The sequence below is a fragment of the Rosa rugosa genome, chromosome 5, assembly GCF_958449725.1.
Source record: "Rosa rugosa chromosome 5, drRosRugo1.1, whole genome shotgun sequence".
Taxonomy (NCBI): Eukaryota; Viridiplantae; Streptophyta; class Magnoliopsida; order Rosales; family Rosaceae; genus Rosa; species Rosa rugosa.
Genome location: NC_084824.1, coordinates 31689739 through 31761827, shown reverse-complemented (window position 1 = coordinate 31761827; position 72089 = coordinate 31689739). Strand labels below are relative to the sequence as shown.

Genomic DNA, 72089 nt, shown 5'->3' with positions numbered 1-72089 from the left:
ACAGCGATGCAAAGCATGATGATCATGACGAAGATGACTTGAACGAGATTCATGCTACAATCCAATGCATGCCAGATAAACCTCAAGGGAGGCCGCATTGTAAAACTACTGAGTCTAAAAGCCTTCATGAGCCTAAAAGCCTTCATGCATGAATCAACGATGTTGTGTAATATGTATAATATGTTTAGCTTGTACGTACTTTTGGTAATGAATAATGGGGAACTCAACAGCATGTGGCCAAAGTATCCAAAATAATTTATAAGGCACATGTTTGATTTGCCCAGAATCTTAATAATATATTAGATGGTAATCAGTGTTTACTATATATGTGTTTAAATTGTACCGTTTAGGCTGTATCATATAATAAACCGTTATGACTTCGTGTCTTCGTGGATGGCTGCTGTGCTGTGTCTAATGTTTTTATGAAATATCTGCAGTTATATCCATAACATTGCTGTGAATGATTAATCAACCGCCTAATCATTTTGCAGGTTGGAGAATGAGTTATTAGAGAAAAACCAACTAAATTTGAGATTTTCATCGATTGTAAATATTAACTTTGTTATATGCTTCATGTCACCTCTAATTAATTAATTACTAGCATTTCTTTACACATGCTCTGCATGTATATGTATTTTTCTTTTCAGAAAAAAAAAATTAATGGATGAAAACAGTTATTGTAGAGAGAGGCTAATGGGAGAGAAAAGTGGAATTTGTGGGATTTATTTTGTTTATTTTTTTAATAAAAATATAATTTGCAATTGTCATAATGGCCTTTGTGATTTAATTAATTCTCAAAGTTTATTAATCTTCTAGGGGCATTTCTGTCAAAATTTTAGATTTTGGCTAACAAAGCCTCTTCTCTTAATAATAGTATAGATATAGAGGGAGGATCAAGAGATGATGTCCTTAAACTCTTAAAGTGAGGATGTTTTTATTTTTAGGATGTATTTTAATAATCACAACCACTCATTCTTTAGTTACCTACATACATATGAATCCTACAAAAAATTAGCCAAATCAGAAAACATTCAACCATTTGATTAGCACAATGGTCGTTTTAATTTTATCTAACGGATTACATTTGTTTACACAATTTTGAATGACCAAATGATTATGGATTTGGTTGATTTTTTGTAGACACCATTCTTGCATAGGAATCTAAAGGATCGACGGTTGAGATCATTGAATTAGGTCACATACTTGTGTAAAATAACAAAAATCCTTAAATTCTTAAAGTAAGGAGGTCCTCTCTAGAATGGGCATATATATATATATATGCTGAGAATCTCAAACCCTAGTTTCAAGATGTACGTGATACTTTCAGAACCCAACTATTTTCAACAACCTTAACGTGTTTGATAATTCACTTATGTTGGAAAATGTTGCTGCAACATCATGTGTTTATCATGCTATTTGGCTTAGAAATTTATTGAAAGAGCTTAACTTGGCACAAAAGGAAGCTACTAAAGTCTGCATTGACAACAAGTCTGCAATAGCTTTGGCCAAGAATCCAGTGTTCCATGAAAAGAGAAAGCACATTGACACAAGGTATCACAAAATCAGAGAATTTGTGTGAGCAAGAAGGAGATTCAGCTCAAGTTTGTCAAGTCAGCTGACCAGATTGCTGACATCTTCACAAAACCTTTGAAGATAGAGACATTTAGCAAATTGAGCGCTTCACTTGGAGTCAGTCCAAAACCTAAAAGTCATGTTTAAGGGGGATGTTGGAAAATAAACATGTACTTAATTAGTTGTTATTTGGTGTTTAATTAGAGGGTTAATGTGTGAAATAATGGGTATTTCCGTTATGTAAGTTAGTTGTCATTCATGGTGTAGTGGGTGATTATGATATAGAGTTATGAGTCAATTAGTTAGACGTCGGTTATGGACGTTATAGAGTCTAGAATTATTGTTAGTGTCCTATATATTACATGAGTTGCATGTAATCATTTGGGTGCATTGTAGTGAAATATTCTCTCTTCCATAATATTTGAGTGGTGCATGTCGGTGATTTTGGTTGGGCTTTGATCGGATTTGGATATGGGTTTGATTGGTGGTGGCGGTGGCAGGAGGCGATGGCCGGAGATGGGGTATTTCCAGCGCTAGCAGAGAGAGAAGGTGAGGAGGAGAGAAGAGAGAGGCGCGACCGAGAGAGGAAGAGAGGGTCTGGGAGGATTCTAGGCTTTTCTTCCCAATTGTTCGTATTTATACTTGTGTGCGAGAAATGTCAAATTCGCCCTTTTGACAAGTTACATAATTCTCCTAGCTGATTACTTCCAGGTTTTGAGCTCGTTGTTTTTTCCTTTATTTTTTTTTCATTGGAAACCTCCCAAGTTATTTCTCGACTCCATCATAGGTCCAAAACTCGATTTTGTAAAAATCCACTTCTTCTTCATTTCAAATTAACTTTGACAATATGTCCCGATAAACTCTAGTAACATTCTAGGCCCAAATGAAAGAACATTGACCCAAACTTAAATTGTCGGCCCAAAAGGTGGTCTCGAAACCAAAATAATTTCCGAGCTCAATTTCTTTACTTAAATTACCTTGCGAAAAATCTTATTAGTGAAAAAATTACCTTCGAAAATTAAATAAAAATTTCGGGGCCTCATACTTCTCAATGCATGGTTTCTTAGAAACAAAAGGAAATGGATTAAAGGTAATAAAATAATATCGAAGACAAGGCAAATTTCATAGTTTTGGGGCACATTTACATAACTAAATTGTGACTCAACATGAACCTCCAAGAAAAGAAGCTTTTTTAACTAGTGCATATGCTCCCTCTTCTGGATAAAGAATTTTACCACCAACATGGTTCCAAGTAATGCATATGTCACTAGGCAATTGTTCAGATCCAAAAGTTCTCGTCTTTGAACCCACTGAAGATTGTCACAAAGCATTTCCAGTCGCATAATGTTCTACTTTTTCATGCATATTATGAAAACCTAGGTTCAATCCTCGCCCAACCAGCACGTTCATGATAATGTTCATAGATTCTATTCACAAAATTAAGTTTCTCTGCATTCCACTTTTCCTGATACAGAGCTATCAGCAGTGTCAGTGTCACTCATATCAGAACCATAATCAACATTCAACTTCCTCAAAATCATTCTCCTCCTAATAAGGTACATCTGATTCTGTTGAAGCATAAATATTCAGACTTTTTCTCCTCGAAGGTATCTCATCTAGAAGGCATGGTGTTTATCCAAAAGGAAGTACAAAACTCCTAAAGAAAACAACAACAACAAAATTGCTGCGTTGTTAGAAAAAAAGACCCCAAGCTTGGATAGACTTCTTCTTGCATGGGGACTTACTGACCATGCAATTCAAAAGTGATTAAGTGATTTAAAAGTTTCAAAAAAAAGCCTTGGATTATCTATAAGGTGATCAGCCCTACGGGAATTAATATGCAGTTTCAAATACATGCAAAAGAGTGATATTAGTTCCCTAGTTACTTCAGGCAATCAGATTTCTCATGCTTCACGTGGAATTCAAATTTCAAAACAAGAGTTTTAGATACTCTTCACCTCCTACAGACGAAAGATCTGGTCAAGGAAAATGAGGTTTGAATTAACAAAACCCACCAGAGGCTTCAAACGTGGAAGTTGGTTGCTGCAAATATCATTTCAATTCAAATTCACGGATGCGATTATAACCGAAATTTGAATTTGAATTGATAACAATTCTAATCTCAGCTGATCTGGTGTTGCCTATAAAAAGGCACATTCTCTACATCAAAGAGGGGGCAGCAGAAAAGGCTGAGGCAGCAGAAGCAACAAAACGAGGAACACCAAAAGGGAGAGAGCAGAGAAAAAACAGCAGAGAGGCTGCAGGCAGTAGAAAAGGCTAGATAGTAGAAGCCAGGGGAAAAAAAGAAGAGGCAAAAGCTTTGCAACACACAAGGCCAGTAGCAGCGAGACATTAGAGGGAGAGAAGCAATTGGGAAACAGAGTGAGATTCAACCCGAGCCCAAACGTTGCAACCTTTCTCTAAGACATTGCAGTGGAAGAAGAAGCTCCAAATAAATCACAGGTATATGACCAATTGATTAATTGCCACCTGAAATCTCTGATACTTTCTTTTATGGTACAGTCAAAAGAAAGAGGTGCTTCTCCCATGTTTTTCAGCAATTATGTCTTCCGCTACTTTCGTCCTCATAAAACTCTGCCATCCGCCAACGTGTTCTGGGCAAGACAAAAATTTGACACCACGTCTTCATTCTCCGCGGCGGTGTCTTCCATACTTGCTTTGTCTTTTGATGCTTATATGCAGTGCGTCTTGCATATAGGTGGCAAAAGCAAAGTAAGCTGTTCACCCTGGCCATCGATCAACGTGTTATGAGCAAGACAAATCGTCGACATCAAGTCTTCATTCACCACGGCGGCGTCTTCCATACTTGCTTCATCTTTTGATGCTTATATGCGGTGCGTCTTGCATATAGGTGGCAAAAATGAAGTGAGCTGCCCACGGTCTGACAATAAGAGGAAGACAAAGATGTCCAAAGGAAAGACCTACACCATGACAACCCGGATCGAGGCAATGCTCTTCTGGTGACCGCTCAAGAGACATAAACCACACCAGCAACATGGTGATCTGTAAAGCTCAGAGGCCTAATGATTGATGGTCAGCCACGACAAATTTGGTGTGACTCTCTGGTGTCGACGGCCTAGCTGCGCTTGAGGTCTCTCTAATGCAACCAACTCCTCCCTACTCTTGCTTTTGCTGTGTTATCAAGCATTCACTCCAGGCATAAAGCCCAGATTGGAGGAAATAAACATTCTCCAAAAAATACAAACTTTGCAACGCAGGTCTTTCAAAATGAAGGAAGTCAAATTGTTGAATCAATCTGCTAGAAGACATTGCCGCTGCATACAAAGTATGGAAGAAAAGAAAAGAAAATATCGTGCACAGAGGAAAAGTCGGCAAACTAGTGGAAGATCAAGTTTCAAAGCTCCCTCAAACTACTGTCAACTGTGAAGCTTCATCAAAAGATACACATGGGTGCATATGACCTTTGTCGAATGAGCGGTGAGCTGAGAAGTAGTTCATTCCTTGTTTGAAGAAGTTCAAAAGCTGCTCCACCGCTTCAAAGTGTCATACAAATATGAATAAAAATTATGAAACACATATGAGACTTGCTACTTGGACTATATGGTGTTTGTGCACGTGTCTTCTTCCTTGACAAAAGAATGATGCCCAAACAAATGATTCTGAAGCAAACCAAATTTGCTTCTTTACACATTAATTGATGTGTGTGATTAATGTGAGGTCTTCTCCAGGTTATTCTTATGACAAAGGCATGTGAGAAGTGATTAATGGTGAAGCTAATATCCACCTCGTGGAGCAATGCCAATCAAAATTGTCACAAAAAATAATTAAGTAATGGAGCACAATTTTCCATTAATTAATTTAACTCACAGGGTTGCACGTCGAAAAGTCTGCAAGCTTCAAACAAGATGGCATTCGAAGGTATCGGTTTATTGGGCCTCCTAAATAAATATTGGAAGCAAGCCTAATTACATCTCCGACTCAATTTTCCGCACGACGAGGACTTAAATCAAATTATCAGAAGCTTCACCAAAACTGGGTGTCGACTCAAAATGAAATGAGTCATTGGGCCTCCTACAAAAAAAATGGAAGCAAGCCCATTGATAGAGGTCTACTCCAAATCTCTAAGGCCTAATCACAAAGCTCGGCATGATAAGTGCCCAAATCAAGTCAGCGGACACTCTACCAAATTGGGTGTCCAAAAGAAATACATTTGACGGGTTCAAAAAATATACACACATTCGTCAGATAAAAAGTCGGTACAAAACCGAAATACCAATTAATTGAACTACAGTGGTTTGATCCCTTCACAGGGTATGTAGGCAGTCTAGCGACCCACTAGATGCAACCGCAACTCCAAACAGAATCCCTGACTCCACCAGTCAAATTCAGCCAGTCCCAAATGAATCACTGACTCCAGTCAAATTCTCTCAGCACCAGAAAATCAAATCATTCCCAAATCACACAAAATTCAAAGGCTCTAAACCTTTCAAATCTCCCAAACACAAATCCAAAATAAATGGGTCATCTACCCATTTAAATCTCAAATGCCGGAACTACATGTGGTTTGATCCCGCAAAGGGTATGTAGGCAATCTAGAACCAAATCTATCTAGATGCAATCGCGTCCTAAACACAAAAATCGAATCCCTGGTCCACTTAAACCAAATTCGTCCCAAACACTACTCTCATTCCAAAATCAAAGCCCTCCAATGAGTCATTCACTCATTGGAACTCTTGAACTACGAGTGGCTTGATCCCTCTCCAAGGGTACGTAGGCAACCCATTCAAATATCCGGGTGCAGCCGCAAAAACAAACAAACATACATCCCATCAATTGGTTTCTTCATAAATGGAATCAAAGGGTGTTTCCCTGTAACAAGGGATTGTAATTAAGAGACACATTCTGTCTTGAATGGGTCGAACCCGAAATAATAAAAACTCTATTCACTAAATGAATACGAGTGAAATTATGTTGGGTGACATTTACGCTCGCTGTGTGCAATTTTCCCTCAACAGATTCCCTCAACTCTTCATCTTCAGTGTCACATGTCAGGTCTATTAGCTCCAAGCAGGTCTCGAAAACTTCTACCTGCTTAGCAGATATATCTTCTAAATCACTATGCATCTGAAGATCTATTTCTTGGCTTGAAGTCTTTTGAGTTTCTTGAGCTAGACATGCTTGTTCTTATTTTCCTTCACAAACTTCAACCTCCTAGAGACCAGTATCATTGTTTTAATTTTGAATGCTGCAAACATTACCAGTTGCAATACTGGTTCTAGATGCATCCAGCTTACTAATATAATCAGTGCCCCAAGCATTCTGAGGCGTGTCTAGTTGTAAATTATCTGCATTTTGTTCTAATGCTGAGATGGGGATAGTCAAAACATGACCATCCACACTCACCAATATAACTTCTAGGTTTAAATTCTGTGATTCCTAAGAAGCTCAGTATCAAACTATCATATTGAGATGACTCATACTTTGATAACTCAGCATCTCCTTCCAAGCATTCAACAACAGTACATGAGTTTTCTCATTTCCAACCATAATTAATAACAGTGACTTCGTTCAAAATATATTTGCTAGAATCAACTGGAACAACTTCAGAACCATCGTCTTCAACACAATCATTTGAAACACAAGCACTATTTTAACATCATCACACATGGATGCATCAAGTGATTCAAGAATTGTTACGTCGTATATCTCAATCTATTGGTTTACTAGTCATTCAGACGGTAACTGACAATTAGTTTTACTTTTAACTTTGTTTCAATACTTTTAAGGGGGAAAAAGTTAACTTTTTATTTTGTTAGTCATTTGAGAAAATTTTCTTCAAATAAGTTGTAGAGGAAGTTATAGTGAGTTCGTGGACATGTGGCACGCTTAAATTAGAGTTTGTATGAAGAAGTTATGGTCGAAAACATGGAAGTTACTATTTCAGGAAGTTTCTATAAATAACATGATGAAAATGGAAACTTTTCATTTTCGTTTGGAAACCCTAACCCTTTTCTCTCTCCACTGACCCTCGAACCTAGGGCTGGGATTTTTGAACTGGGAACCGGTGGAACCGGCTCGGACAGCACCGAAATCACCAGTTCGGCTCGATTTCTTATGTTGAAAGATGTCAAGTTTGGAAGAACCGAACCGTTTTATATCTGCCGGTTCGGTTTCAGTTCTGAGTTTGCGTCTGATGTAGGAACCGAAAGAACCGCAATATGGACCCAGGCCTATTATAAATACCAACTAGCCCATGCCTTTTTACCCAAAAACAATAAAAAAGTACCCACTAGCCTTACCTCGCAGACAGTAGACTTAACAATTAAAGCAAAGCCAACAGACCTTACCGAAAAACAATAAAAAGTACCCACTAGTCCATGCCTTTTTACCCAAAAACAATAAAAAAAAATACCCAAAGATGATGATGTCACGCCCCGAATTTTGAATAATCAATTCAAATCCGAAACATGAATAATAACAAATTACAACTAACATCCTGAATTTTTTTCTCACAAACAACCACACTTCACAACTCTCAAATTTACAATAACCCAAATCCTCAAGTTATTTATTACAGCACACTCCCACCAAATCAAATTGTAAGGCTCAAATGAGCTTAACTCGCCTCACTATTACAATTGCTGTAAAACTATAACCATTGCTCTAACCGCACGATCACCGTCCTGGTTCTCCTGTCCTGTAGGATTACCCGCTACACAATTTGAATAGTGTACCGGGAGTTGCAACAACACAAAACCCGGTAAGCTTTTTACAGCCAGTATGAGTAAACAAGAAAGAACTGTTGATTTATTAAATTACAATTCAACTAAAATTCAACAGTATTACGTCTGCAAAGAGACATCAAACCACTCATGGAAAACCACAAGGAATACATTTTCACAATCCTCAAATCACAATACACCACACTGGTCCTGCAAACACCCAACCCACATAACACCACTCTGGTCCATCCCAATAACACGTTAGAGCTCTAACTGCCTCGTTACCTCTGACACCTTGGCCTAGGGTCAAGCAACGGCAAAAATACTTCGGTTAACACTATAACCGTCGCGCTTTGGACATCCCCGTCCTCAGCACCATATACTTCGGTTAATAATAAACCGTCGCACTTTGGACATCCCCGTCCTCGGTACACAACTTCGGTTAATAATAAACCGTCGCACTTTGGACATCCCCGTCCTCAGTACACAACTTCGGTTAATAATAAACCGTCGCACTTTGGACATCCCCGTCCTCAGTACACAAACACTCCGGTTATCCATAACCGTCAAACTTCGGACACCTCGTCCTCAGAATCCTACATTCTCCAACTCTATACATACTCCAATGTAAATCATGAATATTAACAAGCACTCATCAATCATGATCATCACATATAAATATGATAAGTCAAAATTCAATTCATAGTATTTTAATCATCCCAAATTCCACACTCTTCAATGTCACACCATTCCACATATAATCACGTAAATATATATATACGTAATCACCCACTCAGGAATGACCACTAATACCAACTATAGTTCACACAAGAAAATCGTGAAATTCATTTTGTATAATTAAAACCATTTTACTTACCTATGGACCGTAATTGATCAAGTCCATATGATTTTAAAACAAATATTTATTCCATAAATATTTTCACACAATTACGACAAAATAAGGTAAATAAATTTATTCGGTTCGTAATATGAACCACGTGAGGTTTACTCACCTCTAAATTCCCGCTGCGTCTTCTTAACAGCTCAAAAACAACGATCCGAAATCGTTCACCAATCAATCCATCAACCACCTAGTCAAACACGATCTTAACTTAGAAATCATTCATAGACCACACATATACAGAAATCCAACGGTCGGATTCTAATTTAATGATGATCCAACGGTCAGATCAAATTTATATGATGATCCAACGGTCGGATCCTCACGGATCGCCCTTAGGATCATCCTCCAAAATTATCACGAAGATCCAACGGTCAGATCTTCCTGAATCGCCCTTACTAACATCTCCACAAAATTATATGAAAATCCGACGGTCGGATTCTCACGAATCGCCTTCCGAATCACTATTTCTCAATTATACGAAGATCCAACGGTCGGATCTTCGCCCGTGACCTCACAAAGTCACCGGGACAGTCATACGATCAACATACTAAAATTTGAAGTAAAACCGATGGTCTGATCTTCGCAGATCGTAAACCGAAGATAAAACGTAAAAACCGTAAATAGTAACGTAAAAACGTAAATCCACTATTTACCAACTTTTTCTAACATAACCTTGTAATATATCAAAACGCTCGTATGGATGCATAGATCACCGTCCAGATAATATAAACTCAAAATATGGTCCGACGCGCCGCCACATGCGGAGGTCAGACGGCGGTCAACGCGGCGGTCAACGCCGGCCAACCACCTCAGATGCTAAAGTTGTCAACTACAAACTTCTTCAAAATACAGAATTGAACCACTTTAATACCTGACTTTTTCTGAGACAAGGTCTAGATCGTCCTAGATCAAACGTTGAAGTTGGATTAATCTCGGCCGCACGATCAGATCCTAGATTGAATCAGAGGCGTCCAAAAAGTCAAACCTTGATCTAGCGGTCTACACTCAAAATCGTCATGCAAGGCTTATATGGGGATGATCAGAAGGAAGAGGAGATCACGAAAATGGGGAGGATCGGCCGAGGTGATGTCGGAAAATTGGTTTTCCAGCTGGGTCCGTTTTGCACTCGGGTCGGGCTTTGATCTCGGCTTGGAGGCAGCGGCGGGGCGGGGCGAGGCCACAGAACAGCTACACTCGGCACGGCGTGCCGGTCTGGTGCGGGTCCGGTGGCGGTGGCGTCCGGGAAGTGACCGTTCCGACCGGGTCGGGTCGGTCGCGACCCGTCGGGTCTGAGGGACGCACGAGAGAGAGAACGGAGAGGAAACGCGGGGACTATTCCGCAATTTCAACATGTTTTCGTCCTTAATGAAAAAAGTCAACATTTTTTTGATATTTATAGAAAATTCCCAATTTTCAAATATTCATAACTTATTCATACGAACTCCGAATATTGCGTTCCACATATGCACGAGATCGTATCGACGAGCTCTACAACTTTCATGAAGAAAGTTTTCCCAAATTCTGTACGTATAAGAAGTCACTTTTCAAGACCCCCTAAATAACGTTCGTTTTCGAAATAAAATCGTTCGAACTAATTCCACAACTCCTTCAAGCTTCGTATTCGTGCCCACGCCTACGAAATCATTTCCAAAATGTCATCGGACATTAATTTGAATTTTTCGGGTATTACAATCTACCCTCCTTAAAGAAATTTCGTCCCGAAATTTAAGCGTAAGTCAATTCCTCTTGATTAAGGTTGACCTAACCATCGAATCTCCATCCTTCCCAAAACTGTAGTAATCTACAAAGCCACAGCCCTTCGTATAAAAATACATTCCTATGACCACTAAATCCTTTCATCACGATGTAAATTCACAAAACCAGAATTCACAAATGAAATCCTCATTCCCACTTAAGTCATCAACATGACATTCCTTCACCGCATCATTTCTCAAAATTACAACACAACAATTGCTTCAAGCAACCCACACTCAAATCACCACGTGGCATTGCACATATTGTTGTTTTCACACTGATCGTCATCCTGTACTGGCATACAACCACAATAAACACTCCCACAAAGCGTTTCGCTACTCAATTAGCATCACTCAAAACAAATCATTCTCAAAAGCACGCCAATAAAACATGTCACCCAGTGATGATGACTTGGGCTTGCTCAATCCTTGGGCTAAGCATTAAGGCTGGCCAATTGGGCCGAAGAAACCGAACCATTCACATTTCGAACCGGCCCGAACCAATTTGGGTTTAACATTTGGGCCTACCATTCTGGCCGAACAATTGGGCTTACTATTTGGGCCTACCAATCGGCCGAACAATTGGGCTTACTATTTTGGCCTACAAATCGGGCCGAACAATTGGGCTTACTATTTCCAGCTCGGCTACGGTATGAAATTGTACATACCGTATATACGTATGCATACCGTACAGACCGTATATACGTATGCATACTGTACAACTGTATATACGTATGCATACCGTACAGACCGTATATACGTATGTATACCGTACATACCGTATATACGTCCGTATAACAAGTATATACGAGATCCAAAAATATTTGTAAGAGGTAAGGTTCGAACTCCCGACCTCGAACACGAAGGTTTTGCTCCCAACCACTGAAGCAAGAGCTGCCTTCATTAATATATGCTCACGTGTTATATTTATTATGTCATAAGCGACATAAATAAAATAACAGGGAAGGCAAGGTTCGAAACCTCAACCTGCCGCACGAAACCTTTTTCCCCCAACCACTGGAGCACAAGCTGTGCTTAATATAATGTGTACAAATGTTATACTTATTATGTCATAAGCGAACATAATAAAAATAAACGAGAGGCAAGGTTCGAACCTCTGACCTCTTGTACAAGAGCCTTGCTCTTCAACCACTAGAGCACCAGCTGCTCTCGTTACTATCCATGCAACTTCTTTTATTTATTCTATCATAAGCGATAGAATAACAACAAACTGTCGGTACACTCCATGTGCCACGACACGTCTCTTCCGTGATTTACGGAAAGCAAATCACTTTCGGCTAAAGCTGTCTGCCACAGCGTCTCGAGGTTCGGCCTGTCCCCTTACACGCTCTCCACGCGCCAACAACTTTTCCGGGTTTTCGGATGACTTTAATCCAACGCGTAGATTGAATCTCAGAGATCGTCCATCCAACGGTGGAGATCTGCTCACCTCGTTCTATAAATAGGTGCATCCTGGAGAAAAACTGTTCACACCAAAGAAAAGAAATTTTCCCCAGCCATTCTCTCTCAAACTCTGCAGTCTTCCTCTCGAAACTCAAATCCTTTCTTCATCAATTTCAATCCTTCTCTTCTGATCTTCTCTCCCATTTGAAGATTCGATTTCATCTTTCCTCTGAGAATCTCAGATCTCCAATCACCAGTTCAACAACTCCAATCCTTCTAACAAAATCTCCCTCAAACACTAAACCATGTATTCCTCGATATTCACATCCTCTCACCTCATGACCCAAGAGCCACGAACTCTGCAACTAATGGAGCTCCAAACCCCGCAACAAATGGAACCACAACAACAGCAACCAACAGAGGAGGGAGGAAACACCCAAGCAGCTGGAAGTAGTGCCAACATGGATTTCTGGCGAAGCCGTACCAGATGGATTCCTACTCCAGAACAAATAAGAATCCTCAAGGATCTTTACTACGTCAAGGGATTTAAGTGCCCATCTACAGAGCACATTCACGAGATCTGCCTCCAGCTGAACCAGTATGGACATGTTGAGGGTAAGAACATTTACTTTTGGTTCCAGAACGTCAGGGCTCGAGAGAAGCAGATGAATAGGTGTAATCAGGCTGCTCCAGTGCCCATGGGAACTAGTTCTCTTGGTACTGGTGGATCCATCGATCTCAATTTTGGGTCCACTGGTTCTACTGGTGCTGGTGGATCCATCGACATCAATTTTGGGCCAGCTGGTGGATCCATCGACATCAATTTTGGGTCCACTAGTTCTACTGATGATGGTAGATCCATTGATCTCAACTTTGGTTCCACCTATTCTACTGGTAATGAAGGATTTCTTGATTTAAATTTTGTTTCAAATTCTTTCTCACACTTCAACACTAATACCAGTACAACTCTTTTGGCACAACAGGAGGACAAACATCCCTGCAACAACGAGGAAGAGATCACCAGGAGGTTGAAACTCTTCCTCTGTTCCCCGTGCACGGCGAGGACGTCTTTGGTAACCCGAAGACTACTTCCGAGGAAGGTAGCGCATTTGGTTACTATTCTGGTGGCTCAGGCGGTTACCACAGTGGCTCTAACGTTTCTCTTGAGCTTAGCCTCAACCCATCCGGAGCTGCTGACTAGGCTTAGTATAGCATAGTCCTCGTTTCCCTTTTTGTAATATAAAATCAATAAGATTGTGTGCATGTTTTTTTTTCTTTTTGTTTAACCAACAACAACACCAAGGATCGAACCTTGGTCACTCAATACTCTTTTCAAAACCATCGAGAACTCTGCTGCACACATCTTTCAAAATGATTTATCACAAACAATCATTCTAAACCTAGCAATCAATTAAGTCACACAGAGGTCAAGCTAGTATCCTCTGAGTCAAACCAAACACAATAATTTCGTCGCTAGAATTAGGGATTAATAAAGCTAAACACTTCCTGAGTTAGCTAGGAAAAACCCACGTCTTTAGAGTTACTCTTACAACTCTTATAGAATCTCGATAATTCCATCTATCAATCGCTTCAACAAAAACTCACCACAATTCAATCCCTAACATTTAGCGATTCAGAAATCGAATCAAACTCCATATCACATAGTAATTCACTTGAACCACTATGGATACCTAACAAAGTCACTAAAATCAATATCTGAAATTGCGTTTAACTATATCACTTAAAATCAATCACCAAAGGCACACACTCTCATCCAACATCATTCACAAGAACTGATTCAAACTCTCCCAATTAATTACACCAAAATCAACTCCATTGCAAAACTTTAAGTGTCCCGCCTACTTAAACTTAAAACACACAACAACTTCAAATTCACTGCAGTCCATCTCCATACTACGATCCAAAACTCAAGGAAAACTAGTTCACCACACAAAGGCCACAAAATTCAATTTCATTCACTTGAACAAAACTATATTCACAAGTCACGGTCAGGTCATCAACCCATGGTGTTCAAATGAATAAATTTCAAATCCAGTTTTCCTTGTGAATCGTAACGTATCGTTCCAAAATGATGCAAGCAACATCAACCACGTATATAAGACACATCTCGCGAACTCAATTCAAATTCCGAATCATCAAAACTACTACTAATTCCAATTCTACCAACAATCCTGATTCTGAAGGAATTGTAGTACTCAACGACAACCCAAAACAATGGTCTCTCATCTCTAACCATCGAGCACAAAATAAAATTCTTGTCTCGCACCTTAAATCCTGCTTAACAACTTACAAGCACAAGGAAGAAGTAACCACAATAATTTCTTCCCTAACCTCAACCTTACTAACAAACTCCACAAGGACATCTCAATACAAAACAAGGTATTTAATCCTTGATACGTACATCCCATCCAAACATCTGTATGTCCAACTTAAGAAGACAAAATTTATAACAATTCATACCCGTATCCACACTAGGTACGTGCATAGGTCAACATCATGCCTTCAACCAACACTTCAACATCCAAAAGGACCTCACTTCCATAAAACAAATCTCACCGACTCATCAGAGTTAAATCTAGAGGTCTCTATTCCTCGAAGATTACAACCTGCGGAAACTAAACTTATTCTAATACGAACTTAGAAGACAACTCTACCGTCCTACAGACATACACGCTGTCTAGACCCCATACTAAGACATACCCAATGATTATACCAGTACCGAAGAGTATATGATGGGGATCCGCTGCAGACGGGCCATCACTCGGGGAGTACTGATTATCACCAAATATGTACCTTACGCTCTGATACCAAACTGTCACGCCCCGAATTTTGAATAATCAATTCAAATCCGAAACATGAATAATAACAAATTACAACTAACATCCTGAATTTTTTTCTCACAAACAACCACACTTCACAACTCTCAAATTTACAATAACCCAAATCCTCAAGTTATTTATTACAGCACACTCCCACCAAATCAAATTGTAAGGCTCAAATGAGCTTAACTCGCCTCACTATTACAATTGCTGTAAAACTATAACCATTGCTCTAACCGCACGATCACCGTCCTGGTTCTCCTGTCCTGTAGGATTACCCGCTACACAATTTGAATAGTGTACCGGGAGTTGCAACAACACAAAACCCGGTAAGCTTTTTACAGCCAGTATGAGTAAACAAGAAAGAACTGTTGATTTATTAAATTACAATTCAACTAAAATTCAACAGTATTACGTCTGCAAAGAGACATCAAACCACTCATGGAAAACCACAAGGAATACATTTTCACAATCCTCAAATCACAATACACCACACTGGTCCTGCAAACACCCAACCCACATAACACCACTCTGGTCCATCCCAATAACACGTTAGAGCTCTAACTGCCTCGTTACCTCTGACACCTTGGCCTAGGGTCAAGCAACGGCAAAAATACTTCGGTTAACACTATAACCGTCGCGCTTTGGACATCCCCGTCCTCAGCACCATATACTTCGGTTAATAATAAACCGTCGCACTTTGGACATCCCCGTCCTCGGTACACAACTTCGGTTAATAATAAACCGTCGCACTTTGGACATCCCCGTCCTCAGTACACAACTTCGGTTAATAATAAACCGTCGCACTTTGGACATCCCCGTCCTCAGTACACAAACACTCCGGTTATCCATAACCGTCAAACTTCGGACACCTCGTCCTCAGAATCCTACATTCTCCAACTCTATACATACTCCAATGTAAATCATGAATATTAACAAGCACTCATCAATCATGATCATCACATATAAATATGATAAGTCAAATTTCAATTCATAGTATTTTAATCATCCCAAATTCCACACTCTTCAATGTCACACCATTCCACATATAATCACGTAAATATATATATACGTAATCACCCACTCAGGAATGACCACTAATACCAACTATAGTTCACACAAGAAAATCGTGAAATTCATTTTGTATAATTAAAACCATTTTACTTACCTATGGACCGTAATTGATCAAGTCCATATGATTTTAAAACAAATATTTATTCCATAAATATTTTCACACAATTACGACAAAATAAGGTAAATAAATTTATTCGGTTCGTAATATGAACCACGTGAGGTTTACTCACCTCTAAATTCCCGCTGCGTCTTCTTAACAGCTCAAAAACAACGATCCGAAATCGTTCACCAATCAATCCATCAACCACCTAGTCAAACACGATCTTAACTTAGAAATCATTCATAGACCACACATATACAGAAATCCAACGGTCGGATTCTAATTTAATGATGATCCAACGGTCAGATCAAATTTATATGATGATCCAACGGTCGGATCCTCACGGATCGCCCTTAGGATCATCCTCCAAAATTATCACGAAGATCCAACGGTCAGATCTTCCTGAATCGCCCTTACTAACATCTCCACAAAATTATATGAAAATCCGACGGTCGGATTCTCACGAATCGCCTTCCGAATCACTATTTCTCAATTATACGAAGATCCAACGGTCGGATCTTCGCCCGTGACCTCACAAAGTCACCGGGACAGTCATACGATCAACATACTAAAATTTGAAGTAAAACCGATGGTCTGATCTTCGCAGATCGTAAACCGAAGATAAAACGTAAAAACCGTAAATAGTAACGTAAAAACGTAAATCCACTATTTACCAACTTTTTCTAACATAACCTTGTAATATATCAAAACGCTCGTATGGATGCATAGATCACCGTCCAGATAATATAAACTCAAAATATGGTCCGACGCGCCGCCACATGCGGAGGTCAGACGGCGGTCAACGCGGCGGTCAACGCCGGCCAACCACCTCAGATGCTAAAGTTGTCAACTACAAACTTCTTCAAAATACAGAATTGAACCACTTTAATACCTGACTTTTTCTGAGACAAGGTCTAGATCGTCCTAGATCAAACGTTGAAGTTGGATTAATCTCGGCCGCACGATCAGATCCTAGATTGAATCAGAGGCGTCCAAAAAGTCAAACCTTGATCTAGCGGTCTACACTCAAAATCGTCATGCAAGGCTTATATGGGGATGATCAGAAGGAAGAGGAGATCACGAAAATGGGGAGGATCGGCCGAGGTGATGTCGGAAAATTGGTTTTCCAGCTGGGTCCGTTTTGCACTCGGGTCGGGCTTTGATCTCGGCTTGGAGGCAGCGGCGGGGCGGGGCGAGGCCACAGAACAGCTACACTCGGCACGGCGTGCCGGTCTGGTGCGGGTCCGGTGGCGGTGGCGTCCGGGAAGTGACCGTTCCGACCGGGTCGGGTCGGTCGCGACCCGTCGGGTCTGAGGGACGCACGAGAGAGAGAACGGAGAGGAAACGCGGGGACTATTCCGCAATTTCAACATGTTTTCGTCCTTAATGAAAAAAGTCAACATTTTTTTGATATTTATAGAAAATTCCCAATTTTCAAATATTCATAACTTATTCATACGAACTCCGAATATTGCGTTCCACATATGCACGAGATCGTATCGACGAGCTCTACAACTTTCATGAAGAAAGTTTTCCCAAATTCTGTACGTATAAGAAGTCACTTTTCAAGACCCCCTAAATAACGTTCGTTTTCGAAATAAAATCGTTCGAACTAATTCCACAACTCCTTCAAGCTTCGTATTCGTGCCCACGCCTACGAAATCATTTCCAAAATGTCATCGGACATTAATTTGAATTTTTCGGGTATTACAGATGATTTCTTTTCTCTTTCGATCAAACAAGACCTAGCCTGACCTTCAATACATGTTCTTCCCCAATTTCATAAACGCAGCCCCAAGTCAATTGGCCATTCCAGTTCCAGTTTCTTCCCCAATTTCTTAGACTCAGCACATTAACTGACCGAAACTCACTTTCATAGTTTCATCCCGAATTGGGATTTCCAGTTCATCTTCATCACTTCCCCAATTCCCAATTCGATTCCTTCGATTCCCAACTCAGGACATGGCTTTGAATCCTTAGATTCCGTCGAATTCAAGTAGTCATTCTCGATCAGGAACCGGTTACCAGCTATAATCGAAGCTAGGAAACTAGATAGCTTTACTGTTTTCTTGCTCTGTACAGGAACCGGCTACAAGCTATAACCGAACCGAAAAATACAGTTCTGGTTCCAAAACTGTTCTGGCAAAAAAAAGAGACCACACCGAACCGGAAAAAACATATTGGTTTCAGTTCCGGCAAAAATTGCCAAAAACAGAACCGATCCCAGCCCTACTCGAACCCAACCCAACCCGAAACGAAAATCTGACCGGATCTCCATCGTCCTGCCACCTGATGGGATGCCACCGGTCGGGTTTGGACCGCCTCTTCCTCCTCTTGAAGTCTGTTATGGCGGTGTGGGTCGTTTTGCACTGAAAAATGGAGTTTCAAAGCAAAAAATTTGCCTCGGTCGGAGAATCCTTGACCTAGTCCAATTGCCGGATTTTGGCCCCCTCCGGTGGCGATTCTTGTTGGGTTTTGAAGCTCTTCCAACGTCTAGCAATATCTTCAAATGGCTTGGGACGATTTGAAGCGATGAGGGAGAATCGAGCTTCGGAAGGTTTTGGAGAAATTTCGGCCTCTTGCTTTTCGAGGTAAATTTCGGCCTATATGTTTAGAATTGAACTTAGTTGTAGTTGTGAAATTTATTGGGGATGTTGAGATGAACATTTTGGCATATGTAGTATTATGACTCAATTCGTGGTCGGAGTCTTACGTGCAGCCCTTCTGGTGGCGCATGGGGGTGTGTGGGGCCGATTCTGGCCTTCTAGTTTGGTTGTTTGTGATGTTGTTAGCATGTAGAACTTGTATATATGATTTTGGTAAATTTCGGAGAAGTTTGGGTATCGATTGGAGATTTTTGGAGTTTGAAATTTCGGGTGTTGATTTATGAAAATCCGACCGTTAGATTTGCTTAGTTTCTGTTCTAGAATGCTAGAATTGATGAAATGATGATTTAGACCCCCCAAAAAAAAAAAAAAAAAGATGAAACAATGATGTTGGTAAAGTTTGGTTTGACACCGAGGAGTTTTGGAACTTTTAGGTTACGGAGGGTCGACGTTATCGAGTTTCGGTGTAATTATCATAATTTATTTCGGATCTTCCGTTCGATTATTTATGATATACTGCTTTGCACAGGACGACCTACTAAACTACTAAGCTACTACTTAACGAAGGAATCCTTACGTGTGATTGCCTAAACTTTACTGTGAGTGGACTTTTGATTTTAAATTATGCATGCAATTATTTTCTGAATTAATGATTTAGTTAATTATCGTTTTATTTATCACACATATTAGCAACCTTTTCCCTTATTCAGCATTCATGGCCGCATGTAGCATGTAGGTATGGTGCCAAAATGTAGCATGTACCATGTAGGTATGACTGCCTGTAGCAGAAACATGAAGTGTGAGAGGAGCATTCATGGCCGCATGTAACAACCTTTTCCCTTGCTACGCATCAACACATAGAACAGAGAAGTACAAAACAAACCTGAAGAAGAGAAAGTAAACAAAATCCAATTTAACAAATTATGTACCATGTATATCTGAGCCATATACAAGGATAGCAATTCATAAACAATGATAAGACCTGGTATACAGTATAAGTCGAACTCTGTTTACTTAACAATTGCAAATAGATAAGAGTCAATAACCATTAACAACTACTTAGCCACCTAACTTCACACATTTCTGGGCAAAAGGACCAAATAATAAGGTAGTTTGATGTAGAGGTAATAAGAAGACGAAAAAGGGAATAAAAGAAAGAAGATATTTATAGGGAAGAATAATAGAAGATACGTTTAGAAGAGAAGGCCGGTGAAAACAATACAAGTAAATACTAGTAGAAGAAATTCAATGTTTTGATTCTTTATTCATTGTGTCTTGGAGACTGCAAGAGTATTAGTGTTGATTTGTTAAGTTCATAGCCACTGATGCTACTGAGAACAAAAAATCTACATGTCGAGCATGACAATGTAACTCATCTTTAGTGCATGAAAAAAAAAAAACAATGTGATCGACTACTATAAATGATCTTGAACAAACATATACATATAATTTAGATGCAAGAGGTGAAACAAAATAATTTTCAGTATCACGACAAGTGCACAGCTAGCGCAATTTAGAGAACTCACCTTTAGCCATTGTTGTTCAACTCTGGACCGATTAGCCACATCGCTTCACACCTCTGTAAACCCTAGCCTCGAGTAAAATAAATACATCATTAAACAACATGAGGGCAAATTTATTACCACAATTAATCTAAGTTTAATTACCATTAGCCATACATGATCTCAACATCAGCTCCGTTTGTTCCATCATCGGATGAACTGATTATTGCTGCTATCAAATCATCAATTTTCAGGGAAGATCCTCGAACCATAGTTTGAAACATTATTTTGGAGTAACTATCTGCAAATGCACGTGCCTAGTTGGACTTGCCAAGGTAATGTAAATCCACCTTCTCAAGCTTCCCATCCATAATGGTCAATCCCCCATCACCAATAGCAAAACGAAGAAGACATCCTGACTGCAATGTTCCCAACTTCTGTATCAAGTCCAAACCTAAGCAACTAAATACAACGGGAGGATTATCAGATGTGGTCACTTTTCCATCACGTTGCAGCTCCAAAACTATCTGCTGATGGCATGGGACCTTTCCCTCATTATCTATGTCAAAAAAAATATTTACTACAGTTCTCATCCTTCCAAACCAAGGCCAAGGGTGTTATGCCGGGTTGATAATGCGCATGTTTGTTATAAAACATTAGACTATCCTTTACGTAAGGTACCGCTCCGGTATATATATGTTGTGTGTAGAGAAGTGAGATCACATGCATGTATACCAAGGAACCAAGCTGAATCTATACCTATGATAATATGATCGATGGCGATCGCAAGCATGGGTCTCGGCTAGCTTAGACTTCAACCAGAAAAATTTAAACTCAGTCGTGCAATCATACAAAGAGTAATCTCTCCAGCACAACATGTCAATAACATAATAAGTCTGGTCCATCTCGTGAAATATACAATCTAGTATAGCACAGGAAGGTTGTCCTTTGGTCCTGCAGCAACCATGTCACGCCCCGAATTTTGAATAACAAATTCAAATCCGAAACGTGAATTAAATAACTTACTTAAAATAACATCCAGAAATTTTTTTTTTTCCAAAAACAAACACACCACTCGCCACTCGAATATAAAATCCCAAAAACCTTGAGTTCAATATTACAACTCACTCTCACAAAGTAAAATTGTAAAGCTCTAGATGAGCATAACAAACCTCACAATAGAAGGAAAAGAAAGTAAATGCTGCAACTCTTAACCAGCTCGGTCTCCGCCCTGATTATCCTGACCTGCAGGATTATCCGCTACACCGTTTGAATAGTGTATCGGGATTGCAACAACACAAAACCCGGTAAGCTTTCTGAAAGCTCGTATGAGTAAACAAGAAATGAATGGTTGATTTATTAAATCACAATTCTTTTAACTCAAGTAAACAACCAACAATCTTAACATCCACAAAGAAAACGTCAAACCAACTCACGGAAAACAACAAGGAATACATCCTCACAATCCCCTAACCTCAATATCATCTATGTGGTCTTTCCCACAACCTGCAAATATCACCACTGTGGTCTTTCCCACAACACGTTAGAGCTCTAACTACATCGTTACTTGTCACCTTGGCCTAGGTTCAAGTAAACGACATATTTCCGGGTTACTTAATAACCCTCGAACTTTGAACCTTTCCCTTGTCCTCAGAACACATACATTCCGGTTATCGTTAAACCGAAGGACCTTAGACCATTCGGTCCTCGGAACCCTTCATTCTCTACCTTATATTCAACTCACAAGGTCAACATGATTATCACAAACATTCATCGATAATCATTATCACAATTAATCATGGAAATTTCAAAAAACAATATCATAATAACCAAGTTATCACAATTCCACACACACCTCAATGTCACACCATTCCATATATATTCACGTAATCATCCACTCAGGAATGACCACTAATACCAACTATAGTTCACACGTAGTAAAAACAAAGAAAGTCATTTTTTTTTTATACTTTAAAACTCATTTTCTTAAAAACCATTTTTCAAACATAACAATTAATTGTGCAATAAGGAAATTCGGTTCGTAAATGAACCATGTGAGATTTACTCACCTCTAAATTCCCGCTGCGTCTTCTTATCAGCTCAAAATATGATCCGAAATCGTTCACAAATCAATCCGTCAATCACCTCGCAAGCTTCTGTTTGGCCGGATTTTTTTTTCTAGAATCCGGTGACAGATCTGTTCAACGTGAAAACTTCCACCACTCGACCCGATCCTTCGTAATGCTTGTTCAGCAGGTCAAGACGAGTTCAACAAGCCAAGAAACTTAAAGAATTGTGGCCGGAGGAGAGAGAGTTTGGCCGGCAAATGGGAAGCCCAGAAACGGGCTCGGGAGGGAGGAGAGAGAGAAATTGCCTGGGCCGGGGCTAGCTTATCACCGTTTCACCATTTCATGGACAATCTGAGCAAAAGCACAAGCTTAATTGTATGATTCTTCCAAGGACGTGGTCTTGTTCCTTGTCACAAAGCTGTAGCACTTCCAATTATGCTTTAATCACGTAAAATATTAAAGCACTGGTCTTTCTCTTTATGTGATTTTAACGTCTTCCCACTACCGCTTAAAACACGAAACACACCACTACTTTGATTAAAAGTGTCTGCCACCACTCTTTGTACTGATTCCAGAAAATAAGGCAATTTGATTATACTTTTTAATATGATTAAATTCAGTTTACCTCCCTATGGTTTGGGGGTAATTTCATGTTAGTCCCTGTCATTTCAATTTAATCAGTTTACCCCCCAAGCTTTCCAATTTCAATCAGCCGTGTCCAATTTCTACTATTCCGTCCAATTTGGACCGTTAAGTCTGACTTTTGAGGGCTAAAATGGTCATTTCAAGACCAAAAAAAAAGGAATTTTTTTTTTCTTTTTTTCGTTTTTTTTCTTCTTTTTTTTTATGTTTTTTTTTCATTAAATTTTTTTTTTCCATTTTTTTTTATATATAAATTTTGTCTTCAACCTATACACCACAAGTTATAATAGGTTTATAAAAACAAAAAGATACTCTAGGTGGTTGAAAGTCTCTCGCTGATCTACGATATTTATGATATATCTCTGATAAAGAAAAGAATTTTAGGATATATCCCCAATAAAGTGAAGAAATGTCTGTGTAAAATTATTTTTTACAGATATTTACAGATAAAGTGTAAAATCGTGAAGAATTATCTGTGTAAAATCATTTTTTACAGATATTTATAAATAAAGTATAAAATCGTTTTTTTACAGATATTTGTTCACTTTATTGGGGATATCTCCTAAAATTCTTCACTTTATCGGAGATATATCACAAATATCGTAGATTAGCGAGCGACTTTCAACCACCTAAAGTATCTTTTTGTTCTTATAAACCAATTATAACTTGTGGTGTATAGGTTGAAGACAAAATAAAAAAAAATAAAAAATGAAAAAACAGAAGAAAAAAATAAAAAAATGAAAAAACAGAAAAAAATAATAATATAATAAAAAACAGAAGAAAAAAAATATAAAAAAAAAGAAAAAATAAAAAAATTCTTTTTTTTTTTTGTCTTGAAATGACCATTTTAGCCCTAAAAAATCAGACTTAACGTCCAAATTGGATGGAATGGACACGGTTGAGGAGAATTGACAAGCTTGGGGGGTAAACTGATTAAATTGAAAGGACAGGGACTAACATGAAATTACCCCCAAACCTCAGGGGGGTAAACTGAATTTAATCCTTTTTAATAAGTGGCAATTTGATTATTCCATGCTTTCCTTTTGATACGGCATGCTGTACACATACATATTTGAACAATCAAACATTATTCTTTTTGTCTTCTTGTTCATCACTTCCATTGGACCACCATATGCAATTGACAATCACGTCAATTATGTATATTTGAAGGCTCCAAGTTTAAAGCCTTTGTCTCCTTGCTGCATGTTTAAACAATTAAGATTTGACATCATCTTGTCCTCCACCAAATCGGGAAGACTGCTTCATTAGTTAAAACTGCCACCAAGTTTTGCTTTGATTGAAAATTGAGGGTTCTTACAAACCATCTGGTAAAGCACGGTGAAGAACGGTGTCGTTTCGTCGCCTACTAACGGTGGTTCCATTGTACGAAACAACAAAGCTAATACAAACCAGTCATGGGGCAAGCGATGAGGGACGTCGATCATCCACTCGGGAAGCATGAGCTTCTTTTGGAACCACTTTCGAGCCTCTAGGCCTCCTTTGAGAATCTTAGATGTGGCCTTGGCGCCAAGGTGCAAGTCGGAGTAGTACTCCGTCAAGGAGGCTCCAGGTTCTGGAGGGAGGGAGAGGAGTGCGGCGGTCACGCGACGGGCGTGGAGCTGAGAATCACGGCTTTGCTCTTGATGCTTCAGAGAAAGATCTATGAGCCTTTGCTAGTCTGAGAGCAGTGGCCTGTTGAATGGACGGCGGAGGAGATCGGAAGAAGGTGACATCTTGCGGCGGGCTGTAACGTTAAGTTACATATTTGCTGGTCTTGCGCACCGTTAATATAGACGTAAATAAAAAACACATTCCTTTGTTCTAATCCAATAAGGATTGGATTTTCTCTCTCCCGTACAAGACTTGGGAGAACTTTCCTAATTGAAAACCTATAAGGATCATGGTCGATTAGGGTTTCTCTTTTAATGACAAATTACCAATTAATTTTTTTTTTTGGAAAATAAAAATATTATCTATTTAAACAGGGCATTTCTGTTTTATCATGTAGAAATTTTTTGAGTCAATTACATATAAGATCATTTTAGCGACATTATTTTTTTGAGAATTTTAATATACACCCGATTTTTATAAGATGTATTGGATAAACCCAACAAATATTTTCTTTCAATGTACACTCGAATTGTGCCAATTAGATGTTTGAAATACAACGAGGGTAGGTGGGAAGAAAGGTTTTCTCTTTAGCCGCACAAACCTTTTCGACCCCAGCCACTTCCGTTTGGGCGGATCAAGCCAAAGCTCTTTCGGCAGTGGCCTACATTAGTGTGGACTTTGGATGCACTGCTACTAGACGAGTGATGTTTCCAAGCCTTATATGTGGCTCTTTGGGTTTGCTAGACCGGGAGGATTGGCAATGGTTGGTCGGCCCATCCAATTTCACTAGCGGCAAGGGCGATTTGCGGCACCAGATTTCAGGAATGGTGGTGGCAGCTTCACGAGGCAGTGTCTATTCCCTGAGGGTGACTTTGGCGCTTGTAAAACCCAACTTCGGTTGTTTTTTTTTATGATTAGTAAGACTTTGGGTCGTGACATCGTAGGGGAGGTGCCGACGTTTTCTGGAATGGTGGCGATGAGGGTCGCGGTGTCGTGAATCGTGTTATAGGTGGTGGGATGGGTTTTGGGTCGGTTCCACCTTGCTGGGCCATGGTCTTGGGATGGTACTCTCCACTGGGTCATGTTGGGCTATATTGTTTAAGTTTTATTTTACATTGTCTTATTTCCAATAATTCCTTATTTAAGGAAAGTTAGGCACTTTTGTGTGCACCTATGTTATCTTGTAGGTTTCTAGGGCTGCTATTTTTTAGTGAGCATAAGTCTACACTGCTATGGTTTCTTTTTACACCAAGTTAATGAATCTCTTGGAGTACGTACCACAATTGAGTGCATTGACGAAGGGAGATTCAAAGTAGTTTTCTTAGTGTAAGCTGAGATTTGTAGTTGTGTAGGCTCTTTAATATTAGAGCGAGAATGTACGAGTGGATGATACACTTTTCCCCTTACCTGCTTGATCACTGATGTAGGGTACAAGTATATGGAGATTATTTGTAAGTGTTGCTCTGGCCTTCGGATTGATGAAATCTCTATTTGTCAAAACATCAACATAAATAAATTAGCATAATTGACGTTGGGCTTTTAAATACGATGGGTATTAACTTATTATATATTAAATATTTTGTTGGTTCTAATCAACTTCATTATTATTGTGAGAATCACGAAAAATTGGTATGTTTTTATGAAAATTTGCTATTTGTTATGTATATGAGGTAGGTTATTATTTCATAGGATAAATTTCAGTTTAGTACCCTGTGGTTTGGGGGTAACATTATGTCAGTCCCTGCTCTTTCAATTTGATCAGCAACACCCCTGTGCTTTCAATTTCAATCAGTCGTGCCCAAATTTTACTGTTCCATCCAATTTGAACGTTAACTTTGACTGGATTGACAAAGTAAAATTTGGACGGAACAGTAAAAATTGGGCACGGCTGATTGAAATTGAAAGCACAAGGGTGTCACTGATCAAATTGAAAGAGCAGGGACTGACATGATGTTACCCCCAAACCACAGGATACTAAACTGAAATTAATCCTATTTCATAAATAACATATGAATGAAAGGCAAATATAGGTTACCAAACTTATTCTATTTTTGTTCTATGAATAAGGTACGTATGGTATTTCCAATTACAACCTAAAATTTGTGTAAATAATTTATCCAATCATTAGAACACTTTTTCTAGTTAATTTGATTTTAGGTATGTGTCTGATATATATGAGGTTTACTTTTTTTTTTTTTTTTTTTTTTTTTCCGAGTAAGGGCCGATGTGGCAGCTGCTCTAGGGTTTGAGCAGAGACGAGTGCAATGGCGGATCTTGCCAAACTAATGGATTTAGTGTAGCGATCTCACGTCGTCGCAGATATTGGACAAATCCGGATTGGGTTTGTTGCTGGTTCACGATTTGATAGAACACAGTAGGGCTGCCACTTGGTTTGGTAATTACCAAACCGACCGAATACCAACAGATGTTTTAGATTTGGTAAACTTTTTTAGTAACCGAAACCGATAAAACCGAATTCGAAAATTACCAAAAAAGTTGGTTTAATTTTGATAAATCTCTAATCTACTGATTATCTAAATATTAGATTTATATACTATAGTTTACAATGCACATACATGTATATTAAGAAATAAACATAAAAAATTTCATAATAGTAATGTTCAATACTACATTAATAATACATGTATTTTAAGTAAATTGGTCAAGGATGCTTAAATAACCTATTTTTATTAAAACTGGCTAAAACTTGATGTCGTATGTACAAAAGAAAGCTATAATAAGTAGATGAATACAAAGCTTATAATTATAAAATTGAAAAACCTAGTAGTTTTCATTCTAATTTGTATTACAAAGAATTAGTTGTTTTAAAGTTGGTAAATACCGAAAACCCAAATACCGAATTTGGTGGATATAATTAAAAACTGAAAATTTTGGTTGGTAATTGGTAGCTCAATTTTGAAACCGAAAAGTTTGGTTTTGAAGTTGGTAATACCTATAACCGATTCGAACCGACTGAGTGACAGCCCTAGTAGAACCTATGGAGACCAAAAGTAAAATGAATAAAAGGCTCGAGGGCTATCTTGTAATCTTACAATAAACATATACTCTGGAAATTGCTGTCTTCGTTTCTCTGTGTGTTCCCAATGGCTGCTTCTGGTTCCAAGAACAACCACCCTCCTCCCTCTTCTTCCAAGCCTCCCAAGAACCAAATCGTCATCGCCGACCCACAAATCCCAAACCCCGGCCCCTCCACCTCCGCCATCACTCCTTCCCGTGAAGACGTGGTCCTCTCAAGCGCCTCCCACCTCACGCGCCAAGAGCTCCTCCGCCGCCGCTCCCACAACCTCAAGGAGCTGACGAAATGCTACAAAGACCACTACTGGGGGTTCATGGAGCACCTCAAGATCCAGTACAGGGAGTACTACTGGAAGTACGGTGTCAGCCCTTTCAAAGAAGACAACAACGCCACCACCACCAATAACAACAACAACAATGGAGTCGCTGCTGTTGAAGGCAGTGATGACAACCACAATAACAATCGCCGCTGCGCTTCCGTCGGCTGTAAGTTGAAGGCCATGGCCTTAACCAGCTTCTGCCACCTCCACATTCTTTCGGATTCGAAGCAGAGGCTCTACAAGGCTTGCAATTATGTTATCAAGAGGTAGGTATTCGTCTTCTCTTTTCTTTCTATTGTTCAATTTTAGTTTCATGTGTATTTTTGTGATAATTTAATCTTTGTAGGAGTATGATATTAGGTGTGTATTTGAGTGTTGGACCTTGTTTTTATTCATGATGGACATTGAAGAAACATATGATCATGCTACTAGGATTTTGAGACACTAGTTTAGAGAGAAAAGGCTGTGGGGATAGAATGAGCAGTTGGATTTGGGCTGTGTTTCGGATGAAGTAGTTCCAGTTTTCATTGCAAGTCTAAATTACACAATCTAGAACTCTGTCGTTTAAACAGCAAAGGGTATTTACTTGTGGGAATAAGTTGGGGAGAAAGTGAAGTGGAAGGCTGAGCAGTTTCTTTGGGGTGTGGTATTGGTTAGGGCATGACTGACTATTTACAACTTCCATTGGGTAGTAAAGCCATAATTAGATAACTTTTGGAATCTGATTGTGGAGATTGTAGAAAGCCAATTGGAAGGGTGGATGGAAGTGTTTCCTTTCCTTCAATAGGAGGAAGGCCAGCCAGTTCAAGATTCCCAAAGAGAGTGACTCTGAAGCTGGAAACTTAATTTCCACGGGCAGGTGTTGCTGATGGGAATAAGGAAATTTGGTTGTAGAGGGATTAGATGGATTTTTGAGAATCCCGGTGGGGAGGAGTGGAGGTTTTATGGATAGAGTAACATCTTGGTCTTTAGTATCTTGAACTGTAGGACATACTGTTTGTTGCTATTTTTCCAAACTGGAAAGCCAGTTTAGATTCTAATTCTGTTTTTGGAATTTGTTGGTTGTAAGACAGTTTCCTACATTTGATTATATTTTATTTTCATTGATGTATTTCTGTTGTGGACTCCTTGTTGGCAGTGGGTTGTACTCTGTTTTGTTTTCAGTACCGCTACTTGATGGGTAGATCTGAAATTTTTTTACAACTGTCAGTGCATCAACTCTTGTTTCTTCTGATATAAATGCTGCTAATATTTTACTATACAAATTGTAATTTTAAGAAGCGTGCTCAACTTTTATGCCTTTAATCCAAATGATTTCTATTAGAATATATTCTCTTTGTCATTCTCGTCACTTAGAAGGCATAGTTATTTAAAGTCAAGCCTTACTGATTTGGCAAAACCATATTCCACATGTCCTTCCTCTGCTTACATTTAAATGAAACTCAAACCTCAAGAACTTTAAACCAAGACCGTGGAGAACAAAAATAGCTGCCAAATTACATTTAAGACTAACAAAATGTATTTTGTGCCAAGAAGAACATAATCCAATAATATGGAAGGTTATTCTTCTGTGACATGTTGTAGTTTTTTCTTTGTTAGTGATGAAGGGTTTTTTTTTATATCTGGGAAAATAAAAGGAATGAAGGAACAGGTAAATGGAAAACAGAAAATCAAAATAAAGGAAACTGAGGGAAACCACTGCCTTCTGTATTAGAAGGGAAAGGGGCTACATATTCTGTATACACTCATGTGAACTAGTGGATCTCAGTATATGGATTGAGTTGTACCGTTGTCATGAGAACTAGTGGGTACTATTTCTTGGTGCTCTACTTCTCATCTCTTTATTAGCACAGGCAACTACTGCCACTCCCCAATCTGACATAGGAAAGTAGTAAATGAACCCCAGCAGCTAGATGAGAAACTAATATCAAAATAATCCGTTTTACATGGTTTGGTTGTTCTTGGCTATTTTATTTCAAATAAGAGAGCTCATAACATGTAAAAACACAACATGTCATTAGTTGAAACTTTCTTTTTTGTTCTATTGGGTCTATTCTTCTTCCATCAATGAGCAGATATCGATTTTTTTTTTTACTGATAATTTTGTTCATGTGTGTTTGTAGTGCTCAGGCAGGACCTATAACATGTGGGAAGCCAATACTGAGATCCACTACCCCTTCTCTTTGTACTGTCCACTTCCAAAAGGCTCAGAAACATGTAACCAGGGCCTTGCGGAAGGCAGGGCTTAATGTTTCCTCATCAAGTAAGCTTGCTCCCAAGTTCCATGTGATAGTGGCAGAATATGTACGCCAAATCCAATCCACACGAAGAGCCGCACGAAAGGAAAATAAAAGTAAAGTTGCAATAAAGGAAGAAATTGCTGATTGACGCCCATCCTCTTTCTCCTTAAACTGGATGCATGGTGAACCTGCTAATTGTGTAAATGAAGCAAAACTAGAGGTGTGATTCTTTTTTTGATTCTTTCTCGCTTGGATCTTCAAAGCATCAGATTTTGGTGATGAGAGATGCAGTATAGCTTTGATTGTCCCATGGATTGTATGGGGTGGGTAGAGTTTTATTTTGATTTTGATTTTATTATTTTTTCTCCTAGTCAAGTTTTTAAGAGCTACAAGAGACGAAGTTCTTAGAGTTTATTAATTGTATTACTTCATTTTCAGTATGGTAGTTTCTACTTTAGATGTCTTTATTTATGTAATTTTAACGTTATGGTGCGTATTTAGGCAATGCTATGTTGATTCAGTGGGATATTTCATTTTATGGAAGAAGGCTACTATTAGTCTCATATCTCAATCCCATATTCACAATGGTCTTCCTCTTGGTACATAAAATACCATTCCTTGCCAGGCTTTTCTATAAGAAAACAATTGTTTACTATAAGTTCGAGATCTATATTCAAGCAAGGGTTACAGAATCTGGAAGTAACTTTAGCCATTACTTCAACGCATTCAAATTTATCCTCGTGTCCGCCAGATGCTAATGTAGTCACACCTCTGTTTTAAGTCTAAACCTATACGCATAACAGTTCCAATTTCTCTAAAGTTTGATTTCTGTACGTGAACCAATGAAGGGTTGAATTATTTGTAGTGACATTGAGGTATTTAAACACTGCAAGCATGGAATCATGATCCGATACTCTGTGAGCTGCGGTAACTAAAGCACGGAGCTTTCAAATGTAGGAGTGTTGCACAAGGAATTGAACAAATAAAAGTAGTGAGATTGAATTAATATCCATCTATACAAACAGTGGTGTGCACTTGGTCATAACTGACCAAGGAAATCATACTCGATAATACTTGGTTGTAAATTCAACAGTGAAAAAAAAAAACTCAACTTAAAAATATTTCTTTTACCGTTGGATTTACATCCAATAGTGGTTGAACATAATTTTCTTGATCTGTTACTGATGAGGTAAACATTATTGAGCGTATGTAACTAGTCTTGTGTGAGAGACTTATTTTTTCAAGGCAAACACCATGACAAGTTTCTTTGTGATGTTACAAACTTCATCAATAAAGTTATCGTTTCTACCAAACATAAAGGAATCAACAAAATCAAATCCCTTAACCTGAACAAAAAATAAATATAGTCAAACTAATTTCTATATAACCCTTGCAAAGTTCACAAATAACATCGGCCTTCCAGCAGTCAATGGAACAACAATAAGGTTTCTGGGAACATCACAACATGTAAATGGGTTAGAGACACTCAATTCAAACACATATATACATCAATCATCATGAAACACATGGCCTGAATGACACAAACTTGTAGCGGCCTATTTAGCTAACAGCCTTCGAATTCGAGTCTTCAATTTTTGAGCTGTCGTTGTGGAGAGAAACTGATGCATGTTGGGATTTACAAATGTGAATCACTCCTACATCAACTAAAGTTGAATTTGATAATTTTCTTCAAATTCTTCCATCTTTGCTGCAAACAATCTCAAAAAATTTCTCACTAATTAAACTTGGCTGCCCCAATATTTTTCACATGTTCATGGTATGATGCCACACAGATGGCCTAACAGAAACCGAGTTTGAACTTGGTACTACTTCAACCTGTGTATGATTTAGCCCGGTGTAAGTGTAGGCAGCTTTAGTCTTAAGAGCATCGATATTTCAGGCTTCAAACACATATCTTTTTTAACGCACTACTCTTCATTATATAACCAAGGGGCAACCGCAGCCCAGCTATTGATGAATGTGCCTAAATGTAAAAGCACCATCCCCCTTATATCACGTATTGACTTTCATTGCCGTTGCACCACATTCGAAGAAGTTGAACAGCTAGTACTAGTTGAAGTTGGCCTGTGATTTCTTGTTTGGATACTATAATATTAGTTGGGAGAAGTTGAGCTAAAACCCCATGTTCGTGCATTTTCAAATCTTTGATAGGGTATTTTTTATTAGCATACCTTGGACAATAACCCATGATGGCTTCCCCCATCGAAAATTGGCTACACAGAAGCCAAACCTGCAACTTGTGCTGATTTGCTTCACTTTCTTCGATTTGTCTTTGCTGCAGCCAACACTCATACAACATTTCCCATGATATTGTGTTTGCCCAACACTTTCCGCATGTTTTTGGCTTGATTCCAGACGGGTAGCCTTATGAAACCCAAGTTTGATCTTGATGCTTCCATTGCACATTTCAATACATCACATTTTCAATCAATTAGCTAACCACATTTGAGATCAGCCCCACGCCCGGTTCCATTTATTAAAATAATATTAAAATTTTGCATCGGGGGGGGGGGGGGGGGGGACATAAAACCTGAACCCCGGGCTACAGTAGAACTATTACAATAATTCTCGTAGAGTACATCCTGAATAATAGCAGGAGTCCCATCTAACCAAACATCATCAATAAAAGATAAACTAGCAAGGTGTGCAAGCCTATGTGCAACACCATTTGCTTCACGGTAAATATGTCGAATTTCCACATATTGAAAAGCAGTTAAGTACTCCTTACAATCATCAAAAACCCGACTTACCTTCGAGCAATTCTTCTCCTCATTCTTGAGTGAGGCAATCAAAAGGGCAGAGTCACTTTCAATTTCTACTTCCGTCCAACCTTGGTGTGTACCAAGAAGAAGACCAGCTCTACACGCCTTAGCCTCCATATTAATAGTCGAGTGTGCATGCAGAAAAGGTCTAGCAATGGCTGCAATACCCGTGCCCAAATCATCTCTGACCACCACACCAATACCTCCTTCACCACTATCCGCTCTATAAGCACCATCAATGTTAATTTTGAGTCAACCGCGCGTAGGACATTTCCATTTGGTCAAAGGACGCCTCTTCTTGCTACTGGCCTTCAGATGATATTTCTGAAAGTCCTCCAAACTTTGTCTACACCACTGAAGCATATGCATGGGTTGGAAATTACCCCCCTTCCAAACTAGGTTATTCCTTTCACACCACACAATCCAAAGGGCCATGAAAAAAATACTCAATCTGATCAAAGCATAACATGTCCATCATGTCTAGGACCCACCCTTTCAAATTACATGCAACGTGATTCTTGGCCTTTATCTTCAAAGGACCTAAGATCCAAAAACTTTGCAATGCTTCACATTGTTTGAACACATGCATTCCAGTTTCTATTTCCTTATGACAAAAGATGCAATTAATATCAACCATAGGAACTTTACGTAGAGATAAAGCTGACCTTGTTGGAAGGACTCCATGCAAGAGACGCCACACAAAAACCTTGACTTTTGGAGGCAAATTAGTTTTCCAGAGTTGTCTCCAGTAATGACGCAAAGGACCCCCAACAACCTCAGATGACGTAGAAGCCACATCCACCATCTTTAGGGAATTACAATAAACATGGTACCCACTCTTAACAGAGTACAATCCCTTATTATCGACTAAAACATTGACTGCGCAACATCATGATAAGACATTATGTAGCCCAAAAATATGATCCCTTTAGAAAATTGTGTAAGCTGAAATTGCCAAAAAAAAGTAATCCATAGCATTTATTTGATTTAGAATAGTTTATGACAGGACTCGTCCCGAAATTTCCCCCTGAAATTCCAGGTGGCCCTGCGGGGCCCACTTTCTCAGAAAATTCTACAGAACTTCCCTTAAAAGTGGTCGACCCCAACTTGTGAAAAAGACACAATTAATACACTTCTATGTATAAACTCATTTCCAACTCCTGGAGCCACATTGCTCCCCGAAAAGCAACCCATTAACCAACCAAATTTATCACAACCGAACCTTCCAAGTTTACAACAATCTCAAATTTATTCAAACTCAATCTCAACCCATAATTATACATATATTCATATGGAACCTCCCAAGATTATCAGAGCAATCTATAGAAAATGAAATATAATACACAAAGTAGGTTAACGGGTAACCTACAGATGATAGATGGTAGTGGTGGTGCTAAGCCTCAACTCCTAAGCCGAACTGCTACACTGCGAACTGGCCATTTTAAAACGAAAGGCCCAGGGGAGAAGTATATAAAAACGTTAGCGTGAGTGGACACAAATAAATGTTCTTAAATAATCGAAAAATAATAGGAATTTATACTCTCCCTCGTTTAATCCATTCAAAAGTCTAATGCATGCAATATTTGTAAAATAAATATTTGAGCTAATTTATACAACACTTTTGCCATTTATTTAACAAAGCTCAGAACTCAAGCTAACACATGTCAGCCCCGCTGACCAATGAATAATCAGACTAGCCCCGCGAGCCAAATAATAATAAAATATGGGGAAGAATTTATCACCATACGACTAAGGAGCCTCCCAGGCTCGGGTCGGAGTCTCCACTCTTGAACCTCCCAGGTTCTATCTCAACTCAGCCACAAACACATAGTAAGCGGGGAGGAATAGGCTAGCTAGTAATAAAATAATTAAATAAAAAGACCCAGGTATGGTGGATTAAAATCATACGAAAATCGAAATCAGTAAGGTTTTCCCAAAATCTCGCACGAATAAAAATAAATATAATTAGATGACGTGACCCCGCACGCCAAAATGTTCTCGAATTCGTTGACAAAATAAGCGGAAAGTATAATACAAATATAATCCTTTCAAAAGCTCGAAAATCAATAAATAAATTATACTAAAAATTTCCGAAAATTGCCTCGGAAATAAATCAACACTATTTTCAACAAAAATCATAAGTCTAAAATCGAGCATAAAAAAAAATCTCAATCCGAAAGTCGAATCCATATATCAATTTATATTCAAAACCGATTAAAGTGCTCGATAAAATAAATTGATATTTAAATAAAATCAATAATTCAGAAATTAATTAGCATGCATCAATTAAAATTAAAAATCCACTCACAATAAACGGCTAATCCTACTGTCGGTCGATATTTTCCTCCAATGGAGGCTCCTCAAGTCCTATACAAAAATAATATTCGTAAACAACTAAACTATTTTCAGAAAAATTAGAAATTACATTAAAATTATAAAAACTCTACACATAAAATTGTGGATAACTCCTGCACTCCTCCTTGGATTTAATCCAAACTTCACCAATAATATCAATTCATCGATTTACAATTTCTTGACAAATTCGAGAGAAATCCGACGGTCGGATTCTCGTAATTTGATAACCAAAATTCTATATTTTTCAGAAATTCATAATCAATTCAAAACTTCACCAACCTTCACCAAAGTCACATATACAAGTTCTAAATCAAGTATAGAATTTAACTAGCTAAAACTAGAAGCCGGAATCCTGCCCTACGAGCCTCCACGAGCCACCGACAGAGGCGGCGCGTGGGGCACAACCTCTGACCACCAAATTTTACCAGCAGCTTCCTCTCAACAATCCAAACATCTTTCTTAACTACAACAAATTCAGAAAATACCTTGAACTTGACAGGACCCGCCCCGAATTTCACCCTGAAATCCGAAGTGGCCCTGCGGGGCCCACCTTAGAAGAAATTCTACCAAAAATTTGGCGGAACTTCCCCTAAAATGGACAACCCAAAACCTGTAGAAAGAGAATTCACACTTCTAAATCACCCATCCTTATGCTCCTGGAGCCACCCTGCTCCCCAAATCAACATTCCCCAACTCGCAAAACACAAAACTCAACATAACAATACAAATCCCAAAGGTTATCAGAGCAATACTAATTCACAAGGGAATAAAAAAAATAGAGTAAATGATCAAGGGATCCTACAATGCGGAAGTGGTGACAATTATGCCTCAAATGTCATGTACGCCCGACCTCCACTAATTCGCCTGCAAACTGGGCATTTGAAACCGAAGGGCCCAGGGGAAAGTACATAAAAACGTTAGCGTGAGTGGACAAAAATAAATAATTTAATATGAATAAAACAAAATAAAACTTCATACTTTCCCACATTTTTCGATATATAAAATCCGGATGCATGCAACATTTATAGAACACTTAAGAAAATAATCCGAAAAACGTTGAACTCCAGAAAACCGACTAGCCCCGCTAGTCAAAACAACAAAGTAAAAGATTGAAATTTCAATACTCGAAAATATAAGTCCAGCCCCGCTGGTTAAGGAAACTCAGACTAGTCCCCGCTAGTCAAAAATAGTATAAGTAGGGGAAGATGATAGCCATACGAATAAGCCACTCAGGCTTGGTTGGGTGATAGCCTCCCAGGCTAAAGAACTCCCATAACTCCCGTAATATACCCTTACGCCACTAAGTGTAGCGATAGGATACTGGGCTACAGAATTACTGTCACAGAGACAGTAACCTGCGCCACAAAGGCGGAAGGGCTACGGTGATCCCATCACCGCGCCACAAAGGCGGAAAATCAATGCTAGCATGATAAAATCACCCCTCAGTATGGCACAGGGAAACATAACCGAAAATCCAGTAAATCCAAAATACATAAAGCTTCCCCCAACTCTCGCAAATGAATTTCCAACGACGTGTCCCACACGCCAAGAATATCTCAAATCAATAGCAAAAATGCGAGAAATAATAATAAATCATAATCTCCATAATTCGAAACAAAACCAATTCCAAAATCATCATCAAGGCATTCCCAATGCCAAAATCCGAAAGTCGATAAATAAATAAGATCAATAAATTAACGGCGTGTCCCACACCAAAAATAAACTCATATTCAAAAAATAAATAAGAAATAATTCCATCGAAATCCCATTTCGAAAATCTTTCAGAAATCTCAAATCGATGAATGAAATTAAATATGAAACTCCGGAAATCAGCATAAATCACAAACTCGAATCCGAGCATAACGAATTAATATCCGAAATTCATGACCGAGGTAAATCATAATCCATCTCAGAAAATCATTATTGAAAGCCAATCCATGAGATAAACCAATAATCAAATTCCGGAAACAAATAATATGCTTGAAAAGTAATATGATAATTAAATAAAGAATTAATTCAAGAAATAAACGCATGCATCATTATTTAAAACAAAAGTCCACTCACTGTACTATTCCGACGATCACGTATACGAGTTCCTTCATCGAGCCAGGGCTCGGTACGACATCCTGTGCACGATTATATTCCGTGAATAATTATTCAACAATTTAATATAATTCCTAAACTCAATTCCTCATAAATTACATCTCCCATTCTCCTCGGATTCAGCCCAAATTATACCACTAATACCAATTCGTTAATTTAAAGGTTCCAAGGCAGAACCGAGAGATATCCGACGGTCGGATTCTCGTAATTCGATAATCGAAACCCTAAACTTCAAAAATTCATAATTAATTCCAAGCTTCTCCAAAAATTACCAAACTTCACATACAAGCTCTACAACATTTATAGAATTTAATGGGCTAAAAACTGGAATTAAAACACTGCCCTACACGCCTCCACGCGCCACCAACAGTGGCGGCGCGTGGGCCCCACGCGCCGGCGGCCACCACCTCCGATGGCCACCAAATTTGGACAGTAGCATCTACTCAACACACCCAACCATTTATTCAACTACAACAAGTTCCAATTTTACCTGAAAGAGCTCCAATTCGGCCGATGAACACAAGCCCAGAAATTTCTCAAGAACCCTAAAATTTCAATTCATCAATTCGACTTCTACACAACAAATCGTGACACAAGGCCATAGGGGAAATGATCAGTGATGAAAACCGAACCTTCGATGCCAATTTCGTGGCCGGAAACGGCCGGAATCGCCTGAAATCGCCGGAATTCCTCAGCTGCCACCGTCGGGCTATTGGGCTTCGATCTCCTTTGTTCGGCCAAGACACCGTGACCCACGACCACCGCTGTATAGGGAAGGGGGAGCCGAGTCGACCGCCATTGAGGGCTCACCGTTTGGTGGCCGGACGGCGTCAAATCGAAGAAGAAAAAGGGAGAGGTCGACGGGGAGAGGAAGGACAGATCGGGAAAGGAGAAAGAGAGAGTTACTGAGTGGGTTTCCGGAAATGGAAACCTACTGTGGTAACTTTCCATATATATACCCAATTTACCATGAACAGTAAATTCTACATTTTTGGCCATAACTCTCGCATACTAAGTCCGATTTTTACGTACCACATATGCACGCGCTCGGTTTAACGTCCTCTACAACTTTCATGAAGAAACTTTTCTCAAATTTTGACCCGAACAAAAAGTCAACTTTTAGGGCCACTAAAAGTACTAAACCGAAAGTAAAAGTGAAAGTAAAGGTCGTTTACCGTCCAAATGACTAGTAAACGGGTGAATTTGGGTTCGGGACGTTACAGAACTGGCCGGAAACCAAGCAAACCCGAAAGGACCCGATTAGCACAATGAAATTTTCCAGCCGTGATTTCTTCCTCCACGCTTCAATTCGATGCAAAAGGCTTGGAGAGCTTGAAGGATGGCTCAAGGCGCTTCTAAGAAGCCTGGTTTTGTCACTGGAGGTGGCCGGATTTGGGAGAAAACGGCGTTGACCTCTTTCTGCTACAGTAAAGTTTACGGCCTTGGTTCTCCGTTTTCCGGCCAAATCGCCGTGAGCAACCACTGCTTGTGTGTCAAGGAGGAGAAGGTGAGTCTAATAAGCCCGGTGGCACGGCGTCAGGTGGGCGGACGGCGAAGAAACGCCGTTGAACAGTGATCATCGAAGAGAGAGAGAGAGGGAGCGCTGGAGGGAGGAGAGAGAAAGAGAGAGAGTTACCCGGGGTAGGTTCTGACTTACCACAGTAAATTTTTCAAATTTCTACCATTTACTCCTAACAGTAACTTTAGTATTCCGCTTGTAACTTTCGCATACGAACTCCGATTTTTAAGTACCACATATGCACGCGTTCGTTTTAACGTCCTCTACGGCTTTCATGAACAAAATTTTCTCAAATTTTAACCCGAACAAAAAGTCGACTTTTAGGGCCACTAAAAGTACCGAAAACAATTAAAACGTAACCGAAATTGTCATTCCTCGTTTAATAACAATTAAGCATGTAAAATTTTGGTTCGGGACGTAACAGTTTAAAAGTTACTAAATGAACAAGACATTTATGTAACCAGATTAGTAAACTTTAAATATAAATAAAATTATAACTCAGACGAATGAATTAAAAAGCAAACTTAACATGGAGGCTGATGTGAAAAGGACATGAAAACTAAACAATTTACTTGTAATAACCATCTACTTCCTCATATGACATGTTTCCAGGCACAAGAAACTCTACTAAGCATTCATGCTCACAAAAGATGAGGCTTTATTTATTTATTTATTTTTTGTCTTAGGGGTTTGGGTCACATATCAAATAATAGTGGGATTGAGAGAAGCATATGCAAGCAGCTCCTTATTGGTTTCAATTACAGCCATGTCCTCTTCTTTTAAACTCAAGAACGCTTCCATGCCTTCACCGTCTTTTGTATCAATCAACACAATTGTATTCTTGATTTTCAAACCTGGAAAAGTGACCCAAGATGGCTTTCCCCATCCAAAATTGGCTTCATAAAAGCCAAACCTGCACCAACTGCTGCAGATATAGTTATTTATATCATTATTATCCATTAAATCTCCATGCTCTTTAAAATTTTGGCAAATAGCATCCCCGCTAACTCCCTCACCATATTTCACTTTAAATTCCTCAATGCTTTTCCTGATTATAGCAACTAAGCTTTGAAGAGTTGCATCACCTTCTTGTGTCTTCGCTGCAAAGACATATCCTACAAGATTTCCCATTAAAGTGGGATGCTTCAATACTTTCCGCATGTTTGCTGCTAGAAACAGCATAGCTGGCCTTGTAAAACTCAAGTTTGATCTTGATGCTTCCATTGCACATTTCCAAAGAAGTGCTGTCACTACTTCAACACGAGTTGGATTTGGAACGGTGGCACTAGTGGCTTTAGACTTGAGACGTACAATATTTGAGGCATCAAACACAAATCTCTGATTGACACAAGCTTCACTATTAACATATTCCCTGGAAGTTGACAATGAGTTGATGAATAAATCTTGTTGTGGGTAAAGAGATGCTGGAACACCAAATTCTGTAGCTGGAAGAGCCACTACATCAGAGCCGAGGCACATTGCTGCCCAGCTACGGATGAATGTTCCGAGTGTAAACCCGTCCGCAATCTTGTGTGAAATGGTAATCCCAATTGCAAGTCCACCACATTCAAAGAAGTTGGCTTGGACTAATAGGAGATAGCCTGTGCTTTCAAATGTTGATTGTAGGTCATTGGGAAGTAATTGACTTAGTATCCCAGAATTGTGTTTTTCCATAACCTTTGATATGGGACAATTGACACGAGTTTCAATAAATGCAGCCCCATTGTCATTACAACAGATTGAAAGAATGTTGTTGTGGCTAAATATTCTTCCTGCAAAGGGATAGAAGCGGCTGAGGGTTTTAGATAATGAAGTTTTCAGAAGCTTAGATCTTTCGGTAATCATAGAGTGATGATGATCAACTATATTGATCTTATGATCAGTAATACTATTGTTGGGATAGAAGACAAGTAGGGGGACATACACATCTGGTAAAAGATGATCAAAAACAGAGAGGTTGGAAGTTCTAAGGTGGTGAAGAGAAGAAGATGATGGTGTAACTGTTTCCTTACTGATTACTTCGATCACCATTTCTGAACACATTTTGCTCCAAACGTATATGAGTTTCTTAATAAAAAAATTCATCTATATAAAGACAGATGATGATGTAATGGAAGTCAGCTTCTCTCATCTTCTGTATGCATTTTATGACCATTAAAAATTGTGGGCCCTGTTACCATGTGCTGTTTTGTTGATTAATATTGTGTCATTTTAGTGAAGTGTGATGTGTACCTGTTTTGTGTATAATTGATTAATTTATTTTGTGTTTAAATTTGAGGTTAATTATTGTGTATTCTTAATTGTTATGTGACAAAAACACAAGTAATTATATACACACATTGCAATATATTTAACACACACCCGCTCTTTTTGAAAAATTTCTAAATATGTGTTTACCCTCGCAACAATGATAAACTCAAAAAGGAAACAAAAAAATAAAAGCTATGGGGACTGCCATAGACAATAAGACGACAAAGATAATCATCATCAGCTACAGAACTTCCTCTAACCATGCAGCTGAAAAAATTAATGTATTGAATTTATGCATACTTGGTAATATCATTTTCTTCCAATTTTAGCCAAAACTAGCTAACCGATCTATAATCTACAATAGATTGGAAATAAATGCATGATTAAAATTTATGTCGGCATATTTGGTTCTTGTTAAAAATTGAATATACCTGATTTTATATATATTTTTTTCCATGAGTAGGGGAAAAAGAGGAACTTTCACATAGAAAATGGACAAGAAATTTTATGGGGCCTCTAATGAGAAAATAAGCATGTGTGAATGAAAGTCAGTGGAGTTGGGCAGGCAAAATATTGACTCTAACATTAACTAGGATTGATTATCGATTTGTTAGGCACAATATTGACTCTAACATTAACTAGAATCATATTAGTCAAATCTTGACTCTAACATTAACTAGAATCATATTAGTTAGGCAGAGTATTGACTCTAACCACTACTAGAATTATGCTCATAGACATCATGCCATTTAAGTCGGTGAGAAATACACGCGATGTAAAACAATGTCATTAACATTGTGTGTGTGTCTTTTTACGCACAGAAAGAAGCAAAGGTAAATAATTTACTTTTACTTGTGGCAGTATGTGTGTGTGTCTTTTTACGCCATTGCAGCTGTTGATCGTGTCATGGTGTCATTATTTATAATGAGTTTGTTTTTGTTTCTCTAATCACTGGGTTATTATTTTAATTTTTCCAAAGTTAGCTTTTGGTTGCTAAGAAATCTGGATCCGGATTCTCGGCTATAATGTTGTTATATTTGCTAGAATCTGCTTGGACTTCACTATGATGTTGCCATGTCATAAACTGGCAATCCAACAGTTTAAAGTAAAAATTCTTAACCAAAAACTTCTCTGATAAAGTTTCTTCTCATCATTTTTGCATCACTGATCAAGCTGTCAACAAAACTTTCTTTTGCACAGATTGTGGAAACCTCAGAGTTGTAAATGAAACGATCATATGCCTCGCCAAAACTATCTTTATGAAAAAGCGTAATGATCTGAATGTTTCTATGAATAACTGGTTTTCAATGTCCTTGAACTCAATCTCCCCAATAGCAAGAACAATAGGAAAGAACAGGACCCATATATATATATATATATATCATTGTGTTTCATTGAACAAAGCAAGTTAGTTCAAGAACTAATGTCTCTGATTCAGAATCCAAAACCGCCAATGCTCTCTGATTGCTGGAACTCATTTTACTAAGGTATGTCATTTTGTGGGAAGCAGAAAATGTTTGATCAGCTGATAGAATTTTGGTGTTTACATACTAGGAAATGTTGTTGAGCTTTACCACAGCAACCCATCAGAACTTTGAAGGTGTTTTCTGAATTATTTTGATTACAATCTAGTGGTGGTTTTTGTTAATTTTGTGTAATCAGTGGGTTTCCAGGTGAAACTTTTTTTCTAGTTCTGTGTGGAGTTTAAACTTGTTTACTATTTGCTTTCTTTGCTGCTCTTTGTTTAGTAAGGTTTTCCTGCTAATTCTTGTATCATACATTCTTTTTTGATGTTGCGGGCAAGTGGGGATTTGAACTTGGGACCTTATCGAACATAATGGATGAGAAAAACCACTAGACTTATAGTGACTTAGTAGTATTTCCTGTAAAGATTGTTTACTCCAATTGATTTACATATGTTAATTTTCTGCACACATGATCTTAATAGTTTGATGATAGAATTCTAAAGAAAGTTTTTTTATTATAATTTATCTTATCCTTTAAAGAATGGTGGTTGATATGATTATTGAAAAGGAGAAGGTAAAAGGAATGGTGCTTGATATGATTCATTTGCGTAGGTTCTCTTTGACTTATGTTACATGGCTTTGTCAGAGACTGAAGTGTTAATTTTTCAGGTGCATATAAAGGGGCTCAGGGTCAAGAAGATGGAGATATAGTTGTGGGTTTCTCTCTGAAGAGTCTTCTGAGATAATGTTTTCTATTCTGAAATGGAAATGCTCATGGTCTATGATATCGGCGGTTGCTTCTATTGTGGGATTGGTTTCACTAATGTTGGATTCAAAAGTTCATCTCCTCTTCTTTCCATTAGTTCCTTCTTTCGAGTACTTTAGTCAAACTCATAACTCTTGTGTCCCAATCAATGCTTCCACTGAAGCAATTACAGATCATTTTAGGGGAAATTTAGAACCTCCTATTGACTTAGAAAATCATTTTCCAGCTGACTTGCACAAGGTAGTTGTTTTTTGTGGAGCACCATGGAAGGCAGAGATTGGCCGGTGGCTTGCTGGTTGTGGCTCAATTTCTAATAAAGTCAACATTGTGGAGGTAATAAGAACAACTTTTTACATGATGTAACATAATTTTTTTTTTCTGAATGAGTGAAGTAGATTTCTTATAATGGAGTTAATTCATGTACAGAAGGAATAAAGAAAATTAGAAACATAGAGATGAATACCTTGCAAGTTTGAATCAGGAGGTGGGAAGAGAAGTGGGAGTGAATGGGTGTTTACTCAGTTAATCTATGAAACCAGATGACACAAAAATGTTATTATTATTCTTCTATTTTTATAAGCCCTTGGAGATATGTGAGGTGAATATCAATTTTTATGGGAAGAGTATTCATGTTAACTAATTGTTCTGTTGGCAGTTAATAGGTGGGAGTGGCTGCAAAAATGACTGCAGTGGTCGAGGTTTTTGTAATTGTGAATTGGGACAATGTCGGTGCTTTCATGGATATAGTGGTCAGTATAATTTCATCTTCTTTCTTTCGGTGTAATTAAATTAATACAAAACTTCAAATAATTAGGAGCAATCAGAAGTGGGTATGATGCCCAATTAGTCATCTCTGGAAACAAACTGAGTTTATACCATAATGGTATTAGTTTCTGCTATGTACTTTTATAAACAGCCAACTAATATGTCAGCTACTCGCCAATCTTTCTAGCTTCTCCTTGGTTATATTTTGTAACCATACCACCACAGCAGATAGCAGGCATAGTGAGAAACTTGGTTTGCATTATAATATGACGAGTACAGCAGTAGTTATGGATGCTAGGATAGGAATGTCTTGTAAGCTCAATGTCTTTTTTTGTCTTTCCCTTTTCCTTTCCTTTCTTTCCTTCTGTTTTTCTTGTTATAGCTAATTGTTCATTTCATTTTATTTGCAGGTGAAAACAGAAGAACAAATGGGATATAAGTATGGCGAGGCTTGCTTTCGTTTATGTTTCTAGTATCATGTACCATTTAGACTTAAATTTTTGTTTTATTTCGACATGTTATGCATAGAAATACTTGAGATGTTGTTAAGTACTTTGAGCATCAATATTAATCAAAATTTATTTACTTACGATATGTTTCTCATTAGATTTCCTAGCAATAGTTACAAATCAATTTATAACTATAAAAATGAAGTCATATAAGTTCTAAAAGAAAAAATTGATGTCCCATTAGCCAGTGGATAACAAAATATTAAGTAAGAAACGATGTAACACAACCCAATGAACATCGACTTATTAAATAAGAAACGATGTAAAACAACGCAATGGACATTGACATTGTGTAAGAAACGATGTAAAACAAATCAATGGACATCGATTTATTAAATTAAAAACGATGTCTAGTATAAGTATGAACATCGGTGCCAACGTCAAAAACTGATGTTTAATAGAAAAATGGACATCGCTTCATAAAAGGAAACGATGTTTAATAGATTAATGAACATCGGTCGCGTAATACAAAAGAATGTAGATTCAATCTTAAATAGTGTGATATATGGTAAGTACCCGTAAAACTTATAAACAGCAGGCAAACTTCAAAAACACCGATGTGTAAGAGAATATAACACATCGTTTCTAGAATGAGTAACGATGTTAAAATGAATACTAGTGCTGTTGGACCTATATTTCGTTAAGCATTAAATGCAAAAATATGAAGGTTTAACAATATCTAAAAACACCAATTTGTGATCATAATAGCAGTTTAACATCGATTCTGGAACATAATCTGATGTTTATTATTATATGGGACATCGGTTTTTAGCCGATGTCTATTTTTTTCCGATCTTTTACATCACCCACTAACACATGTGTACAAATTTTTTTTTTACATCGGTTTCTGGCCGATGTATATGAGGAAAATTCTAGTAGTGAACAATCCTACTTAATGCAATGCTGCCTAACCCTTCTTGGAAGCTGCTTTTTGTTTTTTGTACAAAAGAAAGTGCAGGTAAGAGGGAGGCTTCCCTACACTACCAGGGCCAGGGCGAACCTATGACCTTGACCTAACAGGACTTATGAAACTGGCCAGTGTCCCATCCTTGCCCATTGGTATCAAGGTTTCAAATTTCTCCGAAACTGCCGAAATTTCCGTAATTTTGAAGTACCTAAACGAAATCCATATGCTATATCATTTCCGTAAGGAGTTTCCCGAAATTTTTCCAAATTTTCCGTAAATTTCCGCGAAATTCTTAATTTCTGAAATATCTACACATAAAAATATATTTAAAAATTTACACCGTCTCTTAAATTTCTGTGAAATTTGTATGTCACCAACAATGATTTTTTTACTTCATACTTTCATGAAGAAATATGAAATTTTGATTTTTTTTTTTTGCAATCAAGTTGAATACAACACGTCCAAAAAAAAAAATTGAATACAACAAAAAATCTTTTTGCTTTTATCTGCCGCAAAGTTGAATGCTCCAACAACAACATAATTCCTTTTTGGGGAAATGATCATTTACCCAATTTCAGCTTAAAAATTGCCCAGTTGCTCAACTAAGAGTTTAAAAACCCCATTTACCCAAAACACTCTAAGAGATTATTTCCCCTTTACCCAATTAATTATTTTTTATTTCTTTTTATTTATTTTTGGAACTTTTTTGCCCTCTCCTTCTTTCTCACTTAGAGGGAGAAATCATCCTCCACCTTGCCGGACTTTGGTGACCAGCGGCCGACCGTCGACTCCGGTGACTAGTGGCCGGCCTCGGATTGCCTCGGACTCCGGTGACCGGAATCCGGTGACCGGTGACAGGAATCGCCGAGTAATCATATTATTGCCCCCAGTAATCATATTATTGCCCCCCAAAAATCATATTATTGCCTCCCAAAAATCATATTATTGCCTCCAATAATCATGTTATTGCCGTCCAGTGAATTATATGAACTCCCAAAACCAAAATGAATACACTACAGGCACAATTGATCAATTTATAATCATATTATTGGTTCCCAATAATCATATTAATGCCTCCCAATAATCATATTATTGCCCCCCAATACAAAGTCCAATGTCTCTACTGCCTCCCAATAGACCACCAAAAATGCACCATTTTGTAGGATTCACTGATAATTTGACTTTAATACATAGAAAACAACAGGTAACTTATCAAAACACCACACTATAGTGATCCATGTCCCTCGTATCAAAGTCTACTGTGGGCCAATAATGTGTCTACTGCCCCCTAGTAGACCATCAAACAAACCCCACAGTTACATTGCAATCTCAGGATACCAAAAAAAAAAAAAAATGCTCTGGGCACCCAGAAATTGCTCTGGGCACCCACGTCTAAAGCTGATCGTGATTTCTCGCCGGTGCTGGTGTAAGAGAGAGATAGGTGATTGTGCTTGGTTGTATTTGAACTCGTTTGTGTACGAGAGAAGCATGGGGTTGATATCGTCAGTGTCGGGGCGAGAGACGGAGATGATGGTGGTGGTGGGCAACTCCTCGAAAATCCTCGGGGACTGGAACAACGATTGCCTGAACGATAGAGGCTTAAACCCTCAAAACCCCAGAACCGAAACACCCAGAATTCCAAACCCCAAAATCGAAACACCACCCAGAACTTCAAACCCAATGAAAGGCCCAATCTTTCAAAACCCCCTTTTCCTTCACCCCCTGATGTCACCAGCAACAGTGAAAAAGCAAAGACCTTTGAGAATCTTCCGAAGCTGCCGTTGATTTCAGCCACCAAAATTGGAGTTTGGTACGAAGAAGCTGAAGAATTGGAAGGCAAAGTGGTCGGGAAGATGAAGAAAGCCGAGGCAAGGAGTGGCGATGGTCGGGATCGCCGATCAATCGAACAGCGACGAGGACGTTGGAGTGGCTGGATCGCCGATCAATCGAACGGCGACGAGAACGTTGGATCGCCGACTGGAGCTTCATCGTCGTCTTCAGGTTTGGACTGCATCTCCGGCGCGGCGATCAGAGAGAGAGAGACAGACCGGAGGTGGAGATCATGGGGAGGAGAGAGAGAGAGAGAGAGAGAGTGGAGGTGGAGGTGGAGATCGGGGGGAGAGAGAGAGAGTTTGGGAAGGAGAGAGAGACTGATAGGAGATGGATGGGTTTTAATTTAATTAACAGGGGCTAAAATGTCAATAGATGTAAGATTGGTTAAATGAGGTTAAAAAACTCTTGCTGGAGTAAGTGGGCAATTAGTAGTCTAAAATTGGGTAAGTGGTCACGGCCCCTTCCTTTTTTGCTTTGTCTCAAATTTCGTATGCTTCATAAAATGAAACACCATATTGAGTAATTTCACAATATTCGATATATGGATTGCATATGGAAAGAGATCAACACACATACAATACCCATGTGATGAAGTACCAAAATAATTTTCAAAATTCATGTATTTGGGAGCAGTATTGTATGATACTAAATGGAAGCAGTTCAACCAGCTAGATCGAACCACATTGTAGTAGCTTTTATATTCTTTTTGTTGTACTTGTTCATTTTCATTTATGGGGTTTTGGTATTACGTCATACTCCTGTTTAATGTAGACGTAACAACAACCAACCAACACTTATCTATATCATTTATCTCCAACCAAATTTGGAGAAAATTGGAGTGCTCACCTTTCAGCACAGTTGAGAATAATGAAAGAACTTGAAATGCTTGTGAAGACTATAAAGCCTCTCGGCTGCATTTATAAGAGCCAAAACGGTCCCCCACTTGCTGAGGAAGGTATACTGAAAAAATGGTGGAACGAGACTGTGTTAAGAAGCTTAATTGTAAAAATAAAAGGATTAAATATTGTTTAGTCATTGAGCTTTTGACCAAAAAACACTTCAGTCCCTGACCTTCTAATTTCACACGTTTAGTCCTTGTACTTCAAAATTTTGGACCAATAGGTCCTTTCCGTTAGTTTCCGTTTAAAAACTCCGTTAATAGCTGACGTGGCAATCCCTTTCCTGCTAAAATGTCTGTTATACCCTCATTTCATTTTTTAATTTTATATATATATATATACACTTTTTTTTCTCTGTTTATCTTTTCTTCTTCCTCCTCTCTCTCTCTCCTCTCCTCCTTCACCGACTCAATGTCGTGCCCTCTTCCTCCTCCTTTCTCTTCTTGTTGTCCTCTACCCCCAGATCGGAACCCTCACTCCGCCTCACACTAGTATCTCCAATCCCAAGCTTCTCTATGTCTAATCTCTATTTTCTCTCTCCCAAACATTATCAGAGCCTTTCATGACGACGGCGATGACGAGTATAGCGGCCGCTGCGTGCGGTGGAGGAGGGAAGGATTGGGTGCTCGTGGCGGCGCAAATATAATGAAGAGCCTGGGCAACACGCCGGATGAGGTGAGAGAGGATATGTTGTTGATCTTCTCCAGCTTTGATAACCGGCTGTCGAATTTGACCAATATGATCAACGACGAATCGAAGGCAGAGGACGACCGATTCGAGGAGGAGAAGAAGGTGATTTTCTGGTGGGAGGCTAATCACGACTCGATGAGGAGTATCGTACCTTGCGAGAAGTCGCCGAACATGTCGACGAAGTATTTGTTGGCCGTGGATAAGATCCTCAGTTCATCGTGGCCGTGGTGCTTATTTTTTTGTTCTAATTTGATTTTAAAATTGGGATTGTGAAATTGTGATTGTGTAGATTTATAGGGATGAGGAGATATTGAATTTCGTGTTTGTTTGGGCTAGTGAGGGCTCTGAGTTGAAGGGGGATGTTCTGGCTACTTTCATAGGCAGCCTCATGGCGGTGAAGTATTTGGTGGGCTAGGGGATCGGAGAACGAGTAGCAAATGGCGAAGTCAGAGAACGAGTAGTGTAGGGGCGGAGGAGGAGGCAGCCTCATGGTGGCGAAATTGAAGAAGTAGCAGTAAATAGAGTTTGGGGATGATCATTTGAGAGAGGAGGGAGATAAATAGAAGGAGAGAGGAGGGATAAGCAGAAGGAGGAGAGAGATGGGGAAGAAGAAGAGATAAACAGAAAATAAATAAAAACAAAATAAATAAATAATTAGTAAAAAAAGAAAGTGAGGGTAGATTAGACATTTTGGTGAGAAAAAATTGCCACGTCATCGATTTAACTGAATTTTTAGACTGAGACTAACGGAAAGGACCTATTGGTCCAAAATTTTGAAGTACAAGGACTAAACGTGTGAAATTAGAAGGCCAGGGACTGAAGTGTTTTTTGGTCAAAAGCTCAAGGACTAAACAGTATTTAATCTAAAATAAAAATTGTATTATTGCCAAGTGTCTCGGTCAGCATTTTCTGACCAAGAATTAATCAATATCTTGTGGAGGATTTCTTCTACAATTGCCCAGTTGTTTACGTCCAAATTAAGATGGTGGACTATTGTGTGCGAACTTTCTTTCGATGGACTTCCTTAAAAATAATAGGCTACACTCACTTTCTTTGAATAGTCTACAGATTAAGATATTTGAATACATTACTGATATGATTTTTTCGATTAGATACATGATATAGTTTTTTCGATTAGATACATGATATAGTTGATTAAAACCATAGTTTTTTTTTTTTGAACCAAAAGAAATTTATTAATGAATACGATTGAGATCGTACATAAGGGCATCCAGGAGAAGTTCTGGAGTATTTACAAACCACTCATGATTAACATTAGACTCAAAACCATGACTAGCAAGCCTATGAGCGACATTATTAGCCTGCCTGGGAACAAATTGAATACGAATACCTGCGTTTGGAGTTAACAGGTCCTTAACTTCAGCAATTAAAGCATTGACTTGAGAGAGATCAACCTGCTCACTGGTGAGAGCTACTACTGCTACCTGGCAATCACTTTCGATCACTGCACTCGTTACGCGCATGGAGTGTAAGAATTGCACACCTTGCTTCAAAGCCATCAGCTCGGAGTGAAGAGGAGAACTGATATAATCCACCCTATGTACAAAAGCAGCTAGAAACTACCCTTGCATATTTCGAAGCACACCCCCTGTACCCCCATAGGGAACTTGAAGTAAATAGGCTTCATCGACGTTCAATTTCAAAACATCCCCAACAGGGGGTTCCCACTTCTTACTCAACTGATGACGACCTTGAGAAGGATTCCCACATATGTTTGCTTGTAGAAATTCCTCATACCAAGCTAAAGCATTTGCCACAAGGCAAGAGCTAGTCTGAAAATGATTCTTCCATAAAATTTCATTTCGGTTTCTCCACAGACTCCATAAAAGAATAAGGGCTAAATACTAGTTACTACCCTATGGTTTAGGTCCAAAATCAATTCAGTCCCTGGACTTCCAATTTCATCAAAAACACCCCTGTACTTTCAATTTTAATCTAATAGATCCAATTCGTTAATTTTCTGATGAGGGTTCTAGTTATAGTTGAGTTTTTTGTTTAAAAACTTTTTATTTGATAGATTTCTAATAGTGGGATCCACTCCTAAACTGACTATGCATACCACCTCAACACCACATCATAAAACATAGGCCCCATATGAGCCACGCTAGCAAGTTAACGGACTCAATTAATGGAAAACTAACAGATTGGACCTATTAGATCAAAATTGAAAGTGCAGGGGTGTTTTTGATGAAATTAGAAGTTCAAGGACTGAATTGATTTTGGACTCAAACTACAGGGTAGTAATCAGTATTTAGCCCAAAAAATAAGCAGCTTATCAAAGAGGGTTGAAGACAGAGAACTAGCCCTTGCCAACAACCAGTCCTTCCACGGTAAACAGTCACAGAACACAACACAACGTACCTCACCGGTATACGCCTTCGCTGTCAAAGCCACTCTAGTAGGAAGAAGATTATGAGCAGCACGCCATCCAAAAATGGCCACCTTGTTGGGAACTTTGGCCTTCCACAAAGCCTTCCAAAGCTGAGCATACGGATCTCCATTGGATGTTGAAGCAAAAATGTGGCCAATGGAAAAAGCACGAGCCACCTTGTACGCATATTTAACCGAAAACCAACCTTTCTTGTCAAACTTCCAAGCAATCTTATCTACCCTAAAGCGTCTACTTAAGGGAATAGTCAAAATATGTGTGGCAATATCAGGTACAAAACATGCATGAACTGCAACATTGTCCCATGATCCAGTACTAGGATCGAGCAAGTCAGCAACATATTCAAAAACAGTTTCGGACAGTCTAGATATTGAGTGGGCTGCAACATTAAGAATCCATTCATCTGTCCATATATTAACAGAGGTTCCATTGCCAATCCTCCGAAAAATACTAACTTGTAACGTTGATCTGGCTTCCAGAATACTTCGCCAAGAATAGGATGGTCTATCACCCAAATCAGCTGTAAGAAACGAACCATTAGGGTAGTAGACAGCCTTAAATACTCGAGCTACAAGCAATGTAGGGTTGGACAAAAACCTCCACCCTTGTTTTGATAACATGGCTAAGTTATGAGCATAAAGATGTTTAAATCCTAACCCACCCTGCTCCTTTGGAAGACACATCCTTTCCCACGATCTCCAATGAATCCTCCTTTTTTCATCAGTGGTTCCCCAAAAAAATTGGGCACAGAGTTGCTGGAGGTCGTCACAAAGGGACTTGGGAAGCAAATAACAATTCATGACATAATTCGGAAGAGCTTGAGCAACAACTTTGAGAAGAAGCTCTTTCCCTCCTACACTAAGTATCTTAGATCTCCAACTTATCAATTTCTTGGTGAGTCTTCCTTCAAATAAGCAAAAATGGCTGTTTTATTATGCCCTACATGTATTGGCAAACCAAGGTATAACCCATGTTCCTTCACACATTTAACACCAAGAATGGCTGCCAGGTGATTCCTCGAATGCAAGCCCACATTACCACTAAACACCACACTAGACTTCTCTAGGTTAATTTTCTGCCCTGAAGCCCTGGCATAAATGGAGAGAATATTCTTAATAGCCTGGCACTCTCTAACAGAAGCTTCACCAAACAGAAAACTATCATCCGCAAATAACAAGTGATGGATGGTTGGAGCAGATGGGGACATAGTGATTCCCCTGAGAACCCCATTCTGAACCCTTGAAGAAATTAACGCAGAGAGACCTTCTGCACATAAGATAAACAGATACGGAGAGAGAGGGTGCCCCTGCCTGATACCCCTTGTTGGCAAAATAAAACCAGTAGGGTTACCATTAATTAGGATAGAGTAGCTTACAGACTTAATAGTAGCTAAGATAATATCCACCCAAGCTCTGGAGAAGCCAAGTTTCACCAAGACAGCCTCCAAATAGCTCCACTCTAGCCTATCATAGGCCTTAGAAATATCTAGCTTCAAGGAAAAGAATCCGTCAGCCTGTCTTTGAAGCTTCTTCATAAAATGTGCTACCTCAGTAGCCACGAGAGTATTATCAGAGATAAGACTACCGCGAACAAAAGCACTTTGAAGTGGAGAAACAATGTCCGGAAGAAACTTTTTCAACCTATTAGCCAATACTTTTGAAGCAATCTTGTAGACCACATTGCAAAGAGCAATTGGGCGTAAGTCCGATGCTAACTTTGGCTCTTTGATTTTTGGGATCAAAGCCAGGTGGGTAAAATTAGACTCCTAGGAAATCATTCCCGTACTGAGGACTTCTCGAACTGCCTTACAAACATCAAAGCCCACCACATCCCAACACTTCTAAGAGCAGTGATTAAAACCATACTTAGTAATTGACAGGACCCGCCCCGAATTTCACCCTGAAATCGGAGGTGGCCCTGCGGGGCCCACCTTAGAGATAACTCTACCGAGAACTGGTCGAGTCACCCCTAAAGTGGACTACCCAAAATAGTAACCCACAATAGATCAGAGCCAAACAAAGAAGTGCGGAAGCTATTCGTCAACTATGCCTCGATCCATGTACGCCCGACCTCAACTAATAGCGCCTGCAAACTGGGCATTAGAAACCGAAAGGCCCAGGGGAAAGTAGACGAAAAACGTTAGCGTGAGTGGACAAAAATAAACAATTTAAAAGAAAGAGGATTTCATACTTTCCCACATTTATTTCATTAAAAACCGATGCATGCAACAATTAGAAAAATACTTTTAGCTTTAAATCCAAGAATTCCAAAACGATAAATCGACTAGCCTCGCTAGTCACCACATTCGAAAACTATATCGTAAAACCAAAATCTCGTTTCTCAAGAAGATAAGACCAGCCCCGCTGGCTACAGTGAAAAATCGGACTAGCCCCGCTAGTCAAGCAACGATAAAATATGGGGAAGAAGTTTCACCATACGAAAGAAGGGAGCCTCCCAGGCTCGGGTCGGAGTGTTCCACACTCTGGAGCATCCCATGCTCTGCTCTTACTCACCCACAAACACATAGTAAGCAGGGAGGAGTACTAATAGGCTAGCTAGCAATAAATATGACGACCCAGGTATGGTGGGTAAAAACTATTCAAAACCAATAAATCCATAAGGCTTCCCCATGTCCCACGAATAAAGAAAAAAAAAACGCGGGTACGATTCCCAACCGCACCCAGAAATTCTCGTAAAACGTCGTATAAATCAACAGCGTGTCCCACACGCTAAGAAAATAATTAGATCATCAACAAGGCATTCCCAATGCCAAAACCGAAAGTCGATAGATAAATAAGAAATAACTGCATCGAAATCCCATTTCGAAAAGCTTTCCAGAAATCTCAAAACAACGAATAGAAATATAATTAATTCCGGAAATCACCTCGGAAAAATAATTCGTCGAAATTCAACATCAATTATAAATTCGAATCCGAGCATAACAAATTAATAACCGAAATTCACAACCGGTATAAATCATAATTACTTCATGAAAATCATTATTGAAAGCAAATCCACGAGATAAATCGAAATCAAATTCCAAAATCAATTCATATGCTCGGAAAATAATATGTTAAATAAATAAAGCATACTTTAATAAATAAATGCATGCATCACTTATTTGAAAACAAAAGTCCACTCACAGTACTAGTTGGCGACCACGCAAACGAGTCCCTTCATCTAGCCGTAGCTCGCAACATTGCCCTGTACACAATTATATTTCCGTAAACGGCAATCCGATAAAATAAATACGAACCTAAACGAAACCCGAAAATCTCTATCTCCAATACTTCTCAAATTCCACCCAAATCTCTTCCACAACACCAATTCCTCAATCTACATATTCCACAATGAAAACGAGGGAAATCCAACGGCCGGATTTCCCACAATTCCATCACAAAACTTCAAACTTCGGAAATTCACAAACAATTCCAAACTCCTCCAAAATTCACCAAACTTCACATACAAGCTCTATGACATATATACAATTTAATGGGCTAAAAACTGAAATTAAAACACTGCCCTACACGCCTCCACGCGCCACCAACAGTGGTAGCGCGTGGGCCCCACGCGCCACCGGCAACCACCTCCGGTGGCCACCAAAATTTGACAGCAACACCTAATCAACACACTGATCATTTTTCACAACTACAACAAGTTCCAATTTTACCTTGAAGGGCTCCAATTTGGCCGTTGAACACGAGCCCAGAAAACCCAAGAACCCTAGAATCGGGTTCTCCTTGATTCTCCTTCTACACTGCAAATCGTGGCTCAAGGCTAGGGGCAAAACGATCCTTGGCAAAAACCGCACCTTCGACCGTGGTTTGGTGGCCGGAAACGGCCGGAATCGGAAGAATTGCCGGAAAACCCCAATCTGCTACAGTTCTCTTCAAGCCGTCGATTCCCACTTTTCCGGCCAAATCGCCGTGACCCGCTGCTGCTAGTGTGTGGAGCAGAATGAGACGCACCGGTGATGACCATGGCTCGTCCCCAGGTGGCCGGACGGCGGCGAATCGAAAGGAAGAAGGAGAGAGTCCGACACGGGGAAAGAAGAAAGAGGAAGAGAGAGAAATCGGGGTAGGGGGGTAGGTTTCCCGAAATAGAAACTTACCCTGGTAACTCGGCTATTTATAGAAAGTTACCGTGAACAGTAACCATGAACAGTAATTTTAATATTTCGCTTATAACTTTTGCATACGCTTATAACTGCAAATGTTTGGCTTGTCGTTAACCAGGTCAATGACAGTTTCCAGGCCAAGGACCAACAGTTAGCGGCATACTTGGGATACGTCAAGACGCTCCTAAAAAAATTCAAATTTCACACCATCACTCAGATCCCCAGGGAAAAGAACGCCAAGGCTGATTCACTGGCAAGACTAGCTACCACCAGCCACACCAAAGTCCAGCGGACACAAGGGTGGAATGTCTTGACAAGCCAAGTATCACAAAAACCCTAGCGGAGATCTTCAACATTGAGGTCAATCCTAGTTAGATGGATGAAATCATCGAATACAAGCGCAATGGGACATTGCCGGAGGACAAAGTTGAAGCACGACAGCTCAAGCGGAGAGCAACCCGCTACAATATCCAGAATGGCAAGCTTTACTGCCTGGGGTTCACTCACCCCAACCTCCGGTGTCTAACCCCAGAGGAGGGAAGGGTCGTTCTGGCAATGATACACGGCGGGGAATGTGGAAACCACTTAGGCGCCAGATCCTTGGCCAATCGCACAATGCGACAAGGCTACTTTTGGCCTACGCTCGGTGACGACGCCAGGAGGATATCAAGATCTTGCAACAGATGTCAACAATATGCTGATCTCCCACACGCCCCAGCGGAACCACTGTCGATCATCATTGGTCCATGGATTCACTCCACGTGGGGCCTAGACTTGATGGGAAAATTCCAGACCGCCAAGGGCTAGTTCAAGTACATCATAGTCGCCATCGACTACAACAGCAAGTGGATAGAGGCGGAGCCACTGACGCCAATAACTACCGCCAAGGTAACTCACTTCCTCTGGAAGAACATCTACTGCCGCTATGGTGTCCCCCATACAATCATCACAGACAACGGCACACAGTTCAACAATAAGGAACTCATATCTTTCACCGCTAACCTGGGCACCAAGATGTGTTTTGCATCTGTCGCTCACCCCCAAACCAACGGCCAGGTCGAAGCAGCAAACAAGATAATCAAGAAGCTGCTAAAAAAGAAGCTTCCAGACGCCAAGGGTTTGTGGGCGGAGAAGCTTCCAGAAGTCCTATGGGCCATCCGGACAACTCCAACTACCGCCACTGGCGAAACCCCTTTTTGTATGATGTTCGAAACAGAGGCTGTCCTACCTGTTGAAGTAACTCAGCCTACCGCTAGGGTCGAAGGCTAATGCCCAGAGACCAACAACGACGGTGTCAACCTGGACAGGGACCTCCTAGAAGAAAAAAGACACAAGGCCCATTTGCACAACTTGCAAAACAAACAACGGGTATCGCGTTTCTACAACGCCAGAGTCAAGGCCCGGAACCTCCAATTGGGGGACTGGGTAATGAAGGAAGTCATTCCGCCACCAACAAAACTCCGCCCAACTTGGGAAGGTCCATACAAAATTGTGGAAGTCGTTAGCCCAGGCACCTTCTACTTAATGGACAAGGATGGCGTCACGTCGACCCACCCTTGGAATACCGAACACCTTCGGTATTACTACAAATAGTCATCCGCTACCCAGGAGCATCTTGACTTAGCTAAATTTTTGTTCAATATTTAGCTAAGGGAAGCTACCCAACGGGTACTACCCCACTTTTGTACACGCTGATAAGTCAGCTATCAATGAAACGAGGAATTATTCAAACCATTGTTACCAAGTCTAGCACTGAGGGCAACTGGCAACGCCAGCAATCATCAGCGGACCTCGTCCGCTACATGGTGCACTTGGACCAATCTTAATTCCTTTAATGTTTCATTGATTGACAAAAGAAAAATCAAAGTCAGAATACTAACGGTACAAACACATCATAACAAAAGCATTCAAAAGTTCATTCCATTTCAAAATGTCTGGTACAAATTTTTATGCCTCAGCGGCTACAAGAGGAAAAGAAGGAAAATATAGTAAGGGTTCGAGCATCAGGGATGGCCCTCGACATCTTCTGCTTCAGCGTGCGTCGGCAGGATTGCGCGGCTCGTTTGGTCAGACCCTCCGGCTGTGGGACTTGGAGTTTCTATTGTGCCGTCTGCCCGAGTGTGCCCCGCCAGGAAGCCAGCACGTGACACCTCCGACTGAGTAGGAGGAGGAGTCTGCTGGGATCCTTCCGCCGGGCGTGCGCCACTTTCCCCGCTACCTGAACGGGCACCTTCCGCGGGGGCAGGTAGGACACCTTTCTCCGGCGGAGCACTCTTGGCCGGCGGCATGTCGGCCTGGGACGCTTTCGCGAAGTTGATGGCGCCCTTCCGCTTCAGCATGTCTATGTTCGCTAAGGCCCCTTCCTTCGCCGACTGGGTCAGCGCTTTCTTGTACTCCGCCGACTGTTTGAATGCCTCAACAGCGGCGGCCGCGGCAGTATTCCCTTCAGCCCTCAGGCGGGCAACCTTACCTTCCAGCCACTTCACCTCAGTTATTCTGGCGGCGGACTCCCGCTGCACGATAATGAGTTTTTTGTCTTTGGCAACTATCCGCTCCTGCAGCAAGGCGATGTCCTGCTCCAACTTGGAGACGCGTTCATTCCGCTCCAAGTCCCGCTCGATGGCCACCGTCAGCTTGCCTCGAGCATCCGCAAAATCACACTTCGCCTTCGCCAGGCGCCGCTCTGCCTCCGCCAGTTTCTCCTTCGCCTCCGCTAACTCCCTCTGGAGACCTTGGATTTCCTCCCTGAGCTCCCCCTCGACCAGAGGCTGCTTCTTCGCCGCCTCAAACATGTCGTGCAACCCTGCGGATATTTGACCAAACGCCGAGCTGTAGGGCGACTGGTCAATAGCCGTTGGGTGCGAGATCCCCGCTAGGCCGCCGAACCCTAGCCGTTCGCAGAGGTGGAAGAGGAACTCCCGCTCACCATCCGTCATGAACTCAGCATACTCGGCGAACGAGTCCAGGTCACTTGCGGCGGGCGCCTCTCCCTCCACCACAGCAGTTTTCGACGGAGCTTGACGGGCCTTCTTTTGTCGGCGGGCCCCGATTGTCTCCACGTCCTCCCCCTCTTCCTCGTCAGGGGAGTCGATCTGCCGACGCTTTCTCTCCTGCGCCCTTGGGTTCCCGGCGGCGGTCCTCGTCACCCTCGCCGGCGGCTCCTCCCTTAGCGCAATGACAGTATCCGCCGGCTGCACCACCCTCTCCTTTTGAGGGCCACGCCTGTTGGCAGGCATCCACTCCTTCTGCTGCCCAGCTGCAGCGTTTCCCCTCTTCCCGCCGGCCACTTGGGACCCCGCCTGAACTACAGGCAAACCATCCTCACCAAGATGGGAGTGGTGCGGCATTGGGAGCACCACCGGAACCTCGGACTGGCTCAGCGCCAGTGTCTCGGGGTTCACCAGTGTCTTCTGGGCCGCCACCCCTCGGCGTACATGGTCTCCAGGAAGTTGTCTATCTCCGCACGGTCCATTGCTTTTTCGAAAGCGTCGCGACTCGACTTGTTACCTGGCGGAGTTTCTAAAAAAAAAAAAAAAAAACCAGTCAGCCTGGGTTACTTGTTATAAAACAAAGGTGCTGTGGCGGAGATTTCTTACCAACAGAGCGAGTTAGCCGCTGATCGACCAGTAACTCCCAACCGGTCAGAAGTCGGAAGTCCAGTAAGTTGCGGTTCCGCCAGCAACCCCTGATCCTTGCTACGCGACACTCTTCTTCGCGCGTTAGAGTATACCGTAGTCCCGCTGCACAAACACAGTAGTCGTTAGTAAGAATACAAGTCTGCAAATACAAGAACCCGCCAACTACGTTCAGCGGAAACCGGTTACCAACCTCGGATGGGTTGGAACTCCGACTTAATCCTAAATGTCGGCCCTTCCTCGTTCGACCCAGCGTGATACTCCCAACCCTCTGTGGCGACGCAGAAAGTCCCCCGCCAGTAGGACATTGAGTCCCTTAGATTCTCGATCAGCTTGGGCGCTCCCTGGCGGCGGCTCAAGTTCACCTGCCCTCTGCAACCCTGGCGCTTTACATAGACCAGCTCGTAGAAATGAAGCACCTCCGCCACCGTAGGCCCTTCATACCCGGACAGCCGCCACAGAGAGTTTAACGCCAGCATCAACTGCCACATGTTGGGGCAGACTTAACCAGAGGCAAGGCCAAACTCGCACACCAGAATCTGAAGGTTGGGCACCAGCGGGAGTGTCACGCCTTGGCGGAATATCGCCTCATGTACGGCGGCAAACCCCTCCGGGAGAATCGACGCCTTCTCGTCTGCCGTCGGCGGGCGCAGTTTCACAGACCCCGGCAGCCGGAACGTCCGCTTCATCCTAGTAACGGCGGCAACATTCATCCGTCCTCCTGCCTCGTCAACATGGGTGCCATCCTGAAGGAACCACGCTAACTCAGCGTCCTCCCCCGCTGTTTCCTCTTCCCCAGCGGAGCCGCTGGCAGCGCTGTTGCTTGCCAACCGCTCATCGCGCCTAGCTTTGGCCGCAGCGGCCTCACCCGCCCTAGAGCTCTCTGGACTTGATGCACGACCCATGGCTACTTCCCAAGGTATGGTCTGTAGTGGCTCAACCTCTAACGGTTCTGGCAGTGAGGTTCCTGCATGGGCAGACGGACGCAACGAGTCAATAAATATTCTATCCGCCGCGCTGAACGACACGTCAGACCCGGAATCCTCACTGCTCGAAATCTCTATGACGTTAGCCATCCCAAACCCTAAAACCCACACCAGTTAGCACAAACACAGATCTAGCCTATTCTTACATCAGTTATAACCAAGAACATCAAGAACAGTTTACCCATAAAATGCCAAAACAAGAACAAACACACTCAACCCAGATTCGACCATCTAGCAAATCCCTAAACGCCAACCCTCTGCCAGCCACCATAACCCACCCCCCCCCCCCCCCCCCCCCAAATCTCACTTCACACCTCAGAGCACACCAAAGAAGACCAGAAAGCACACCAATAACATAAACTAAAATAAACCCAGCAACCAACAGATCCAATGAAACAGGAGCAAGAATCCAAATACCAACCTTGGTGGAGAATGCTCCGGTGTGATGGTGAGCAGTAGCCTTCAGTGGGGAAAATCTTCGAATCTCCGGGTGCGATACCTCCAAACTCTGGCAACCTCTTTCTTCGGTATCGGACGAACACAGAGCTTGAAGACGACGACTCAGGTTTGAAGTTTTCACAAAGTGTCAAATCTCGACAGAGTTCCCCCCCCCTTTTATGTCAACATCAACGCATTCTAAGCCGTCCGCTCAAAAAACGACATCACACGACAGCCGTACACGTGTCGCAGACCTCCACTTACTCTCCGGATTAACTAAGGCGTCGCCTCGGTTACGAAATCCATAATTACTATCATTTATGGCGAGAAGACGGCCAGGCTTAGGAGACAAGCCTCCGTACGCTAACCCTCTACGAGTTGGACACGTGTCTACCACCACCAGACAAAGCGTCTGGTGGAAGTAACCACTTGGATGACTTCAAGTGACGAAGTCTCCGCTGAGCAAAACCCCGCCAGCGGAACTTCTCCCTGGTCATCCTTCAAGTGACAAAGTCTCCGCTGAGCGAAACCCCGCCAGCGGAACTTCTCCCTTGTCATCCTCCAAGTGACGAAGTCGAACTTCTCCCTTGTCATCCTCCAAGTGACGAAGTCTCCGCTGAGCGAAACCCCGCCAGCGGAACTTCTCCCTTGTCATCCTCCAAGTGATGAAGTCTCCGCTGAGCGAAACCCCGCCAGCGGAACTTCTCCCTTGTCATCCTCCAAGTGACGAAGTCTCCGCTGACCGAAACCCCGCCAGCAGAACTTCTCCCTTGTCATCCTCCAAGTGACGAAGTCTCCGCTGAGCGAAACTCCGCCAGCGGAACTTCTCCCTTGTCATCCCCCAAGTGACGAAGTCTCCGCTGAGCGAAACCCCGCCAGCGGAACTTCTCGCTTGTCATCCTCCAAGTGACGAAGTCTCCGCTGAGCGAAACCCCGCCAGCAGAACTTCTCCCTTGTCATCCTCCAAGAGACGAAGTCTCCGCTGAGCGAAACCCCGCCAGCAGAACTTCTCCCTTGTCATCCTCCAATTGACGAAGTCTCCGCTGAGCGAAACTCCGCCAGCGGAACTTCTCCCTTGTCATCCCCCAAGTGACGAAGTCTCCGCTGAGCGAAACCCCGCCAGCGGAACTTCTCGCTTGTCATCCTCCAAGTGACGAAGTCTCCGCTGAGCGAAACCCCGCCAGCGGAACTTCTCCCTTGTCATCCTCCAAGAGACGAAGTCTCCGCTGAGCGAAACCCCGCCAGCAGAACTTCTCCCTTGTCATCCTCCAATTGACGAAGTCTCCGCTGAGCGAAACCCCGCCAACGGAACTTCTCCTTTGTCATCCCCCAAGTGACGAAGTCTCCGCTGAGCGAAACCGCGGAGCGAAACTTCTCCCTTGCCATCCTGCAAGCGGGGCGTCTTCCGCTACACACCTCTAGCGGAACCCCCTTCATCTTGCAAGCTGCGTGCTTTGTTCGGCGCAATATCGCCTAATAAAGTACCGCCAGGCACGTCTACTGGACGCTGCTTCCTGCTACAGTCAGCGGGGGGATATCCGCCATCGGCGGATCCCGGGGCCACGCCTCACTCTGACAATGCCCGCCGCGCAGCGTTACGGTCAGACCGTCCCTACGGGACACGGGGACTTGTCAACAGTCTACGACGGCCCTGATCAGGCACGTTGACCCCCGTCACTCGGGTACTAAGATTGGGTTCGCTACCCAACACCCTCTGCTCCGTGCAGCTCCCCCTCAACAAACAAATTGCCGACCATCAGGAGGTCTATCTTAGCCGGGGAGTGGGGGACTCCCTGGGGGGCCTAACAGGGGCCCACCCGAAGGGGTATAAAGCGTTTGCTCATTAAATCCATGGTTGACAACGCACTGACGCTAATTATGCTCTTGCAAGTCTAGCGGAAGAAAACGCTTCAAACCGCCGAGCAACTCCCCAACCAAGATTGCCCTCCTTGACTGGGGACTTGGGGGACTTGTACATACATGTACATTTGCAAGCATAATTAGCTATAATGAGCCACGCTCATTGTACCGCCAAAGGTACTAATTCCAACCAAAGGAGTGACATACAGATACACCGCCAGGCGGGCTACAACCTCAGCGTCGGATCACCCCCAGGTCACCGCCGACGCGCCGCCACGCGCCGTGCCAAAATGGCATCAGTAGCTCCCAGAGCTGGGAACTGAAGCACATCAGTCCCACATCGAAAACAAGGAGGAGGTCAGCCTCCTCCTCACCTATAAAAGGTTCTCTCTTCTCTCTTCATTAATTACGCATTCAATACTTACCTACTGTTACTTTGTCAAAATAAATACATTGACTAACTTAGGCATCGGAGAGTTGAAGGCCGCCCAGCGCGGTCTCCCTCTGACGCCGCTGTGTATTTTAATTGACAGATAGCGGAAGCTTTAGGAGTGTCACTAGTATCGATCCGCCCACCGGATCAGCGTTAACAAAGGTTCAGCTACCACCAAACTTTTAGACATTAACAGTAACCTAGAAATTTGCTGGCGGTGACGCCAAAGAAGCATTTTTCTGGGTTGAGGCGCATACCGTAAGCCAATAGAATGGCGAATATGATTCTGAGGTTTGCCACGTGTCTGCTGGCCTTTATGCTTTTTACCAACATATCGTCCACGTAGACCTCGATGATTTTGCCCAGATGTTCAGCGAACATGGCATTCATCAGCCGCTGGTAAGTTGCACCGACGTTCTTCAAACTGAAAGGCATGACATTGTAGCAGTATAGGCCCTTGTCGGTGGTGAAGGAGGTGTACTCCTGGTCACCAGGGTGCATCTTGATCTGATTGTAGCCGGAGAAGGCGTCCATCATGCTGAGTAGCTCGTGCCCAGCAATTGCATTGACCAGTTGGTCTATGCAAGGTAGCGGGAAGTTGTCCTTGGGGCATGCCTTGTTGAGGCCCTTGAAGTCGACACATATTCGCCACTTTCCGCTGGGTTTTTTTACCATGACCAAGTTGGAAATCCACTGAGGGTAATTGACTTGGTGGATGAATCCAATGCTCTAGAGCTTGGCCACCTCTTCCCCTATTACACGATATCTCTCCTCGTCAAAGGCCCGCCGCCGCTGCTTGACAAGGTAGGCGGATGGTTTGATACTTAATTTGTGTGTGATGATCTCAGGGGAGATGCCTGGCATGTCAGCGTAGGACCATGCAAAGACTGCGATGTTGTCACGTAGAAACTGGGTGACTTCAGCCGCTACCTCTGGGTCTAGCTGAGCCCTGATGCGGACTGTCCGCTCAGGGTGTTCGCTGGAGATGCTGATAACCCTTAAGGATGTTTCTGTGTTGACAGGCTCTTTTTTGACATATTTCTTCTCGTCATCCCTGGGGTCCTCAAAGATATTTGGTGCTGGTGCATGGTTTCCCACTGTTAGGATTTCATGGCTCCGTGCTGATCGTGCCATGGTTGTGGAATAGCATTCTCGTGCCAGTTGTTGACTTCCCTTCACACAGCCTGTCCCGTTGGGAGTTGGGAACTTCATGAAGAGCATGTATCCGGCGATGATGCACTTGAGCTTGTTAAGTGCCGGTCGACCAATGATGGCATTATATGAACTGAAGCAGTCCACAATAATGAACTCTGTATGGATTTCCCCCGTACATGGACTGGCGCCGATAACCAGTCGCATGTAGTCAGAACCCAATGGTTGTGTGACGTCACCGGAGAAGCTAAGCAATGGCTCATGATCCTGTAGTAGTTTTCTATTCCACTGAAGTTTGTCGTAGCAACCGTTGAAGATGACGTTTACAGCAGACCCGCTGTCGACAAGGACCCTTCCCATTGACCATTTATCGAGTATGGCGTCGATCAAGAATGGATCGTCGTGGGGCAGATGCACTCCGCGCTCCTCCTCCTCTGAGAAGGTAATGGGCTCCCAACCAGATTTTGGGAGTTTAGCGGAGCTCTCATAGCGGATATTGCACACCTCTTTGGGGTGGTTAGCACGTGCATAGCGCTTTTTTGTCCTGTGAGACATGTTGGTGATTGGAGCACCACCGTCAATGGTGTTGATAACGCTTAAAGCAAGCGCGCAATTTAACCCTGCAAAATGTAGTTGTCAGTATAGAATAAGTAGGGATCGTTCTAGCCGGGGATTGAGGGTACACCTGTAATTGCAAAAACAAATTAATAAAAGTAAAAAGTATTATTTACAAAAATTAAACAAAGAAGAAATATATACAAGTAAACACAAATAAGGGGTTTTAGGATTAAAATTAAAAATTAAAATAAATAAAATAAAGAAAATGTAAAAACATATATACAAGGGTGGAACGGAAGGAACAAAGATCAAAACCACATCCATATGAATGAAATCCAATCACAAATCCTATAGTTGATTTTCTATGTCATGAGAAAGAAATTGACCATTTGAAACGTTAATAAGCAAACGATTTCTCATATTTTACTTTCCTTGAAGAATTAATCTAAGTGAAAGCACCTAAATTAATCCTATTGAACATGCAATCATAGTCTAGAAAGCTAGCTACTCAAGAACACATTCAATGCATGAAGAACAAAGAAAGGATGTCAACCAAAGTGCACAACCTAGTATGAAAAAGTTCATCTATTTGCAATCCTCCTTAATTGATTTTGACTTTTGTCCAAAGCCTTTACTACTTAAATCTAGCTCCAATTACATGCATATATCCTAAGTTGGCCACCAAAGAACACATACATATAAAAGTTTTCTACAATCCAAAATCAATCAAGCAATCTTACATAAGCAACATATAAATCAACATAAAGAAATCACAACTTTATCTCAAAACATATAAATGGGCTTTAAACTTTGGCCTTAACGTCATGTTAACTAGAATTCATAACTCTACGAATCAAACAAAGAAAAATAAAAGCAAGTATGAAATACACCGTGAAAGATGGATGACAAGCCTTGAGACGAAGAACTAGAAGATCCTTGAAAGCAAGCAATCTTCTAGGGACGACACAAGGGTGGATGGCGGATAGGATCTTGATGTATTGCATGACTTCTTCTCCTCCTTGGTTGAGACGCAGAGCTTCTGAAGACTAGAGAATGGAGAGAACTTTTGTGTGTAGAATTGTGGGAGAAGTGGTGTTGTTGTAGTGGTTTTTGTGAGAAGTGGTGTAGAGAATGCTCCTATTTATAGGAGGATGTCAACTTAGTCTCCAAGTCTTCAAGATTGATCCACACAGCATTAACCAATCAGATAATGCCACGTCAGCTCTGCTATGTCATCCAACCAATTAAAAAGCTCCAAAATCAATCCCTAATATATTGTTGCTGATTTTCCCATGATTTAATCTGATTTTATTCACAATTTTCGGCCAAATATCTAGGCATGAACCTAGACAATGTATCTGGATGCATTTTGGACCTTTTCTTTCTTAAATCTTTCCATGGCTTTATCCTTAATGTTCTCCCCTTGATTTTCTCTTGATTTTCACATTAAAATTGCAGATTTTATTCTCTAATTTCAGCCAACATATCTTGAGGGAATTAAGGAACGAATCTGGACTTGTTTTGAGCCTTTTCTTGTTGCACTATCCCTTGAAACTCTCCCTTGATATTCTCAATGTAATCTCCTTGATTCTCTCCTTGATTTTCACATTATCTCCAACATTTCCCATGCAAAAATCAGATTTAATATCCTATAATATCTCCCACGTCATCTTCAAGCCATGTGGTCTCCTAATGCCTTCAGGTTTCCTAGCCTCATCAGGATTCCTGTGTTGACTGGGATTCCTAGTCGGACCAGGAAAACTCCATTTTACCATTTCAGCTCATTTCTGCATCCCTTCTGCCTTTAAGCTCATTTCTTTTCCATTTATTCGATGTACCTAGAAAATAGAAACTTTTATTAAAATTACTAAAAATAGAAACTTTCTGTTTGGACCCAAAATAAGCATTTTGGCCTGACAATGCGTGTCTTGGAGAAATTGAGCCAATGTCAGTGGCTCAAGCTATATATTGTCGACAAGTTCGAAATATATATTTAGAGGCTAAATAAAGCCTACTATGAAAGCATGGAAGCATGGAAACATGAAAAGTCAACTTTAGCACATTTTCCTACTTCGGCTAGGAGAAACCGAGCTAAACAAGGAAGGAGGGGCGGCAGACTGACCACATGAACTTGAAATGAGCTGAAACTGTGCAGATCCATTCTAGACAGCCCAAGGATCATTTCTTATGAAGAGTGCGAGAGCGTTTTTTGAGTGGAAGGCCTTCAAACAATCAGCCCAATTTTCTACAGAAGCAAAACTGGAAAACTGGACCTGTAAGAGGTCCAGCAGCATTTTCGGCCCAACCACATGGAATAAAAATCTGAAAATTTGTCAGGATGATCTAAACTCATAGTGGAACATTTCATATGACGAAGTCGAAGGCATATAATGAAGTCTTGTTGGAGAAATAATTGAAGGAATAAAGGGGCAGAAACTGACCTAAAACCAGCTCAATATTCACATGTTCATGTTTCCTACCCACATGAAGAAAGCTAGATGCTTTTCTCTTTTTCCTTGGATATATTTTTCTTCTACAATCTCTTTAATAGATCATCACCACTTCCATGTTGCTGCACCTTCATGCTTTGCTTTCATTTCATCTTTTCTCTATCTTTTCCATATTTTACAAGTGAACTTAGATCTACTTTCATTATTTTTCTTCCACTCATCATTTCACTCTTCTTTTTCTTCCCTATATAAACACCTTCTCCTCTCATTCTAACACACACATTCACAACACAACATCAAAACATCTCTAAGATGATCTAAGTTCTCTCTAGAGCAAACCTCTCTAAGAGCAACTCCTCTCCCTCTCTTTCTCTTTCTCTTAGCGGTGATCACACTCCTAGTCCTAGTCTTCTCAGAAGCCGACTTTCAGTGCCACCAAACCCTCTGTCAACGTACTTCGGTCCTAGTCTCCTCGGGAGCCGACGGTAGTGCCGCGACCACAACGGTTACAGAACCAGCCAAGCAAGGGTAACGCCCTAGCAACCCAGCCAAGCTAAAGTCACGCTTTAGCAAGATCTCAACATTTCCCGGTGATGTCGCTCTGCTCGATCTACAATATTGAGTATCGATTGTGTTAACAAGAAGAAACTTCAGCAAAGTCCTCACCACGAGGCAGAAAGAATCCCACGACGAGGTTGGTGCTCTCCTCGTCTACAATCGCTTGAAAGAAGTCAGGTCAAGGGACACCCCCGACAACCGCACCCGAACGGTGCTGGCACGCCCGCGCAAGAAAAGAGACTGTTGACCAGCTGCAACAAAATATGGGCTTCAAAACAAACATTTTGGCACGCCCAGTGGGACCACATCAGAGTCTTTTCTCTTGAAGCACATTCAACCACCGGGCTTCAAAACAAACATTTTGGCACGCCCAGTGGGACCAGCTGTAGAAGTTTTTCTACCACCGGGCTTCAAAACAAACATTTTGGCACGCCCAGTGGGACTACACTAGTCTTTTTGCATTTGTTCGCCATCATTGAGATGCTAGGGGAAAATCTTTACCATAAGAAATTCCTAAAGTAAATAGATGGTCAATGTTGCCACCACTGGCGATACTGCCATTAATGATGAGTTTATGCCTATTCCCATCCCAAAGGGGGCAAGCATTGATGAACAGCTCGCGATCATCATGGCCAACATCGAGAGGAATAAAGAAAAGCAAGCCAGGGACATGGCCATTTTGATCGCAAAAACAAAGCAGAGGTTTCGCGATTGGGACCTAGAAATTGAGCAGAACGCTTGAGAAGAGGTCGTTTATGAGACTAACTTGCCTATAGGTGGCAATCAACCTAAGGGTCTCACTGGTGAGTCACAGCCTTACACAGAGGCTGTGCATGGAAAAGGTCATCAACAAGATTGTTCTTCTGACAATACAATTGTCGCTGAACAAATATCTGATTTCTCCACTGATCAAGCCAAATACGTGGCTACTGATCAGATGCATGGGGGGCAAGATGGAGCCCATGTTCATTCTGTTGATCACCAAAAGGAATTTCTTAAAAATTCTAATAGCCAAGCGGTGATTAAATATGATCTAGGCGACCTAATTGTTGTTTTTGAGGCTCTTGATCATGAGAATTCAAACCAACAAGTGGTCGTCTATAATGGCCAATCTGTGGCTAATTCTATGCCAACAAAGATACTTGGGGGGCAAGATTACTCCTCCTACGAGCCAAATTGCTTCCAATTCTTCGACGAGAAGTATCTTTGTTCTTTTCCTACAAGCTCTCACAGGAGGGATTTTTACCCTACAAATTTTGATACATCAGAGCTTGGAATGAAGCATAGATGGCCTCCCCCGTGGTCTTCTAGAGGTTAGCCAAACATGGTGATGCTAGCTTCTTTCTTTCTTTGCTTTTAATTTTCTGTTAATTTTTTCGTTTCTAGTGAATTTGGTAAGGGGTTGTGAATCATAACGGAATAGGTGAAGTCTCTTTTGTTAATATTGGCCTAAACTCCTTATTGGTGCCTAGTTCAGGTCCCTTAAGGTTAAGGGCGGCTTTTATTAACACTTGTTGAACTGTCTTCACACTTATGACCTTTCTTATCTTAGTAAGTATAGCCTATGTGAAATGGTGTCTAGAAAGGGGACAACGTTCATGACAGGTTCTTGAATCCAGAAGTGCGTGCAAATGGGCCTAAACCACTATGTGGGAGTAGCTCATGCCAAAATGGATTCTGCCTCTCTTGTTCGCCCTCCCCCACCTGGCCATTTCAGTAAGGTTGCCCAAAGGATTTGAAAGAAAATTTGTGTCTAGGCGACTATACTTGGGCCGCATGTCTAAACCTTGATTCACATTGTCTTATTGAATTCAACTACTTATAAAAAAAAAAGAATAAATAAATAAATAAAAAATTAGTGCAATCCATAATTACTGAGGAGTCAAAACACTGAGGGATTAATTTATTAGCCAGTCTCTTCGCATAAGCCTTCGTGGGAAATTCTAGTGTTCCTACACTCGCGAAGCCCATTCATGAAGGCCTGTTTTTGAGGCCCATAATCGTTTCTTCGCTTTGCCTATCAACACTAGGGGGGCAACACTATACAATACTAAGCCGAGTCAGCGGCTCCGGAATTTTTTTTTTCAGCTTTGCCCTCGCAGGAAAGGCTGAGCTCAAGGGAAATGTGAGAGCCACCACCGTGACCGCCACCTCCATCGGAAGTAGTCTTCATGTTACCAAAGATGTCCTCACCATGCATTGGGAACAGAGGAAGGGTTTCAATCTCCATGTTCATAGATCCATAACCACCATAGTTCCCCTTCTGCCCGTTAAAAGCAATCACACCAGCTGAAAAAGCAGAAGCAGATGCAGAAGATTCTAAGTTAATATACTGATCCTCAGGTTTCCAATTGGTACCAATGTCATCACCAACAAGCCCTGATCTTTGCATGGGCACATGAACATCCGAAGTGGACCTCTTCTTCCGCTTCTCCCGAGCTTTTTGGTTCACGAACCAAAAATAGACGTTCTTGAACTCGATCTTGTACCATTTCAGCTGGAGACAGATCCTCTGAATCTGCTCTATAGTTGGGGACCTAACTCCCTTATTGTAGAAAAGCTCCTTGAGGATTCTTATCTGATCTGTAGTGGGATTCCACCTGTTCCGCCTACAAAGCATGTTAGCACTACTCCCGGCTGCTTTGTTACTTCCTCCATCCTCAGTTGGTTGCTGGGTTTGTGGTTCCATTGGTGAAGGATTGAGAGAATGCGAGAATTGAAGAATGGTGGTGACAAGTAATTAAGAAAGATTGCTGTTAGAAATATTGGAGTTGATGAAATGGTTTTGGGATTGGAGATTGTGGAGGAAGATATAGGCATGCAAATATCCACCCTTGGATGGACGGTCGAAGAGAAGAGTCAAACTGAGTGTCAGTAAAGCGTGATTAAAGTTGCCCTAAATCTCGGAAAAGAATGGATTATTGGCACGAGGGAACCGAACGGTTTTCGAGGAGGTAACTGTTCTTTTCACAAGATTATTTTTTCACGACTGTTGTTTTTCAACGAGTGATTAATGCCTTAAATCTCGGAAAAGAAGGGATTAACAGTATGTGAGGAGACCGAACGGTTTTCGAGGGGGCCTACAGAGATTGGCCCGCAAAGCTCAATTTCAAGCAAAGTTCCTCCACGCGGAGATTCGCCGCAATAGCACTAGCTTCGGCCTGAGTGGGCCGTTCTCTGAGATGGGCCAGGTTGCGGCCCATTTCTTCAGAAGCAGCCAGAGGTTCATCGAGTTGGGCTTCTTCTGTAGCAATCGCGTTTTCAACAAAGGCTAAACCGGTATGGAGGTCCTCGATCCGAAGTTTGAAGTCGGACCTTTGGATTTGTAGTTCCCGCAGGCGGTTGGTTTGCTCATTTAAAATACCGCGAGAGATGTCCATTTCTCGAGAGAGGCTATTCAAAGCCTCTCGAGTGTCGTGAGCCTGGGCGTTCGCGGCCGGTTGACGTTGGCGGGCCTCACCAAGTTCATTCAGCAGATCGTCAATGGCACTAAATTGCTGCAGGGTCAATGCCTTCTCCTGGCAAAGATACCTTAGGGCTTCCAAGACTCGCGAGAGGATGTCAGTCTCCAATACCTGAGGACCCAGATGTTCGTGAAGCACCATCTTAGCCTCATCCACAGCAGAAGGAGGAGTTACCTCTAACACCCTCATCAATCTCTCGAATCTGGTAGGAGGCGGCGGAGGCGCCACAGGATCACGAACCACCAATGCAAAAGGGTGGACAGCTTCCTCAGTTTCTTCATCTTCAATAGGTTGGTCTGTCCCTTCAGCCGCTGGAGCATCTGGAAACTCAACTCGCGGCTCACCATGGGCAAGTGGAGCAGATTCAAGCATAGGGCCCTTGGCTTCGACGGTTGTCTCATTTATTCGCAAGACTTAGGGGGCACCACCACCGTCAGTATCATTTTTCATCTCTTGGGCGACTGTCCGACCGATAGGACCCTCAGCGTTTGTAGCCACCTCCTCGGTACAAACAGAATCCTGGTTAGATTCAGAAATGTCAGAGAGTGGGGTTGGATCAAAAGGGAAATGGAAAGCATTGGCCAACAGTGGCTTACCTCTCGAGTTGTCGGGTCAATATCTGGTACGTGGTCACCAAGAGGAAGAGGCCTCACTTCATTCACCTCTTGGACCTTTAGTGCCGCGAGAATCTCTGTCGTCATCAGTTCCTCATAAGCGGCAGAATCCTCAGAGTGGCTTTCCACACTTTCATGCTCTGAGGAGTCGTCATCGGAGATCGTTATTAGAATGGTAGGACCTTGCAGAT

At 41.1% G+C, this 72089-nt stretch overlaps 5 protein-coding genes, 1 long non-coding RNA gene and 1 pseudogene across 6 annotated transcripts in view; 4 read left to right on the top strand and 3 right to left on the bottom strand.

The window, feature by feature from the left end:
- LOC133707805 (uncharacterized) overlaps positions 1-394 on the top strand; it is an 832-nt gene extending 438 nt beyond the window's left edge. Inside the window, exon 2 of the long non-coding RNA XR_009845289.1 lies at positions 1-394. This exon is cut by the window's left edge and continues 239 nt beyond it. This is a non-coding gene — a long non-coding RNA (uncharacterized LOC133707805).
- Positions 395-20627: 20233 nt separating this feature from the next.
- On the bottom strand, positions 20628-24904 carry LOC133711539 (uncharacterized; annotated as a pseudogene).
- Positions 24905-27850: 2946 nt separating this feature from the next.
- LOC133709798 (uncharacterized) lies at positions 27851-30916 on the top strand. Its single transcript, XM_062135682.1, has 2 exons — positions 27851-28404; positions 30262-30916. The coding sequence occupies exons 1-2, from the start codon at positions 27887-27889 to the stop codon at positions 30524-30526; spliced, it is 783 nt and encodes a 260-aa protein (XP_061991666.1). The 5' UTR covers positions 27851-27886; the 3' UTR covers positions 30527-30916.
- An 8825-nt stretch (positions 30917-39741) lies between these two features.
- Positions 39742-41187, bottom strand: LOC133712258 (BAHD acyltransferase At5g47980-like). Its single transcript, XM_062138367.1, has one exon. The coding sequence runs from the start codon at positions 41179-41181 to the stop codon at positions 39841-39843; it is 1341 nt and encodes a 446-aa protein (XP_061994351.1). The 5' UTR covers positions 41182-41187; the 3' UTR covers positions 39742-39840.
- Positions 41188-43539: 2352 nt separating this feature from the next.
- Positions 43540-44587, top strand: LOC133708509 (uncharacterized). Its single transcript, XM_062133975.1, has 2 exons — positions 43540-43953; positions 44276-44587. The coding sequence occupies exons 1-2, from the start codon at positions 43600-43602 to the stop codon at positions 44402-44404; spliced, it is 483 nt and encodes a 160-aa protein (XP_061989959.1). The 5' UTR covers positions 43540-43599; the 3' UTR covers positions 44405-44587.
- A 5832-nt stretch (positions 44588-50419) lies between these two features.
- LOC133711538 (uncharacterized) lies at positions 50420-52316 on the bottom strand. The gene is made up of 3 exons (XM_062137643.1): positions 51606-52316; positions 50808-51016; positions 50420-50765 (listed from the first exon to the last, which is right to left on the bottom strand). The coding sequence occupies exons 1-3, from the start codon at positions 52314-52316 to the stop codon at positions 50420-50422; spliced, it is 1266 nt and encodes a 421-aa protein (XP_061993627.1).
- A 16258-nt stretch (positions 52317-68574) lies between these two features.
- Positions 68575-70067, top strand: LOC133708477 (uncharacterized). The gene is made up of 2 exons (XM_062133947.1): positions 68575-69133; positions 69909-70067. The coding sequence occupies exons 1-2, from the start codon at positions 68758-68760 to the stop codon at positions 69947-69949; spliced, it is 417 nt and encodes a 138-aa protein (XP_061989931.1). The 5' UTR covers positions 68575-68757; the 3' UTR covers positions 69950-70067.
- Positions 70068-72089: the final 2022 nt, after the last annotated feature.

Coding starts and splice junctions, on each gene's coding strand:
- LOC133709798 (XM_062135682.1), top strand. CDS start 27,887: ATGGCTGCTTCTGGTTCCAAGAACAACCACCCTCCTCCCTCTTCTTCC. Junction 28,405..30,261: donor TGCAATTATGTTATCAAGAG/GTAGGTATTCGT, acceptor GTGTGTTTGTAG/TGCTCAGGCAGGACCTATAA.
- LOC133712258 (XM_062138367.1), bottom strand. CDS start 41,181: ATGTGTTCAGAAATGGTGATCGAAGTAATCAGTAAGGAAACAGTTACA.
- LOC133708509 (XM_062133975.1), top strand. CDS start 43,600: ATGTTTTCTATTCTGAAATGGAAATGCTCATGGTCTATGATATCGGCG. Junction 43,954..44,275: donor ATAAAGTCAACATTGTGGAG/GTAATAAGAACA, acceptor TTCTGTTGGCAG/TTAATAGGTGGGAGTGGCTG.
- LOC133711538 (XM_062137643.1), bottom strand. CDS start 52,316: ATGTGTCTTCCAAAGGAGCAGGGTGGGTTAGGATTTAAACATCTTTAT. Junction 51,017..51,605: donor CGAAGGCGTATACCGGTGAG/GTACGTTGTGTT, acceptor AATCATTTTCAG/ACTAGCTCTTGCCTTGTGGC. Junction 50,766..50,807: donor GTGCTTCGAAATATGCAAGG/GTAGTTTCTAGC, acceptor GGATTATATCAG/TTCTCCTCTTCACTCCGAGC.
- LOC133708477 (XM_062133947.1), top strand. CDS start 68,758: ATGCATGGGGGGCAAGATGGAGCCCATGTTCATTCTGTTGATCACCAA. Junction 69,134..69,908: donor TCCCCCGTGGTCTTCTAGAG/GTTAGCCAAACA, acceptor TTTTTTTTTCAG/CTTTGCCCTCGCAGGAAAGG.